We start from the raw sequence: 72,089 nt of genomic DNA on the forward strand, positions 1-72,089 counted from the left end.
ACTGGACCTTGTGTGCTTTTAAAAGAAAGAAAGAAAGAAAGAAATATAGTTTAATCACATATTTAAATATCCTATTAAAATAACTAAAACATAATTTCTTAATTATGGCTCTATGTTTAGAATAACAAATACATTTTTTCCATGAAGAACAGATGTTCAAAGAGACACACGACTACTCTAATTTGCATTCTTCAGTCACTGTTTGGCTAAGGAGAATTGTTACGCTCACATAGAAGTGTACACTTCTCAATATGATGATTTAGTAAAACACGGCTTTAATAGTCAAAAGAGAAATTTTATAATTGTGGATAAATGCCAAAAATGGAAATGTCCTTATGATTACATCACTATGATAGTGTCATAAAGCACTGATTAAAACTAAAAAAAAGCTAAAACAACAGAATATAAGTAAAATTCTCACAAGAAGTAAAACAAGAACTGAAGCCAGTCTTTCAGAGGACTTTTTTTGTCTTTGTTTTTGCCACACTGCTGAACCTATTAAACAATATAATGGCTGTAAGCTTCTTCCTCTTAAAATCTCTTCATTGGGTATTGGTATCATTTGCACTTGACACCACAGATGCTTTTAGATTTGAATGCTTTTGGAGTTTAACTGTTGATTATATTTTTTAATAGGATTTCCAATTTTTTTTTAAAATGCATAGACTATTGTTTATTAACTCACATTATCTTACACAGTGCTGTTCAAATCTTCAAATACAGAAGATTTACATATACTTTCTGTTTTTTATCATATTGCTGCAACCTTTGATCGGCGATCAAAGCACCAACGTACACTTGTAATTATTCTCTGAAATCAGAAAGCATCGATTCCAACATTATAGTGTTAATTGTTGATTTGACTAAAGGTTAACAACATAATGCTGTTTATGTTTTAGGGCGTTTGTGTGTACATTTGAATATCAAGTCATATTGAAGAGAGGAACAATACGTTTGGCAGCTCATAAATTTCAGTTTGAACTTCCTACCAATTAAATTGAGCAAAAGTGTGATGCAATTACATTTTTTTTTTTTTTTACATTTTAATATTAACAATCACTCTGTTGAAACACAGTATAACATGGGTCCATGAACCAAGCATTGCAAGGCATAAATCATAACGTGACAAAATTACATTTTATATTTAATCTAATACGAACTCTACCTTAATAATACAAATGATATCTTTCTCTAATTTAATTGGCGCTAGCTTGGTGCATATTGCTAATATAATTCAGGATTTCCATATTTAATGATGCATGCCTTTCATGGTGAGTTTTACTTAGAAAATGTCGTCTTTAATGAACCTTAGAAAAACCTCTAATAGGCATAATCTTAGAAAATGTAACTTCTTTATTTAAAAGGTTCTGAGAGCAATTTTGCTGAGTGCAGTACTTAAAATGTAATAGTTGAAGAATTGAGGAAGCAAATGCATTTGTAAAGCTAGAATAAGCAAATAGATTGCACTCTGAATGGCTGAGAAATACTGAACTGACCTCTACATGCTTTCATGGATCCTTAGAGTGGATCAGAAAAGGATCATATGTAAAAAAGGGCAAAACTGGGATTTTAATTTCATCTTCTAAGAAAATATGTGTGCATGTGCACAGAAATCTGTGACATGGGTGTGTAGTATTAGGACAAATGCAGAGAAAGGTGTTCAGTGTTTTTGCCTGGATGAGTGGACAAATATGTTCTCCTAGAAATTGCCTGTGCATTGCACTTGAATCACACTTATACTGTGTGTATCAAAGAAAAAAAAACAAACTTGTACATGTGCTTTGAACTTGCTGCTTGCTGGGGATGCTGGGAGTATTTGTTGCAGCACTTTGTTGAAAATCTAGAGGGATCCATTTCTGAAAGGGACAAACTCTGGACACGAGCTTAGTAGAAAGACAAGAATGAAGAACTATGCTAAGAAAATGAGAATAAATGGATGTCAATTTCCATGTGGAATTGGTAACCAATGATCCATTAAGCCAGCCTTTCCACAAAAGACAGACAAAACAGCCTGAATAAGAAGTGCCTGACATTTCAGTTAATTGCACTTTGTCAGTTCTACAGTAGCTACAACCCAGGTCAAGTCCTCAGCGTCTACCCACAATATGTAAAGCAGGCAAATCCATACGTGATGAATAAATAACATGATTTTATCTTTAATTTGTATTTAATCTATCTAAAAACTAAACAGGTAATGTGTTTAAAAAATGAGAAGAAATGGCTTTTAATGACTCTGAAGTTTCGATTAATGAGCAGGAGCAGTCAGCTACCATTAAATTGCATCCCTCGTTGAGAGTTCACAGAGATGGAGAAGAGAGCCGAGGTTCTACTTACCAGACAAGCGTTAAGGGAAAAACTAGAGACAACAAACACACCCCCTTGCTGTCATGAAAGCAAAAGGTTTATTCATGTTTGAAATTACACAACTACCACAAGGAAGACTTTTCAGTCCAGGGTGTAGTCTGGTTAGAAAGTAACACTAAACATCTTTAATACATTAGAATCACTGCCACAAATCATTTGTCATGACTTTTCAGTTTCAGAATCACATACAATAGAAAAAAGAGAAAAGAAGTCTTGAACCCTGTTGAACAGAGCTGGAAATGTACAGTTCTGAATACTGAAACCTCTATGCATTACAGTTTTTATAGTGATTTTTTTGTCTTTTTTCTCCGCATGATTTAGTAACAAGATGAGCAACATTCAAAATGTTCTTTTTTTTTTTCCTCCCTTCATTATTTACAACAGTTTTAACTGTTTGGTGTTAATTTAACAACAATATTCGCCACACGCCCCGCCCCTCCCCGCGCGCCCACACCCCCCAGCCGTTTAAGCCACAGAGCAACAACATCTTCAGCCACCCAACCCCACCCCCTCCCATCCTCTCCCCGTCTATTTTCCATGGTATTAATATTGTTATTTCATTGTTTTGTTTTGTTTTTATTTGTTATTTTAAGTTGCACAGCTGCAACATCATTTTATTAAAAGATTAAAATATACATTAGATTACATAGAGAATGAAGAGTTTACAGTGTTACAAGATGTGATCAAAATAACTACATAAAAACATTAAATAAGGGCCAAAGAAACTGTGGTGGTGATATGGTTTAGAGGTAGTAGGTGAGCGCTCTAAGCTACAGAAATGTTGGAAATGATTGGTTTCTATGAATGAGGTAATAAAGCTGGGTATTGATTGGTGGGGTGTATAATTACTCTTAAGCTATATTATGTACAACTTTTCCTGTGTAATGGGGGCCTGCTCCTGTGTGCCATGTTGTAATGATCTACTGTCCGTGTGTGTGTGTGTGTGCTGTGGAGGGGGGCTTCCATAAGCAGTACAAAAAAAAAGGTTTACATATGTACATACTAAACATCAAATTATAAAATATGCAGTGGTGTCATGTTATAGTCAAGCAATCAATTATGCTTCTTTATGTTCCAGAGTTTGAATAGTCATTTCCTTGTACTAATGTATACAGCTGTAAGGCAAAAATAAATCTTGAAAGTAACTACAAAGCTGCCATTGAGCTGTCAACAACAGCATTGTTGAGTTGCCGGACAAGACTGCGAGCACATTACAGTCAAAGAAACAGCTGCTTTAATCTCTATGTTGTAAGGACTCAATTATCAAAATGGAGAGCGGCAATTAAATCAAGAATCGAACAAATGGGCCTTTAAGGTGTCATAAAATGTCACGGAAAACACACGAGTGTCATCTCGTACTTTTGAGTGGAGATAATTATCCTGAAAGCTTACTGTTATTTTTGTTTGGAAATGTGCATGTGTTTACCTCTACAGTGAACCAACAAATTAAAAAGAAGAAGAAAAGCATGGTGTGTACGCTTGATTGATTTATGAAGAAAGAACAAAACAGCTACCGGGAAACACTTGGTGTTCATAATGGAGGATGGAGTTTCAATGCGTGCAACACGGTCGTGATACATTTTAAGATACGTGAAAACCAATCTGCTGTGAAAGTTTATTTTTCAATATCCTCTTCAGGTGGTCAGCCAGTTAAAAAGTCCTGCTAGAGGCGAAGATGCATTAATAGCGGATCAATTCGAGGTATCGGAGTGCACACTTCCAGGTCCTTCTGTTGGAGATATTACAGAAGATGGAGTCGTTGCATCTTGCCATCCCCCATTAGCCTTGGACACAAATGGAAAAGGTTGAGATTACAATCAAACACTCGATGCAATATGAACCTGGTAAATTCTAGACACTCCAAAAACAGAATATGTAGATATATAGACTGATTGCCCTAATGTGTCAGTTGATATTAAAATGTTGCAGACGCAGTTAGTCTCGTCTCCGTGTTACAGTAGCATCAGCAAAGAGACTCTCAAAAACAAATTTGTCCTGTGTCCCAACCAATGGGAGCGATCCCTGAAATCAGTGTCTAAGCAGATTTCAGAAGCGACCGACAGCTTGTCGCTACATATTCTCCTGTCAGTCAAGAAGAGGGAGGGCTCGGGCTGCGTGAGGTGGGGAGAGCTGAGGGAAAGTGACAGGGCAGGGCCTCTCCAAGAGAGCCAGTCTTAGCCAGCCTGACTTTGCTTTGCTCCAGGCGTGACCTAGCCTTTACTGGATCCCTCTACGTCACCACCAACACAGCTAAAGGTCTATGTGAATATATCAATAGTGCATTTTCTGGGCTATGGCTAAAAACGGCTGCTTTTCCACAGCTTTCTGTTCAGAATATTTTTTTTTACTTTATTACTCTTTGTGCTCCGATCCTCTCTTTTCATGTGTTAAGGTTATTCGACTATTAATATTTTAGTAGGGATCACGCTGAGCTCTGCTGAGCCAGTAGGCACAGGTCTACACTGCACATGGAAGTGAGAAACCTTGTGAGAAAGAAAGAAACACTTGATCCTACAAGGAGTTGACATGTCTAAAGAGCTTATAGCAATAAGGCTACAGCAAAGCTAAAATGACACCAACAGCACAGAATTGCTGGCAACAGCCGCCACCGTTTGTTTAAATTTAAAAAAAAAAAAAAGAAATAGATTTTTTAAAAACGAATTTAATACCTTATTTTCATGCTTAACTCTTACATACTATTAAGACTGTGAATATCTGTGCATTTCACCCAACAGGCATGCTAACACAAAGAGAGCAAATGCTGCAGTGTTGATACAGTGCCGAGAGAACGAGCTGTCTCCTCCTATTTCTCTCTCTTTCTCTCCTTCACTCTCCATCCTCCCTCATCAACGAAATTAATCTTTACTCTGATAGCTTCAGATTATGTGCTGCTTTACAAAAAGGCGCCGTATCAAACCTCATCAGGGAAGAAGAAATTCATGTCTGGAAAAAGGCTGCGGGCGATCACGTGATCATATTTTATCATGAAGATAAGTCTACGGAAAATGCTGTGAAGCATTTCAAAGCAGCTGAAATGCAACAGATAGGGTGTGTTTTTTTTCCCCCCTCCAAATCTCATTCTTGGTTTGAGTCAAACAAAGTATTAAAAGCCGTTTATTAAAGTAAATCTGATTTTATTCACCTGCTGTGTAGCATATTCTTTATTAAAAGCAGCTTTTATTTAGATCAGGTGACACAGTGATGTGACACACTGGCTAATATTTTATTGTGCAGGTTGTAAAGCAATGTAATGCACTGTAATTTCATTGAATAAAATTAAAGGATAACCATGCAGCACTTTTATTGAAAAAAAAAAAGTATCAATGAATTTCACACTCCCTTTGCCTCAACAAGCTCCATGTGCAAGCCAATAAAACCTTCACTTACATTTAGGCCATGTGGACTATACATCGTGTTTCCCCCCAGAGCATCATTGTATCCTGCCGTCTGACTGATAACATGGCGCAGGGTATCCACCTGAAGGGACAGACAAGGTGGACAAGATGGTCAGCCGAGTGTCTCGCAGACGTCCAACACTAACTGTAAACATGCTTAGTAAAGCAAAAGATATTAACTGAAGTGAAATTAACAAAAAGGGACTTCAGAGACAGCAAATGTACTAACCAGAAAAAAACACGGCAAAAAGATTTTCAAAATAAAATTTAAAACAAAGGATAGTGATGTTACGAGCATGCTCAGGTATACTACTTCATCTAAAGCAGTTGTGGATTTATACCAAATAAAAGCATAAGTAAAAGTAATGGAACACATAGGCTTTAAAAAAAATCTTAAATTAGCTTTGATTTTTCTTTACCTTTATTATGAATGAGCATATATTTTTTTTCTGGTGTGGTAGTGAGTGTGTGCAGTGTGTCGGCTGTGTAGCTGCGTTAAACTCACAAAATGGAAGACATCAACAACAAACAATAACAAGATGAGACAGGAAGATAGCAATACAGAAGTACAGAAAAAAGGGGATAACATCGTACCAAAAAACCCAAATACCAACCCAAGAGCTCAAGTCAAAGCCAAATGCATTCAGACAATGTTTTGAATAGTAACCAGGAAACTGCTTTGCGGCATGATTGCAGTGGGGTGGGATCATATTTTGGCGGCCAAAGCATTCCATCCAAAGCGAAATAGTCAGTAAACACTTCAGTCAATGGGCTGTTATTGGAGGCCTCGCTTGGTAATTTGAACTGCCTGTGGATGGGCAGCATGTTTTTCTTATTTATGTTTTTTGGATTTTTTTTTTTTTTTTTTTTTTTGCTTTTTTCAGTTTGTTGTGCTTCTTAGACTGCACTGTGGATGGCTCAGTACACAGGCAAGACAAGGACAGCTCTCTGCACTAGTCGTCAGGAACTGTCCCTGATTGTTGCTCCTACCTGTGACTGTACATTGGCTCCGACTTGTGCCCCTTGGTAAGAATCCCCATTCAGACTCTGCATGCTCAAGAACATGTCCCCAGAGTTTGGGAGGTTAAAAGAACCTGAAGAACCTGGAAAGGGAAGATGTAAGTAGCTGAATACATGAGAGGGCTATAAAGGGAAAGCACAGGCACACACACAGACACGCACGCACGCACACACATTTATCTGTAAAAAACACACCCAGCTCAAGCAGACAAACACACAGAAGAAAGACTCCCATAAAGCAGGCAACTACAGGGGTGACGGAAGAAAAGGCAAGGAACCAAAACAGAGGAGGAGGAGGATGATGTGCAGAAGAACTGAAGATCTTTTTTTTACAAATGCAGTGAGCACAAATTAAATGAAAATCACATGACAACAAGGGGACCGGTTCTATATGTGGTTGGTCGCTTAAGCTCCCAATTGTTCCACATCACCTACTTCCAGTCTAAATTAGCAGGGAGGTATCACATGGTAAATGACAAGGACAATAAGAAGCTTATGAAAAGACCAGTACCAGTAAACATGTTGCTTAAAAGAGTGTTTTTGCTCTCTGCAGAATCCAGCTGAAACTCTTCATCTTTCATCTGGAATCCTGGGTGCAAGAAAAAGGGACCACTTCATAAGCTTACCACATCCCGACGAAGCTCAAGCTAGTCCAAACTCAGCATTACATTACTCATCAAACTTGACTAAATATGCCCTTTCAGGCTCTTTGCTTTTATCTTTATTTTTATTCAGCATCAACTGCACATAATACCATTTTGATACTACTACTGCAGGTAAAATGCTCCCAGCAATTATGTTTCACTTTTTTGCAAAATGCCTTTACCATTCAGTGGGAATACATACCATTACATTAGAAATGACAAGAAGTTGACAGAAAGTCAAGGGAAAACAAATCCCACGGCATTATTTTAGAATTGTTTTTTCTTATTTTGCCAAAAATACATGTGTTCTCGGTTCACAAGTCAGGAACGCTCTCTTTATGCATGAGTTTGCTTGGCATCAACTGTCTTATAGACAGGAGACACTGTGATCCCCGAGCTGGGAGCAGAGCCTGTCACTCTAGCCTGTGTGAATGGTGCATGAGAGAGTGAGGCAGGCAGGCAGCAGGTTAAGGACTGAGGTAGAAGGTAGATCTTTTCGTTTGTTTTATTTGTCTATATGCAGGAATGCCTACCGGAGTTAGGTGTGGTAGGGGAGTTGGCCTGGCTGTTCTGCACTGCAGCGGCTGCAGCGTGTGCCGCATTTACAGCAGTCTTGGCGGCATACAGGTTGGCTTCTTCCTGAAACTTGCCGATATTTTTCTTGTACCGGATCCTTTTGTTGCCAAACCAGTTGGATACCTGCGTGGGAGAGCAGAAGGAGGAGGAGCAGAGGAGTCAGATGTCAAGCAGGCACAGCACCATGCACTGAGCAGTGCGATTGTTTCAAGATGTCATGTTTGGGTCCATCAAGTACCCAATTCCCAGCCCCTGTGCTAATGTCCGCCGGGTACACAAGCTAATTAAGCCGTAATCAGGAGCCACTTGTGTCTTCTCATGGATGGGAGCATGACATGCTCTCAGATCTGTCTCCTGACAAAACTAAAACACAAGGGGCTCCTATTGCACAGACGCTGAAGTCGGTACATATTTCTCATATGAGGACTGGTTGTTAAGGATACAAATTTTGACATTTCCCTCAGTGAAACATATGAATGTTCATATTTTATCCTCCACAGAATTCTCGCTGGTTCCAGACGAGTGGGTCCAGGTGATTGACATTTTATAGAAATACAGTTGCTTAACGTATTGTAATAATTCATCATATGAAGAGTACGTCCAATTTAGCATAACCACTGGAAAACATTACACAGTTTTTTGGGATTACTGAGTCTGGGTTGCTTTACTTTGGAAGATCATAAAACACTAAGGCAATGAAACATTTGTGCACGCTCAGTGATTTAGAGCGCCGTAGACATGAGAAGCAGTACAGAGATTATTGGGGCAGGCCTAGAGCTCTTAAGGCTCGAGAAAGACTCGAGATCAAACATGCACTAGAAACTGGGTACGTTCAGATTTAGAGCAGTCGGATATGTTAATTTTGTTGGACCGAAACGATGCCATTCAACATCAGACACTGAAAAGTTGTATGGTGTGAACCTTATGTGTGAATGCTGGCTCTGCAATAACAGTGGAATAATAATGAGATGATGCTTGTTTTTAATGGTCCTATAAATTAGAGTGTCTTGTCGCTGTGCTGCAGCCCCCCTCTCAGGCCCTGCAGCCCACGGCTGGACCAGCCAAAGAGCAGCTGCCCCTAATGACGCTTTATTTAATTTCCACCCATGTGCTTAAATTTTAATATCCCCAGCAGCCCGCCGATGCTGTGGCGTAAAAACTGACTGGATTTGCAGGACATCAGATCATTTCTATCCTCCACGTCTCTGTGCTCTAAATCTTTAATATCTAGGCAATTAAAATTAATGACCATTCAGGCGAGGCCCACTGTTGGCAGGGTTTCCTTGACATCAATTGTTTGATGGGTTTACCTAGAGGTTAAACTAACAAGCAAGGCTTAATTGGAAGCAATGAAAGCCCTGGCCATCATCCTTTTTACTTAACCTGCTTAGAGTGGATTGTAGAGCCTAAGACGATGCAATATTGTTGCTCTTTTGGACAGCTCGCAATGTGCCCACAAACCCCTGAAAAATCATATAAAATGTTTTGTAAAGCTCATCAGTCTGTTTAATTTAACAAAATGTTCGTAAAAACAGTGCATTAAACAGATCTGCATTTATTAAAATGTCAGTTGTGGCCAGTTGTGGTGTTTGCACGTTCAGACCTATTTTTATCATTAAATTTGACTTAATGGATACAGACTATACACTAGTTTACTTTCATCGCATATTACTTTCATCAGAAAGGAGGCAAATCCTGCAATAAAATATGACTGATTACTTCATAAAATTAATAGATTTTTTTTTTGAGTGTGTTATGACTGTAGTGCACACATTTATTGTGTTACAAGCCTCAGCAGTCTGGACAGACTCAGCTGCAGTGGCGTCACATCTTGTGGATGTTATACCACCCTTCTTTATTCTGCACACACATTTCTCTCCTGCCCGATGAACTCTGGCTTTAGTGATTCTCGGGTTCAGCTAAAATATTGAATAGATATACAGCACAGCACCGTAGCAGACCATGCATTCAATTGACTCCTATGTTTGGTAAGAATTACCTGACACTACCCGCACTCAAAGGCAGCGATTGTGTCATGACAATGCAGACTTTCTGTGCAAAGCTATACTACAACTGGCTTCATTGTTGCACACTGTAGTTAAGAGTTTGGACTATTTCATCGTGTCTCAGATAAATACTGCTTTCTGATCAATATATGACCAATGCATGAGCCAACAGTGAGCTTGCAATGCCCTACTGTAAGATCAAATACAAAAAATAAAGCATTCGCTGCCTTGAAATTATTATTATTTTTAAATAGCTGAAATATTGGAAAGGGTGTCATACATTTTGCATTATAACAGAACATATTAACCCTGTGGTGGAATCAGGTTTAACAGTTAACCAGTGTTATATTGACTCATATTACATCAAAGGTGGCCTCTGAAGCATCCACACACCTCATCACAAACTACATCCATCATATTCCATGCCCTTAGCCCCTTCTGCAATGCACATGCAAATTAAATAATAATAATAATAATAATAATAATAATAATAATAATAATAATAATAATAATAATAATAATAATAATAATAATAATAAATAAAATGAATAAAAAAGGAAATAAGACCTGGTCTCGCACTAGGTAATATTACCACCTTAAATACATCATTGTGCATCAGTTCTGTGTTCAAGCAGTAATCGGACATGAAACAGACATCTGCAATTTTGTTAATTCAAGGGTATTTTAAGGGCATTAAAAGTAATAATAGAAAGGAAATGTGGCGTTTGGACTGCTGGAATCTGAGTGTGTGCTTGACTTGAAGATGACTTCATTTTCAGTGATCCCTGTTAAAATGATGCAGGGTGTTTCATCAGCAAAGATGTATTGAGCAAAGCTGCAAAGCGATATTGGCATACCATTCACAACTGATGGTGTTTAGTTAATGAACTACTTGTGCAATCAAGAAAGCACCAAAAAAAAAAAAGGGGGGGGGTATTAGTCCAGCCTGCAGCGTGACCACAGTAAGCGGTATATGAATCTGAAAGGCTGGGCCACAGTGAGGGATAACATACTTATAGTGAACCCAGCATTATGTCAAGCCTCTCACTCTGTTACCCTCCTAAAATGAGCCAAAGCACTAAGAATAAGTCAATAATGATGTCTGCCATGGCCTCCGCTTATCGAGGAGTACACCACTAATGGGGCCCGGGATGAGTTCAGGTGAATTTTTAAAAGCCCTCTAATTTCTGCAAAGACTTATTTGTTCTCCTGGGAACTGGTTCAGCGGACTGCTTTAGGAGACACTCAGACAACAATGCCCATTTCTTTAACTGCTGTAAATCACACAGTGATCATGAGGTGGGAAGGATATAAATAAACTCTAAGTGCAATTTTTTTGGAGGGGGGGTGGGCGTTCAAGATTTAAAAAGATCACACAATTATTCAATCTTCTACAAGAAAACAAAACAACAAGGAAAGAAAAGAAAAAGAAAACAAATAAATCATGTCATAAACCATAGCCAGAAAGTAAAAATTACATGTGACACATTTGTACACACATAGTATGGTGATAATATGGGTGTAGTGTAAAGATGTCAAACATTAAAAATAGGCTGCAATCTCTTGTTAAAAGTGGGATGTAAATGCTGATATAGCTTAGCCACGCTTTTTTTAAAATGTAAATTCAAACTTTAAATTTGATATTATAGCATTAGCATGGATCCAATAGTGTAAGAGAGGGAGGGTCTGTGCAGTGGACAACTGTGAGGCCATTACATACATGAACAAAGGAGGTACAAAAAAATGAAAACAGTGGATCAGGAGAAGTTATGACATACCTGTGATACTGTGATGGTGCTTCCCACCCCCTGAAGGCAAAAAAGAATGGGCTTTTACAGTATCTGACTCTTCATGACTACACTCAATATACCCCTCATCACCCCCTCCCCACACAGACAAAACACTGCAGATTATTGTATAGATTCATGTTTCTCTGATATTGTGTCTCAAGAGGACAACCATAGAACAATGGAGAATAAAAAAATCTAGATAGTAGTCACAATCATAGCAAAGGGGGGAGGAAAAAAAAGAGAAGACAGGGTAATAATACTTTGGATGTGGGGGTTAGGTGTGAGAGATATTGCCTTCAGGTTTACCCAATGAGGAGGCTATGATAGATATCAAATTGGAAAGTTGACTTTTTAAGTGTGAAATATAACAGAATTAGCAGACTCCTGCAAGGTCACTTGAAGAGCAAACATATGAGTAAATACCCAGGATCATCCAGTGTTTTTGAAGCACCGGAGTGACCGCTTTTCTTAAAGTAATGGATGATGCCTTTTTTTTCCTTTCCATATGACCTGAGCGACTGACCAGGCAAGAGAGAGAGAGCGCACATGGTGGATGGGAATGAGGGGGAAAAATGGCAGGGGACCCAGCGCTGGGGCGACTAAGGAAGGACAGCATAGTGCTTTGATTGAGGCTAAGATGATACAGGCCTCCCTTCCCTGTGGCCCTGCTCTGACTGACTGGGACCAGCCTTGACTGAAGGATCATTAGGAAGTCACAATGTCAAGGTTAGCAAAGGACATTGCGCCTTGGTGGTGCGACCTACGGTAACTATCCCTCGAGGCTTTTAGCCTTTCCCAACCTGATTACCCACCAGCTACTGTTAGACGAGCACTACCCACCTGGGAAACTGTGATGCTGCACTTCTTGGCCAGCTCCTCTTTTGCCTCCTCGCTCGGATACGGGTTGCTGAGGTGCGAGTAGAAATATTCGTTCAAAATTTCTGTTGCCTGCTTGCTGAAGTTTCTCCTTTTCCGCCTGAGTGGGGAGCAAAACGAGAGAAACACCGAGCAAGCCTATTAGTGAGACCAGCATTAACTCATCCATTTGGATTGCACAAATTGCACAATCAATCTCACACATAAATGGTGAAAATAATGAGGAATGGGCTCTAAGGGCCCTCAGGAGCAGGATATCGTGTCCTGCTCCAAGAGCCTCATCAACACACAAAAGACTACAACCAATAAACTGACAAGCACACAGACAGACACACATACACATACCGTTGCAAAATACATACAATGTTTAATTTGGTGTGTTGGTCTCCAATCTCTAGTCCAAGCGTGTAATGTGTAGAGTTTAGTGCAGCGGATGGGTGGGCTTCATGATGGAGCGCAAAGCCCAGTCGGAGTGCATCTCGGTACATTATAGAAATCATGGCATGCACAGTTGAGCATTGTTCCTGAAGTGCCACAGCCCCAGGGATCTCCAGTAGAAACAAGCAAACTCTAACTAGATCTGGGTCCCCTTCCCTCCCAGGGCACTACTTATCATGTTGTTGAGCATTTGCTTATTTTGCCTTGTTTACTGTGCTTCACACAGGCAGTGGGCAGCAAATGTGCTTCCACTTGGCTTGTTTGGCCCAAACTTGTGCTTCTCTCCGCAGAGCCTCTACAATGCACCATACTGTTAGTGATTAGAGTAATCCACAACACCTGCTGATGACCTCCCCTCCATCCATTACACATGACTCGGCCCCCATTTCATTTGGGTCCTAACTGCTCTCAGGTGTGAGTGCATGATTGTCTTGGAAATGGATAACGCATGGAACATGGGCATAATTAAAATCATGCATCTCTGCAGTGCTCACACTGTGTGCTGTGCCAGAAAAGTGAAAAGAAACTTCAGACCTGCGCACCGTCTAAAAATGACCTCGCCCACTGGATTTACTTATGTGGGTCACGCAGAAGCAATAAAAAAGTCGAAACTTTATACCTACACACATGCGCGTGCGCGCATTAGCACTAAGCACACACGATCAACTGACCTGGCATCAAGGAATCTGGAGCGCAGGATCATGACAGCCTCACAGGTGCTCTGCTTCAGTTGCATCTGGATGGAACTGAACTTACGGTGGATGATTCCCACCATGCGCTCAATCTCTTTGGGAGAAATGGGCCGCGTACGAGACTGTTCCCTCAGCAGGTTCATCACGTGGGTAGTGAATTCGTTACATGCCTGCCAAGAGAAAGAGTGACAAAAGCAACCAACGTGAGGTGGGTTTTTTGTTGTTTGTTTGTTTTAGAACTTTAAAAAGCTCTTGACTGATGTTTTAAAGTTATATCCATTTTTCATGTATTAAATGAGTTAATATGCACGCTGTTCTTGATAAAAGCCTCCACGGAGTGCGGCGTTTGCATATAACTGTGACATAATAGGTGAAGTCATCTCAGAATAAATGCAGATCTGCAATTTGGCCTGGCCTTAATGCACTGAAGTTAAGCAGCTTTTCGTTAACACGGTAGTTCATACATGATTAATTAGAATAACTCATTTACGTAGTGCACACTTTAGCTCATTACTCTGAGTAAAATTTGTTAAGTATTTACATTTAGATAATTAAAACCTGGAAACACCCTTAAGAAAGATGCATTTACTCCAGGCGAAGTGTTGTGTGCCCCCGCATACCCACCTCCTCTCTCGGAGAGAGCACAAAGTAAATTACTCTAATTTACCTCACTGGCTTGCTGAGGCATCACAGTTTCACCTTCTATTTTCACCCATAATGCCCGTGTTTAATGGCAGGCTCAAAGTGCTGGGTGAAAGAGCTGATCATACTTTCATTTAACACAGATGACTGGGGCACTCCTTTGGATCTCTATAATCAACTACAACACAGTGAATAATACAGCAATTTCGCTTTTTCCCGAGCTGCTTTTTTCCCCACATCCTCCTCTATCGCACATATTCGCCACAGTTTGCAGTTGTGAAAGTACAACTCAGTGGCTTTTAAACATTTAAACACAAAGTGAAAATTTGAAAGCTGGTAGTCACATGGAATAATGCATAAAGAACATTTTGGAGGGTGTGTGCTATTTCCAATAAAAACTCATTCGGGAGGCATTTCTTGGGAGGATCTTAACCTTGGGGTTGTAAAGCTCCAACTTACCTGTTCATATTTCTCCAGCTCTGTGTGGTAAATCTGTCTGATCTGGGTGAGTTTGGCTCTGTAGTCGGAATGTTCGATTGAGTTATCAGCTGCCCCGCCCGAGGCAGCGGCGGCGGCGGCTGCGGCGGCAGATCCGCCACCTTTCTCTGGTCCCGCTACTCCCTCTGCCAACAGCATATTGTCTAAACGCATGAGCTGAGGGTCTGGGGGGTCCTCCTCCTGAGCGCCACGGATGCTGAGACCTGCAGAGACACAGAAACAGGGACAGGTTTCAGCAAATGCATTCAAGAGATGAATTAAGATGGGAAAATTAACATTATTAATAAGAGAATAAGTCAAAACAGCTGAAATCAGAAGCGTTGACTCTATATCGTTTGATACTGTGATGTTTCCCCGTCAGGTAGGAACTGAGCGCCTCCTGTGTATATGCTGTGTTCCTGTCGCCCATGTGTACGCCTGTTCTCTTTTATTTACACACTGCGCTGCACACTGTGTGTACGGGAAGGCTGACATGACAGCAACATCCATAAACTGACAAATGCTCAATGGTGAAGTGGCACTTCTACTCTGTGAAAGGATGCTAAACAGAAAACTATACCTCTAGTAAGTGTCTGTCTTTCACACAGTGAATGCTGGGAAATCCACAAAAGTAACTGCTGTTTTACTCGCGTCTATTTCCTTGTGAGTTTTGAATCTTCAATTAATTCAATTTAAGAGGAATCTAGGCCATTATAAGACTGAGCTGTGAAATAATAATAAGGAAAAAAGTGCGCAGTGAATTGCATGCAAAGCGCAAAGCCTGATTTCTGTGTTTGTTTTCAGATGGCTGTTTATTTCCTCTGGTCTTCTGTCTCGCCAGCCTGTCAGCAGGTCGTAATCACACAGCAGATAGCGCGGGCTACGTGCACACCTGGATGCGCTGGCAGTGAAACCACAATGTCAGGCTTTTCAGAAAACAAACACAGAAAAAAGCTCTCGCAGGTCAAAATTACACCAAAAACACGCTCGAGCAATCAGGTCTAGTAAGTGGATAAAAATGTGGCTCAGTGGGCAGTAAATACTGAGTGGCTACTCAAACGTTATGATTACCAGAGTTGTTTCAATTCAATAATCCCTCCCGCAATTCAGGGATTTTCAAGAGCTCATTACAGCTTCATTAAGATATGGCTAGCCTTTGGATTCTAAATAAGAAGATTAGCGGCTCTATTGTGTCAGCCAGTAGGCATGCAATCAGAGAAGCCCTTTTTACCGTGCTTTGACCGACTGACCCTGCGAGTCGTCCACAAGAGTAAATACTAGAGAGAAAACACTCCTTTCTTCTTAATATCTTTCTTATAAACACAATCGTAGGTTAAAAAAAGCCCACAGTATAACCTCTTTTCTGATGTTTTCATCCCCGTTGGTGGTTTGTTCAACTGCAATGCCACTGAAAAACAAATTTTCCTCTATTTATAGGTCGGCTGGCTTTGAGTCTTTTAGGTGTAATGGTGTGAAAGGAGTGGATGAATGTGGCTATTTGTGCTGGAGACATTGAGATGCTGGACAAGGCTCCATCAGGCTTTGCAGAGCCAAGCCATCCATGTGGACAATATGCCGCTGCTCCACTAACCCTCATCCACATCACGCTGCATCTGCACAACTCCACCCAAAGCCATCATTCTGGACAGACTCGACTGTTTCCATTCCAGTTTGTGCTGCGTGAAACAAAACGGCACATGATTCAAATGTGACTGACCAGATGCCCGGCTCGGGATCTCAACATGCTCTAATAGCTGGTGGTTTGTCTGCCACGACGGTTCATATTTTCCCTAATTCAGTGTTTACACCCACTCTCTGAATCAACGCAAACTCAGCAGGCTGCACTTTTCTTTGTGCTGCGGGTGGTGGTAAGTAGGTAGCCACGTTTTTCATGTCAGGTATATTAAATATAACTCTGGGACGCGGCGTACATTTCCACACCAAACCTAGTTGTCACTTTCACTCCACTCACTCCATATCCAGGGGAAATGCAGCTGAGGGAATTTACAGGGCTTTTCAGCTAAATGGGCATAAATCACTGGTTTCATTCAAACTAAATAATCACAGGCCATAAAGAGCTACTTGTCTCTTACCATATATTACCACAAAGTTCCTGTGTGCAATACCGTGGCCATTCACGGCAAAGGAAAACAGAGCGAGGCATTAGAAAGTGACACGTAATCCTGTTAGTCCGCTGACATGTGGAGTGGCCGTGACATTTTTATCATACGTGTCCATTTCTATTTAGGAAATCAGCAGGATAAAAATGATTACTGCACTGCTCCGAGAAGGAGACGGCCCTGCAGGAGTCCACCAGGGTGTATTTGTGCCACGCCAGCTCTGGCTGGTCATTCATAACACATGTTATGGGAGGGATAGTGAGTTCATCTCAACCACATAAATACTGAAAATTAAAGAAAGAATAAGAGCGAAACGCATATCTCTGCCTCGCTGTCTCTTTTCCGCGCACCTTTGTTGGAGGAGCTAAGCTCGGCGTCATCACACAACTTCCACAATATAAGCTCAAGCGAGATAATATCTTTAATTTGCTGTGTGGTTGACAAATCTGTATGGTAACTCGCAATTCCACAGTAACATTTTGCAATGCTGCTTTTCCTGCTCAAATCTTTATCCTGTTTTTGTCTGATGATATGGGTATTAAAACAAGTTTGGGCACCCGAGTTTAGCTTTAATCCACCTCCACAGTCAAAGTGGGATTAATCTCGGTGCGAGGGGAAAGTGCGGGAGTCATGTCACCTTGGTAAAGCCTCTAAGCAAAAGAAAAAGGAAAAAAGAAAAGAAGAAAAGGAATTTAAGAAAGAAAAATCCATATCTTCCAGTTATTACACATGGGCTTGATGATGATGCTCGCTCACTTAATTACCAGGGCGCATTTCATGATATAAAAGGGGGAAAAAATGAGAAATTGTAATAATAATGTCACATGTCCTTAATCGGCCCCATTTGTCATTCAACAATACAGGTGGGGTAGCCGGGTAGGAAAAAAAAAAGCACTTGCATATATGATTGTTCCTCATTTCTCTTCTGTGGCTGAGACAAAAGGAGACGCTGTGATTAATCCTTCCCTATCAGTTAGGGGTGGCTCTTCTTTTCACTTTTTACAGGTTTCACTGTCATTATCTGATTCGTGGATGTAACAAATTTGACAGATAAAGGCAATGCAGGCCTTTTCTCTCATACACTCTCCCCTGTTCACTGTTTATAATCATTTCCGGTTCGGGGCCGTTGTCTCGTACATCATTCCCTGCTTGAAGCCCTGACAGCGATCTGAGCACTGCCTGGGGCTGCTCTCCTTTCCTCCCACCTCTTTTTCCCCCTTGTGCCCTCTTTTATTCTGTGGGCTTAGCTGACCTTTGCCCCGCTGCTTGTTTACTCTCATCACTGAAGTGTGAGCAGGAGAGCCATAAAGGAAGAGCCCCGCTGGGTTAATGTGGCCTGCTGAAGAGTGCAGGGGTGGCTCTGGGCTTCTCCACCTCATTCTGCCTCGCTCAGTGCACTGTCAGACACGAGATGATACACTGGAAGAGCGGCGCTTCTTGCAGATGAAGCCAGAGATTTTTATTTTTTTGCGACACTTTTCTCTCAATACCTAAAGGACTTTTCGAGATTAAAAGTTCTGTGAAGCAGTAAAGTAACCTATGTTTAGATGATACGCGCTGTGACTCGGTTACTTCCACCACTGTTTCCAAAACATCCTGTTCATTACAAGTAACCCTGACCTCCTGCAGTCCTCTCCTACCCACTGCCTCTAGTGAACAGCTCCGGCCACATATCGACAGCCTGTTCATCTAATTGCATCGATCCGCAAAGGTCTCCCAAAGCCAACTAATCGAAACAGAATTTATTTTCTGTCAATATTTGCAAAGGTCATCTCTCTTAAAGCCGTGGAGTTGATGGTGTGAGGAGAGAATCGTCTGGAAGGAAGAGCGGGACCGTGGCTTCTAGCCTGTTACTGAAGCTCGTCCAAGGTGAGCTTTAACTTAAGCTTGGCACTCGGGATCCGGGGCTTCTAATCCACCGTGTTATTAAAACCCGCTGCCAAAGCAAAACACTAGAGACTACAGAGGGCTTAGAGTATCCATTTCACAAAGAGGCCAGTGTCACTACAGCCGCGTTCCACGTCTCCTTTGACTTCATATCATGTCCTTTGTCGTGGCGCCTGGATCGGTAACCTTCAGCTCGAGAGGCGGGGAGCTGGATCAAATTACCATTGAAAATCTTTTGTTCTGTCAAATGAAACATAAGAATCCTCTTTCATCGACGTTCTTAAAGGCTTTTTTTTTTTGAAGATTGGCCTACATCCACATGGCACAAAGAATCTGAGAGAGTGCCTGTGGGCTCTCTCTCTCTCTAACATGTACAGTAATTAACATGCCATTAACACATTAATACACATTAACTATTCCCAATGTTAATGGCAGGGTAATTATCATACCTGATACCACTCTGTGGGGAAGCCAAAGCACATTTGCCACTTTGTGTTTCACTTTCTTTGTTGAGTGAGCTGAAAAGAATAATTTGGGAAGATGGCTCGGTCTGCTTTCCTCCACATGAACAATATCTGCGTCAGTGCAAATGGATATATTGTCTGTCTGCAGCTCAAACGCTAAGAAGGGCGTCCGTGTGAATAATGCAGCTGTTCTGATTTTACTATAAAAACACCGGAAAGGAAGAAAGCGCCCATTGTGAGGCGCTAAGGACTGTTTTTTTTTTAGAGGTGAGGCTGAAACACTGGAAGGGACAAAGAGTGTGGTGATTAAATGCCGAGCAGTAGAAGACAGGGAATGGGCCCTAAACTGGGGAATCCCTGTCTGGAATGATGATGTATTTCCTCCCAGTGCAGTGAGTGATAAGCTAATCAGCCGCGCTGACAGTGAAGTGTTACAGCCCCCCAGTGCTGGGTCAAGACTTCTCCCATCATACACCACCAGCACACACTAAACAGACAGCGCATGGAGATGGTGGCGCTGGGGAGTGACAAAAAGTGGCTCTGGTCAGAAAAGAAGATCTCTGTCAGTTCAGGTAGCCTTTGTCCTTTGGTGATGATGAGGCACTCCTCCCCTCCCAAAAAGCTGTGACAGCATTGGGGTGGGGGGGGTGGGGGGTGGGGGGGGGGGGGGTTGGGGTGGAGGGGGGCATGCCACTCTCGACCCACAACTCCAAGACATGCGAGGAGCGGGGGTGGGCAAAGGGGGTGGGAAAAGACAACCCAAACAGACATCTTGAAGACATTTTGCCAGGCACACCAAAATTAATCACTGTCCCACGGTGGCACTGACATTTGTGGGAAGTGACACACAACATGACAGACTAGAGGGAGAGGATGAAAGGAGAGCGAGGGAGGGTGGGAGGGCTGAGTAAACAAGAGCCACTGTCACTCGCTCTGATCATGTGTGTGCGCGCACCCCTGTGTGTGTGTGTATGTGCATTTGTGTGTTTATATGTGGATATGTGAGTGCCCACTTTGTTTCCTGCCCTCTAAGACTCAAATGTGGGCAAACAGCCAAGTGGTTCAGTGATGGCTGACCAGGCCTGGTGGTGGCGGACACACGCGGCGGTCGGGGGAGACTGGCCAAATGAGCGGACAGGACCTCCGCTACAGATCAGCACACTGACTGACCCTACAGGACACGTACAGCATGGGGCTCCAACATGGGGCTCACGTGGTTCACATGGTCCGCTAGTCACAGAATGAGCAACAAACACAGAGACATCCGTGTGGTACTCAGGCAGCCGTACCAAAACCTAGGACAAACATAACATACGCTCGATAAACAGAACGGGAACAAATGACAGGAAAATCTTCCACAGCAGCTTCAGTGTGCCTTGGTTTTGGTTTTATAAATCTTTGGGATTCTGCTGGAGGATTGAGCACCAGTCCTCCAGCTGATCTTCATTTATTTGTTATTTGAAACAAATAAAGTGGTCAAAACACACTGTCATCTTGGGAGAGACCACTCCCATCAAGACAGGAATGTTAAAGATCTGCAGTGACACTTCCCTCTACAGGGGACAAGTGGACACAAACCACATGAGAAACCCCTCCACCCCCACATACTCGAACTGCCTCACTAGGCTCTCAGTAGGTGACATGCATTCAGACCTACACCCTCTGTTGGTGTTGGTAAAGGATGAATCATCCGACAATGTCCCCCTTTTTTTCCTGCATCTCTAAACCAGTGATAGTTTTTAAACTTCTGAACCTTCAAATTTGCATCTATCTTTGTAGGGATCAGTTTAAGGACTTCAATACTGCTGTAATATCCCTCCCTATGTAACTGTCAACAGTCTACTGTTGCCGAGACTGATCACATGCTGCATTGGCATTCTCAAGTCAGCTAGGGAAGAGTTACTCTTTTGTTTTTCCTTGAATGTTGCTCTAGTGCACAAGCAACACGGGCCAATAGCAGTTTCTGACCATCTTTCCCACAGATCTCAATGCAGACGTCACTTAAGTCACTGTTCTTACTGAAGCACTAGCGGAGCAGTCTTTGTGACCGAAGCCCCTACCATCTGTGTCCCAACAATGAAACCACTCTTTCACCAGTGAAGAGAAATATGGGGGGGGGGGGGGGCAGAGAGTTTTACTGTCCAAGAATCAGACCCACTGCTTCACAAGATGTCTTTGCATGATCGAATGCCAGCTGCTTAACTCCTGCGTACCTGTAGTCACTGTAATTTTCCACTCATTTATTTATGCCTTCCCTTTAATTTGTCCCCCACCCTTATTAGTCAAATAATATCTGTAAGCCTCATCTAGACTAGCACGTGGAGCGTAGATCACTTTGAGACCGTTATTGCATCTCATGTTTCAATATTTCATTTTATTGCCCCCTATATTGTGTTAGCATGTTTTGCTTATTTCTTTTCTTCAGTTTCATTTTATATTTCATGTATTGATGGTCTTTAGCTGCTAGCCTCAATTTGCTGGAAAGGTAGGCTGATTTGTTATTCAGACCCCAAGCAAATAATGCAAATGTGGCACTGAAAGCCACTTATGAAATACCCAACGGCAACTAATCACTCCTCCTCTCGTTCCAGCCTTTCTACAGCCTCCTAATTAGAAGATGGAGATTGCATGAAACCAGGTCACACAGCAGGTCTTGTACACACCGATAACCAGGCAAATACGCAGGCAAAACTTTGCCCAGACACTAAGCCAAGCATGCATTATTTTAAAGGCTAGAGGTGAAAAATAATGCTATTCAGGTTATTAATCCCATATATTTCACTGTATGCTTCCAAAGAAAGGATTTGGGCTGGAAGCATTTTGTCTGTGTGTGTTTATGTGTGTGTATCTGTGCATGTGCATACGTCCATGTCTGCATGTGTGCGTGCAAAGGCTAGATGCTCACATAAACAAAGAAAAGGCATTGGTAGCATACAGCCAACCATGATCCACTGCCAGAGAGATTATTCTTTGCAGTGCCATTTCTGCAAGAGAGTTGACAGTCCATCATTTAGATTTTGCAGTGTATCCACGAAAAGGCTGCATTGCCTGAAGCAGAAGGAGCTGCTCTTTCCTTCAGTGTCTTTTATAGAAGAGAATTCAGCTCCAAATTGTAAAGCCAGAATGTTTTGCTAGCCGTGCTAGCGTGTAAGGACTCTGCTACGAGGCAAGCGGGGTTATGACATCGGAATAAGACTGCACTTGACATGCTGATTCTCGGTGGGGACTGATAAAGCTCACAAAAACAAATCCACCTCCAGTATCTGAGGCTGAATGCACCCAGGACGACAGCGCTTTTTCTGGAAGCATCCTGAGTCTGAGCCATGTTGCAGGTTACTGCTAGGTCTGCAGAGTGCAGTGCAAGGAGTGGCTGGGCAGATCAGGTCCAGGCCAAACAACAGCTTGTGACAGAAGCAGGCCAAAGAGGATGTTGAGACACGCAGAGATTTAACAGGCAGCCGGCCTGCCATCCACTCTTTTTCAGCTCTCCTTATACTCAGCCCATCACTTCGGATCCATCGCAAGCGACTCTCAAAGAACACAGCAAGAATATAGTTTTGCATTGCTATGAGAAAGGGACAAAATAATAGTTGCACGTTTGTGGAAAATGAGTTAAATATCATTAATCTCATTTTATTTTGATTGTATTACACACCTGCCGAGGATACTCCACTTTTTTTAATGACACCCTGAAAGCAAGGTAGCAAAAAAAAAGAGGTTATTTGGTGCTAATTATTCCCAGCATGTACTTTACACAACATTTAATGAGTTAGACTGGAGGTGTGGCCATTGGCTGTGACTTGCTCGCCCAGTTACCGAAGATGAACCATGCAATCTCCCTCACGTCACCCCTGTCATGTGTACCACGTCCCCCTCCGCATCCAATTCCCCGCTAAGGCTTCAGTGGAGCAGAGACGAGGCGCCACTGAAGCAACACAACAGCTCCCGTAGCGTCTCCACACACCGGCTAGGGAGGGGTTGAAGGGGGGTAGAGCTGGGAGCTCGCTCCCATAATTACAATAATTAACAGTTGCAGATTTAATTGGAAGGGAAGGCATTAACAGAAGGAACATTGTGGTGGCGCATGCAGAGGGAACCTTTGCTGCGAGAAGCTTTTGTCTTCTTTGTACCTAATGGTGCCTTGGCTGTGGTTGGCGAGTGCTGACACAACACAACACAACCGAGCTGAGGGTTCAGACGGTAGAGCTTGTCAGGACTCAGACTGGAGGCAGATAATTAGGTGCCAGGTTAATGAGAGCACAGGCTCTTGATGGCATTTGGTTACTGTATGTGGGCAATTAATGACTTTGTTTTTGTGTTTTTATTGCCCACTTGAGTGGAAAACATAATACATTATTCACCTCAGGCCCGGCGTGTGGTGTTTGATGGAGTAGCAGTGACTCTGGACTAAAGAATCAGTTTCATTCACCGTGGCGAATTCAAAACAATACATAGTATACGGAGTTGTGAAATGCAATCTCGGCTCACTCACGGCTACTGCGCCGTCTGACCTTTTCAGAGCGCATTACCTCGTGTCGTCAGCAATGATGTTAAAAACTCCAAATATGTCAAGCGAACGCTGAAGTCACTGGTCAGGCGGAGGACAACGTAGCCCGCAAAACACACCAGAACAAAGAAAGCAAACCCGAGCGTTGGCTTAATTCTCCGCGTCGCGTTTCATAATGTATTTACGAAATTCCACACCCCGTGGAAAAGCCCCGCTTTCATTCCAGAGGATTTATTGGCAATGAATCCACTGAGAGGTCTTTAGACATCCTCTTCTTTAGCCCAACCGCTCGACGCCTCCTATTTTGGAGTTAGTTGTTCTCTAGCCTGTGGTGGCCAATTAGAGTGCTATAAGATAAATGGGCACCCGCAACTTTGATGTCCATCTTTTTAATAAGCTTTGGTTAAGATGACATCTGTGTGAAAGAGTTCAATATCTTCACAGTGGGAGAGAAAAGAGGTTTATTCTAAAATGAAATATCATGTAAATACTGCTGGAGGTTTAGGCTGGGTGGGGTGGGGTGTTGGGGGATCACAGTGTCTGCTGTGACTCTGGTGTTGGCATTCATTATCTTCCACTGCAGTCGTGCAGATTAGTCAGCGAAAGATGATTTTTAGAGCCTTGTGAAATCTAGGCTTTTATATACGCCGAATACTGAATCAGCTTTAGCAGGATTCAAATAAGGAGAACGTATCACATCTGAAAAACAGTGTCTATTTTATATATGTATATATACAGAAAAGTCAAAAAGAACATAGTAGAGCAGTAATAGGATAAAAGGTGCAGTGTAACAATATCTAAAATGGTGGGGTAATAAAATGGTGCATGAGTCTGTATGAATGTAGGAGAGAAGGAGAGGTGGAAAAAGCATATATCTAACCTAGCCTGCGGACTTGCTCCTTTATATGTGCGTGTAACTCAGTCAGGAATAATGTAAATGTCTGGAGAGTCTTAAGACTGAGCAGGCCCGTATAAAAGCACCCTGTTTCGGGCTAGTAAAACAAGTCAATAAATACAGCGGAGAAGTCAGTGCTGTCTGCTGCACTCTCGTGAATGAAAACAGAGGTGAACTGCTTATTTTCAGTCTGGCACCAGAGGTTGACAGCGGCATTATGGGCGCTCATACATTCTGACTATCACTCGTCACAAGCTATATCTGTCAACATTACACTCAAGTGCATTTTAGATGTAAAACAAGCCTTCGCCTTGCTGGTGGGGTGGGGGGGCAGTATTTATGACTCGGCGTGGTCAGCTGCTAAATGAACTAAACAGCGGCGGCTGACCGCGGTTGCGACGTCCTCAAACTACTTTTCCGTCTCGCCCACTTGGCCTGTTTGTCTTGTTTGCAGGTTCTCACGGGCAGAGCAAACACAGAAGCGCTACATGCGAAGCCTCTGCAGGCTGGCACTTACTGTGGGAGAAAGCGCATCTAAATGGGAAGCCAATGGCACAGACTCGCACAAGATGGAAACACCATTAGGTAGGCAAACACTTTACCGAGATAACTGCTACCTGATTACAAGAGGGAAGCGTAGCCATGGTTCTCCTTTTTTTTTCATACTGTATCAACACTTTGGGAAAGCAAATATTTCAGTGACTACCCTCGCCGCGCTTTAATCCATATGGCGCATTCCGCGTGTCACCACGGATGTTACACTCCCCGGATGGGTTTTCAGAATAGGAAGAACTGCTCTCTATAAGCAGTGCTCACCTGCTCCGTGCTACACAATGAATATACAGAGGTCACACACCATATCACACCAGGGCCAGCATCAATCCTTTATTAAATTACCCAGCTATCTTATTTTCTGTCACCACACTGATATGAGGGTTATCTTTTTCATTTATGTAGCGGATTTTCAGGGGATTATGCATTAAAGATTAGGGGTGTGTATACCTCAGCACAACAAAATGCAATACCTCAGACAGCGCATGGCTGATGTGTGTTAAGGAAAAGGAGGTGCTATAAAACAAATCTTCAGCAGCCAGAACCGGACAGGGTTTATTCTCCTCAGACAATACAAGCTGTGACTATACAGAATGCTTCAACCCTAAAATACTGTGGTAAGCAATACAAATCCCTTGGACAAAATGAAATGTATTAAACATGTGGATTTCATAAATCTCCCCTTCCTCGGTCTGGGTCAGAGGTATATTCACTGTAGAGCTCAGCAGGCATTTTTTTTTCTTTCCCCAGCATTGTTACACCGAGTCGCAAGTGCTCCGAGTGGTTTCAAAATGAATGTCAGCAAAAGCTGCATGTGTACGGCAAACAGCAGATCCTCACACTAAAATGGTTCAAATCACTTACCCCTGCTACTTTATAAGAGTACAACACTGGTGAAGGGATTTAGGGGTGTGCTAGAGGAACGCTGCAGCTGAAATAGTGAAGCGGGATCTACATTGTAAATGTGAAATCGTCTAAGATGAACAGTTCCGGATACTTCTCTAAGCTCACACTCTACAGTACAGACAGTTTGAAAAAAAAAAATGCCATTCAGATCCGAGCACAACACTGTTAAACACCCAACTGGGATCCCTTTAACCTTGAGTAGCATACCAAAGGTAGAAGCAGCCTGGGGCTATGGGGGTGACTGGCTAGCACAACTCCCAGTGCCATGCTGGTCCACAGTGGGGGCCCGACATGGCCAGATTGCCAGAGCGGCCAGGAGAGGTGGTACTACAGAGTTAGCAGGGACTGATCATTCATCTGCCACAGCATTCATTTAAGTTGCTTCATTATCTGTTTGTTTTGTTTTCCAAACGATTCTGTGCTGGTAACCTCGCTGAGGAGAAATAGCACCAATGTTCACCTTGTGACTGATAAAGCATCTGTTGGCGGTTCGTTTGTGAGACGTTCCTGCTAATTATTTAGCTAGCTTGATGGATAATATGTGATCATTAAAGATCAGCGCTAAGAAAAGGGAGTAATTAGCACTGCTTTGTGGTTCTTGCTAGGACTTGAAGTAGCACAGATACACAATTAAATATTTGCACTTTTTGGACATACCAACAGGCTATACAATTTGGATTTCAAACTAAAAGCGTATTAATGATCTATGGATGTTATATATAGTCGTGCTTCGTGCGTCTGTGTGTGTGAGGGTGGGGGGTGTCGGGAGGGTGCAGGAGATGAATAAAGATGGAAGATAAATTAGTGTGTGTGAAAGAGGATTTTCTTTCCCTCAAGCTCACGTTACAGCTGAAGCAAAAACAAATAATGAAGCCTACAACCTACGAGTCACTTCAGTCCCATTGTACGATTCAATCATTTTTGTGACAGCTGACGATTACTTCATCATCACATAGAGACAGATTAAAAAGTTGTCAAATTAAATATTAAAGAGGGACTGCAGGCAGTGGTGAATTTTTAAAGGAATAACACAGATTGGAGATGAAACGAGGCACCTATATGCATATTTTATGCCATAGGGAACAAATGCATATTTTTCTCCTCTAGGCCACCTACTTTGTAATAAAGAATAGCGAGCGTATAGATGTGGCAATGCAAGTACAGCAGAAATGATATGAAAGAGAAATTGGTTCTACATAATGATGTCAAAAGGAATACGGCTCTGCATGGTCATGCAGAATAAAGATAAGATTCTCTTTCTCCGTCAGTGAATATTTTGCTAATGGTTTCTTCATTTCCTTAAAGAATAAAGAAGTCAGCTTTGTATGAACCTTGAATGAGGTTTCTATTGAATGAAGTTAACATTTATCTTTCAATGGCAGAAGAGATCTGTTGAAAATACCCATGTGTGGAGCAGAATGCTGAATATAAAAGCTTTGTCATCTGTTGAAATAAAGATAAAGTGACAAGTGACAGTAAATGCTATCACATTTTCAGCAGAAGGGAGGTTTGAAGAGGAGAACAAAGCCACGAAATGCAATGCAGAGAGGGTTAAATCCCTGCAAAGAACAGAGAAGAGGCTGCATTTCACTAAGTCAGCATCGATTGGAGTAAACAATGACTGATCAATACGCATATAAAGGGCTCCTCCTAACAAAGACTTACATGCAGATTTCATATATTATATCTCTCAGAAGGCATTTTCTCAAGCCTGTTGAATTAGCACCGTCGCACCTTTTTTTTTTTCTCCTCTGAGCAGTTTTCTATTCGGTGCTGCTACATAGACGCACTCTTGTGTCCATACACACTTACTCATGCAATAAGCATCACTGTCACAGAGGCTTCCTTTCCAAATGGTTCAGCCTCCACCATCTGCAGGCGTTCCCAGACACACCGCTTTGAGTCTGCCATAATGATGCATGACTAAGTACAGTTAAAGTGTTGCAGTCTGTTGGCAAAAAGCAGTCAAGCACTTTGCTATAGTGTCACTCCGGATAAACCATACAGCTGAAGGTTGACGATGGATAAAAGGCGGTGACAGGCCTAGTGATGTGACTCTGTGTGCATGTGTGTGTGTGTGTGTGGATTCACACGTGTATGAGAGGTTAGAAACCATGGCACAGCAGATTTGTAAGTGTACTTAACTAGGATGTGAAATAGGGTTGGACACAGTGAAATAAAATGCTGCGCTGGAGTCTGTTGAAACTGGGACACGGTTTAAAAGTTATTCCCTCTGCCAATAAACACGCGGCCTCCCTCTAGAACTAAGGGGTTCACAAGAAACGCAGACTCATGGGTTTGGAAATATGTTTCGTTACACACATTTCTGAAAGACTGTTGTTGGCATAACATTGTCAAATTGCAATTCCGGAATGTTATTTTAACTGCTGACCTTGATCCACTTGGTCCGTCTTTAAAAAATTGTTTTGCATTTGAATTATTTTGTGTAGAAATGATCATTACTTGCGGTCCACGTTTTTTGCCAGGCTTATTTGGTCCTGTGCAGCCTAGTGGTTCACTGAATTTAGCAATAAGGGCAGCAATAAGCCTTCCGCTCAGCTCCAGTCCAGTCATTCTCCTCTTTTTTACTGTCTCCTACAGTACGCTTCCGAGTAGATATTCAGCGTACAGTGAATACAGAGAAGACAAAGAACTCTCCATTATACTGTACTCTGTTTGCCAAAGTCTTTAGTGTCAAAATGCTCCGCAGACTTTGTTGCTGCTTTGTCGAGTTCACCGCTGCAGCCGCTTTCATGTAAATGATCCTGAATGTTATTTTCTAAAGAATGCATTTTAAAGAGAAATTCTCATTTCTGCCTCTGCGTCTTGTCACGAACCCCTTTCTCTTCTATCTCCTCCCCCCCCCCCCTCTCTCTCTCCCCCCCTACTCGTCTCCCTCCTGCCGCAGCCGTAGACTGCATAATTGATGCAAATACTGTCACTTGTGTCAGGAGTGGAGGCTCTTCTAGTTTACTTCTGTGCTACACTTTATCGGAGAACATTAAGTGGAGAAAGCGGTCTCATGCCAGGGGTGGAAAATCAGCTTGTCAGTGGTCTCATTCACAAAGCCATTTCTTCGGGATTGTTTCATCAAGGTGATTGAGAACAAAAAGAACGGCAGCAAATTCCAGCTTATGTTTCGGAGCCCTGCCACATACATTATGTATATTTGTTGCCCACCCCGGTCTCCCTAGCCATCTGAATACATCATTGCCTAATTCTCAAATATTTCTTCAGATTTGCTCTTATTTGTGCAATATCCTTTCCACATCAGCCACGCCAAACCATTAGGCTTGTAAAGCATGCCTTTTGTGTGTGACACTGACATGAAATTATAGATAGCTACTTTAAAGGAGTGCTAGGGCATGATGGGAAAGCTGTAATGGCTGTTGAGTGACTGGAGTGCAGTCACAGACAGAAACAGGATTTCATTTGCAACAACGATACAGGAGGAATTATGTAAAATGGTAACATTCCATGCCATTTAATGAGCCATATTCACTAATGTCGAAGTCTATGGTCTAGCAGTAATAAAACGCACCGCCTGCCAGAGCTCTGCCGCTACACTGTTTCTGTCTATTTCCAGCTACGTATGAAACAATGGTGCATAGCAGAACAGCCAGACATTTGCAGTTCTTTACCCCGCGTGCTGAATGCTTTGCCTTCAGAGTGAGGCACTTGTCTGCTACCCTTTCCCCTCCTCCTCATCCTTCTCCTCCCTTTCACCCCCCCTCCTTCCATGCTCTCCCTGTCCTCGTTTTTCTGGCCCTAGTCTGTGCCACAGATTAAGTGACTTGATCCTGCAAACATCTGAAGAATTCAGCTCCACAAAGAGGTCAGACAAAGGCCAGGGGATAGCCTTACAGGTCCTCCTCTATTAGCAGATCCACAGAGGTGTCATCAAGAGGAGCAACAAAGTCGACTCAAAATGAGCAGACGGCCAACTGATGTTTATCGCGGCGCTCGTTATTAAAACTTTCACAGGCCGCGTTTGCTTGGACGCATGCCGTCGGAAATTAACGGGATAAATCGATTAGCCTCGGGCTGCGCGGATGTTGTGCGATGAGCTGCGTCAGAAAACAATATATTTTCGGACTTGTAAATGGAATCTTTGCTCTTTGTCGTATCTTTACAGTTTTTATTTTTATTTCTTCACAAAACAATTTTTTCCTTTTTTTCCACAAACAAGTTCTCACTTGTGCACTGAAATACTCACACCAAGTGAGCCGCAAGTGCTGACTGTCTCTTTGTTTACATGCCACTTGATATAGATAAACAAAAAAATACCCCCATATTTTCCCGGCAATAGCGTTCACAAAGAATATCTGGGGCTCCTAGAAAAACATTTCAACTGTAATAAGCTTTCTCCATGAGAGTCTGAAACATTTCAGAGCGCCTCTTTGAAGCACTCACTGTGTTGACTGTTCATACAGACAGTGCTTGGAAAGTCTGAGCGCCATATCGCTGTAACCTCTCACTGCTTCTGCATTAATAATTAATAGCCAATGTGAGTAAACACCACTGTAGATACAAGAATGTCCTTAACAACGCAATCTCTGCTCTGCTCCCACTTAAAGCTGTATGCTCAACAAATTTAGTCCAGCTTGCAGAGATGCATGCTAATGCATGTATGTAGCGCCAATTCCAGCGGTGCCTTCTGTGTATATATTCGTGTGCAACTGAGCGCCGTTTGGCATATTTACCTGAACTGATTTGCTCAGTTGTGCAAAACCTTCACACTGGAGACGGATTCAAGCAGGTGGCTTTATCTTTCATGCCACAGACTCCCATGTGCGGTGAGACCTGCTCAGGAGGATATTTGGAGGTGCTGCTCCTGCGCAGTTACCCTTTTGCTTACAGGCAACACGCTGTGAGTTTACGGCTAACACGGCCTCATTTATATTACTTATAGTGAGCAATGTATGTGCAGGGCCTGTAGAACATGCTGACCTTGTCACTGTTAGCGGCATCTCTCCGTGCTAGTGAAGAGCCTGTTCAGGTATTGTTATCCAACCACTCTCTGGCTTCCTGCTCGTGTTAAAGGAGAAGTTAATGGGAGTAGTACAGTTGCTTATTGAATGGCTGAACAACATAACATGCCCACTGAGCTCTGATTAAAAGATTTTATTACACATACAGCACAAGCTCATATCACAGCACTGCATAATATCTGGTTTTGAAAACCCCAGCTTGCTTCTGAATATAAGAGAAATGAGATGCTTTATAATATATAATATAATGCATACACTAATCATATTACAATGGCTGTGCAAACATCACCAGTGAGCCTTATTTAGCTTTTGGTGGCGGAATATGAGCAGCTATTCAAAATTCAGGAGTTAGGAGAGCGTCTTTTATCTAACTATATATCCTCATTATTTCTAATAGCACTTCTGAAGGCTAAAGAGTAGAGCAGAGCATGTTCTCTTTATTCTTCAGTCACTGACAGACATTGCCAAGCACTATGGGTTAATGTAATATCACAGTTGGATGCCTCCTCAACTCACTTACATTCCCTGTTAGCTTAAAAGTCTGTCCATGAAAAAAAAAGAGGGGGGGATGCAATGCATGAAAGGATGTGACGATTGTGGGAGCTCGTAATGGCAGAGGGCCCACAAATTACACCATAAAAACAATCTTTCAAGGACCCCTTAAGATAATAAGTTTAGTGGGATAAAAGCATATTATTATTTTTTTATTCTAAATAAAGAAATGCATCATTATAATGTTTTTGCATAAAATCAAAGGGAAACAAAAGATCAAAAAAATTAACATGTGTGATAGCTACAGTCCCGCTTTGTCGTGGGGAATTGCCGGTCTAAGAATAGAAAAACTGACTGTAAAAAGTCCATGGTTCATCTACTGAGACTGGCATATCAATTAGGATTCTGAATAAGAGTGTAATTGAAAGCAACAGGAGCAGAAAGAAGCGGAAATTCATCAAGGCAAGCATGGAAAAGCACAAATGAGTTCCGAGCGAGACACAGAGAGCCTTGTCCCTATTCTCCTGCTCTGTCTTTGCCCAGAACAGATCCACCTAATCTCTCCCGCCATTACCAAACAATGAAATTAGCAACCAAACAACTCCGCCCGCTGTAGTTTCCTTTAATAATTCCAAGCGGCCTAATTGTTTTACTAGAGGTACAAATAAATATTTCTCAGAGTGTCTCCCTTTCCAGCCACAGTAGATTCATAAACTTTGCGTTAACGGCGCACTGGGCGCTCAAGTCTGCAGCCTAAGGGGCCCCAATAAGTGGTAAATCTAGTTTTATAAAAGCAAGCGAAAAAAAGGAGCTCACTGTGTAGCATTAACCAATTACTGTTAGCTCATCAGTCACAACCTGTTGCAGTGGTTCATCGCCTTCACGCAATTTTGAGCAAACTAAGAAATAAATGTGCTGCCGGGGTCAAAGGTCACCTTGCTGGGAGTTTTATAGGTAGGTTTTATTGGGTGCGCCGGAGCTCTGAGCTTGTGATTGCTTTGCGGGGTCTGGTTTGCCGGACGGTTGCGTCTGGGTGTTCCTACAGCCCTCATCTCTGCTGGTAAGCGTGCACGCTGGTGCAGGACTGCCACACAATCATTGTACCATAGCTCCACTGTCACTAAATGGCACGTTCTCTGAGCCCCAGTCCTCCCTTTCCTAGGCACGGGCTTCTCCAGCTGCAGCCTAATTTCCTGTGACTTGCCTAATTACTGTAATTAAGGATTAATTGCCATTAATTATTCACACATAAGCTCATCGCAAATCATGGGGTAAATGTCTTGTGAAAGCTGCCATACAAGCCATGTATAAACACACTAGGATGCTACAGGCTGCTGAATCGATCACTCAGCCCTCTAGCAAATACTCCACGCCACACTTAGGAAAACAGCGATAACTCTCCCCAAAATCAACAGCCTATCCAGGTGATGGAGGGATCAATTCACATGCTTTATTCATCTCAGCTAAATTCTGTTGCTTCCAAACACCGCTTCCAGGATTTCCAAGGCATCAAACAGAGGGAGCTGTCTGCGAAATATTCCGTAAACACTAACTTTTGATTTTAAAAAAAGGGGGGAAAAAGCGTCTCGAAAGAGGAGAAAGTGTACGTGAAATAGATAAGTCGAGGCTAATTCTGCTCTAATCTGCTTCTGTCATCTTCCGCTTGATGTCAGCAGCATAAGAATCAGTCCATTAAATCTGCTATCTCAGCAAAGAGGTGAGGAACGCGAAGCTCTAGCAGAAACTGTCAATGATTGAGGTCATTCACTGACAACCCTAAGGAAATTTATTCATGTGCTACTTTACTTTTCATTGTCTCTCTAAATTTTATGCTCAGTTGTTTGGGGGGGTTTTCGGGTGGGGGGGGTGGGGTGGGGGTGTTCCAGGACACGGTATGATGTTTTTGCGACTGCGATGTTGCGGGACCTTCTGGGAGAAAGTCGGACAAAATTCGGACAATTCCCAAGCAGCTTTTTTTTTGGGAAATGCTTTTTTTTTTTTTTTTTACATTAAGCATCATAAAACCTTAATAGCCTATAATGTAAATCTGCTGAGCAGGAAATGTCTTCCAGGGACCTGCATGCAAACAGTATTTAAAGTGAGACATTTTTACAAGGCTTTAAATCAGCAGCGGAGCCATGTGTTGATAGAGAGAGAGAGAGAGAGGAAAAAAAAGGAGAAGTAAACTGTGTGGTGCGTCACACCGATCCCACCACATATCAGCTCCTCTGTGCTTTTTTTCCCCCCTTTTGGATAAACACTGGCCACTGAGTGGGAGGTGGATGGAATGAGAAGGGACTAATTGCTGGACCAAAGGCAGATGTGGCAGATTAATGCAGGAAACAGCTTCATTTTGGGCGCATAAGTTTGTGTGTTTGATTTAAACATTTATGTTAATGGGCCTTCTGGCAGCTCTTTAATGCTCTACACTCTCTTGCAAACAGCCACTTTGCAAATCCATCATTGGACCATCTTGAAAAAAAAAAAAGAAGAAAAAATCAAGCTGCACAAGGAGAGGGGAAAAGATAACACTGATCCAGATCAAGACAAGGGGATAACAAGGCTTGGGACGTACAGAGGCAGCTTGAGCCAATGCCGGAAAAATTTCTCCAGATCAGCATTATCGCAGCCAGAGTTTAATTTATAGAACTGAGCCGGTCCTGTTTTATGCGTTTGTTAGATTAATGTGCCGAGCCATAGTTTTTTACTGCTATAGCCTTTGATCAAGTTCAATTTACTGGGCTTAACCTGAGGTTCAAGCGTAGTCTAAGATCCATTTCGAGTCATTATGTGAAGCCTCTACTTTCTTCATCCGCGACTGGGCTTCAAGTCCCCGTAATTAAACACAAGTTCAGAATATCAAATCTGTCCCCCGGTGTTGATGCTTCTTCCATGACCCTTTGCCGTAGCGTATTTGTTTCCTTTTATTTCGAGCCAACTTTTATACCTTTGTCGCCTGCCCCTCAAATTAGCATGTGTTAATTGTTACTTTATGAGGAGTGCAGTGCTGTGATAAATACCACTTTTCACTGAGACACAAGAGACAAGTGCGCACTTGCAGCTCGGTGTTAATATGGAGATATGTTGTACAATCAACGTGTCACCGCTCTGTGCGACTGCACGTGAGTTACAAGATCCCACAACCTGTGCTTTCTGCGGACCCTGCTGCCCCCACACATTTCACACTCCTACCCCCCGTCCCCCGCGTGACACCTCCCAGCACACGCATGCATCATCGCGTCATTGATGCCTAATTGATACTTCCCTATTTATTGTCACCTACCCTCTCTGTCAGCTGACTTGGCTCTCCGTGTCGCTTTGCATTTATGGACTCCCAGTTCGCTTGATCTCAGTAATTAGAGTTTATGTGCTAATTGGTGTAAATACAAAGATGGGAGTTGCAGGCGAACACTTCACACCGCGGCTATAAATTGTGGCTCTGATAAGTGTGGGTTGTAGTGCTGAAGGGATAGCAGGAGTGTCTCTAGGAAACTGATATTTCAATCACCAACCCCCGTCTTTTTTTTTACACAATCAAAGTGCTGCAAAGCGTGAATAATATTTAGATAGCTTAAGACATCTTCACATCTTCAGCCTTTGAAAGTCTCATTCACCTTTTGATGTCAGGTGTCACAATTCTACTGTCCGGACCAGGCTGTCGACTTAATTGCGAAGACACGACAGTGTTTTATAGATATGGAGAGATGGTTAACCATTTCTAACAGAGCCGCAGCTTCTCCATTCTAGGGAGAGTAATGTTCAATCAAAGGCAGTATAACGTATATAGTACCCACACTTTTTGATTTCTGGTGCCTTCAGGAGAAAGAGGGTGATGGTTTGGCTCTTTACACTACTGTACGGTTACAGCAAACTCCACTTTCAGAATATTCATTTTTAAACTGACTGTGGTGTTGCTGTGGGGGAAGGCTGAAAAATAACAACTGGTTTGCAGGTCCACGGCAGAAAACATGTTAGTTTCACTGGAGAGGTGCTGCAGTTTCTTTACACTTTTTTTTTCTCTTTGCCTGTCCCCATGTTTCTTTCTGTGAAAATAGCACAATACAGTGACTTATTTTGCACTAAGAGTCCAATGAATGTCGGCCTTTTTTTGTTGTTTTTCTTCCACATAAATAATTTGACAGTCACACGATGATGAGGTAAGCCCAGAAAGGTTAAAAAACCATAACTGACATAGTACAATTTTTAAATGGTGTTGTGAAAAAACTTACATATTTTGATGTTATAAAATCTAACAGGGTATTAAAGATGAAGAGGAAAAAAAATAGCTTTGGGGGCAATAAATTAGACTTTTTATCATCATACAATAAGTTTTAAGTGTAAACAGAAGATGAAGTTAATCCTCATTAATCATCCTAAAAGTATAATAACCCTGACATCAGTGCAACAGAGGGCTTTACTTCAGAGGGCCGTAAACAGAGATAGGAGTGGATCACTGTTGTAGCTGCTATGGAAAGAACTATCAGTGAGATGCGATTTTAATCTGTAAAACTCAAACCAACCTGTTTTTAATGTGTGCCAATGAGATCATTTATAACGTCTGCTCAAAGCTACAACATATATTTCCTTTCTCGAGCCAGGCGCTTCCAAAAATGCTCAAATCTGAAATTATACGACAGTTGTGCAGATATTGAATAGCAAACTTTCACGCTTGTTAAAATCGTGGTTTAACCACATGCTTTTCACATGCAAACACGCAGATGCATGTTCCTTTATCCCCGTTTCATTTTCAACTCGGTTCCTTTTAAACTCTGTGTTGTCAGCAGATGTCCTTCTAACGGAGACAAAGAAAATGAGAGGGGGCTGGATATCATCAGCATAGAAATGAGCCTCCTCCGTGGCCCTTCTAAGGCACAGCCACAGTGCCGCTCCAGCCACTACACTACCTTTTCAACTTGCAAATGACAGTGTCACCAAATGCTATCCTTCCATCAATCAAGTCAGGGGGGTCATGAATATACAAAAGGCAAAGCGGAGACTGGCTGCCTCCCGCAGCTCTACTTGGCCCAATTATACAGGCTCAGCTTTCTCCTGTGAGCTTCCACTTTTTGTTTCAGTCTAAAGGGTACAGTCCAAGGCAGCCCCGGGCTTAATCAAGGTAGGTCACGCATACTGGACCTCTCAAGTGGACTGCAAATGCAAGTTAAATGTGGACACCAATCATCTTTCTTTTACATCATTACTGCTAGGGGGCAAAGACAGCAGGGGTCAGCTGTGCACCCCTTTTTCTGTGCACACTCCCATGAACTGAAGTCGTCCTCTTTACCCAAACACAAGACCCTACCACTAAGCCGTTGCAGCTCCCTCCTCTGCTTCTCTCTGCCGCAGCCTGCTTGCCCCTTTCTTTACCCCAGCTGTCAGATCATAGTAGTGAATTAGCATTCTAACAGATTCGCCTCAACCCAGGGATGAATTAGCACACAGGAGTAACTAATGACCTCCCTGCTGAAAGTGGACCTTATAGTCGATGGCACAGCTGATCAATACCACAGCTTCAGCTCAGTTTACCTGCTCTTCTCTCTTTTTAGTGCTTTTGCAGCCACAGAAAAAGCTTTCAAAGACACTTTAATTCAAAACATTACTTGGGGAATTGCAAAAGCTATTTGCATTCATGTCTGTCTGGAGAAGAAAATGGCACAAAATTCATCGATGCAGCTGAATGGCGACTGCTCTGCGCAAAGTCCGCTGGTCAATAATGTCTCATTGTTACGTATTCATTATGATACCAAATGTAAACGAGATAAATCCACGCAGTAGTGTAAGTAATGGTAATGTGACCAGATAGCATCAATCACTGAATGCAGCGTTTGTGTTCTTGCTCTGTGTTGACAAAGTGTTGCGAGAGCTGACCAATCAATCATCTCATTAAAAGCCATGATTCTAATTGTTTTTGATGAGTGTAACACTGACGCAAAGGTTAGACCATTTTGTTTCAGTGAAAGGCGTCTGACTGAACGAACGCGTTATAAATTTGTCAAGAGTGACACTGATGAAGCAGGAGTGGACTTTCTTACCAAAACACTTAACGATGATTTCGTTCTGAAGAAAGTATCTCTCCGCGTAATCACACGTTTTCTACCTAAGCGAGACGAGCCACTGACATACCGTGCACAAACATGAAAGGATGTAGCCTGTCAATGTTGTTAATCGGAGCTCCAAGCCCTTTGAAAAACACATTCGAAAATAAAGAGTGTCAAAAAGAAATCCGAAAACAAGGAGCCCGAAATGAGCTTTGATCAGCTGTTTTGATGTGCCGGTGGAAGAGAAGCGGTCGGCCTACGATGACAAGTCTCAGAGGACTACGAGAAAGCAAAGGGTTAATGTGGCTGGTAAAATAAATTACTCTAAATATGTAAGTGGACGTTGGAAGGGGCCCCTGCAAGAGCAGAATGGGTTTGGGTAAACCAACAGTCTGTCTGCAATAATTTATAGACAGCTATGATAAATACTATTTGTCCATGACAGTCACATGAAATAATAAACCATGGCTGGCTATAAACATTACTAAATCCTGACACTATTGATTTATAATGTCTAACAGTGACATCAAACCAAACAACTGACAGAAACAATGCCAGGGCTTTAGGAGCAGTTTGTCAACTATTAATTCTGTCAAAGGGGGTTTTGCTCTAAGCCGAGGGAGCTTGTCTTGCAGTTGTCAATCCCTTTGCTGGAAATGACTGCAGCACGTCTGCGGGTAAGGGCCCTAGGCGCTGCTCCGTTAGCCCTAATTACCCCCATCCCTGCCTTGGCAACGACAAGACCAGCCTCTATTTAAAATGCATGTTAATTATGCAAATTATTAATTGGGCTGGTGCTTGAGGATTTGTGTTTATGCCCGGATTAGAGTTAATAACTGTATCAAGCTACGTTTTAAGCCTGACCTATGACAAGTTATGCTGAGGTGCTGAAAGGGATATTTTCCAATACATTACCCTCTCTTCTCTTCCAAGTCCGTTCCCCATTACGGGAGGTTGAATAAACGGCACACAAATTCTCTTACCTCGCAGCAACACCCAGTTTGGATCTACACAGTGTGCTATCGTTGACACTGTTGCACCATAGGGCGCTTATACAAGATCTTTTCAGGGTACAGCAATCTGTATTTGCTGGTAACCACTATGATGCACATGTAAGCATGTTTTTAAAAAAAGAAAAATCACACGAGCACAGTCACATAAAGAGTAGAGGGTCTTATTTCATGGTGATCCAGGAGTAGCTGTCAGGCTAATTGCACACACCTGTGATGGGGGACCACACATGCTCTGCCACCACCTGCCATGGGCAACAGTCAACGAAAGCCTTAACTCTGCTCACCCAGTTCTCAAGTTCAAGCAAAGATCATGAGGCAAACCTAAAATGTCTCGTAGTTTGTTCCAGTCGTACGTGGAGGTTTCATTATTTTGACTTTAGAATAAATAATTCTAGTTATCTCATTTTATGTATGTCACCATTGAATGGCATACATCAGGCTGGCATATAAGAGACAGGAACATTTTAGGAAAATCTCTAGCACTCTAAAGTTAAACAGTAAACAGACTACATGGGGTGTCAGCCAGTCAGCAGTCTTTCTACTTCCTGCCATGACTGAAATGGTTAAGGGCGCATTAAGCTGTTTTGCTCAATGGCCCTTGACCAATATAAAGAAGTACTGAGATAGCATGTTCTGATTTATGCCCTGTGAAGACATTATCAATGCATCCAAGCACATGCATAAAGAACAACACACAGGGTGCAGGAAAAAAAATCAGTAGATAGATAGATAGATAGATAGATAGATAGATAGATAGATAGATAGATAGATAGATAGTCAGTCATCTGTAGACAGATTAAATAAAAAAAACTACTACAGCACAATCTGCACAACAACAAAAGACTAAATAAGCCCAATAAAAGAGAAAAACCTGTAAAATTGCAAATAGACCTTCCATTTATTTTCTAGGGAACCTTTTGTTTGTTGGATCTAAATTATAGCTTGATTAAAGTCTAACAGAGGGCTACAGTAAATCCTGTGTGAATGTTTGCTGCAGTTCCTCTAAAATGGGAAATATTGATCAGTATGATTTCCCTGGGTACTAGAGAGCTGTAGAGGAAGAGTGAGAGACATTATTTAAGGGACATGGAGCCTAAGTTGGGGGGTTGAAGGAAAAAAAGTGACATTATTGTATATGCCTTGAAACATGACTTAGTCTGAGTGGCCTTTGATGGTAAGGCAAAAGGGTAGTTCATCATCGTCTGCACGGGAACCAGGGGGGTGGTTGTCTTGTGTTGATTTTACATTATTAATTTGAAGCGCACAAGGTCATCTGGGCCCGTATAGCCATGAGAACCGGTTGTTATCTTAACACAGCTGTCGAGCTGCATCTGCATTGACTGATTATGCCATTGATTGGTAACAGTGTGAGAAGGAAGCCTTTAGGATGTTGCTGTAAAATCGGGGTATTTTCAGTACCACGACAGCTTCCTCGCTACCAAAAGCCTCGACTCCAAACAGGCCTTGTTATTTGTATGTACAGAATTTTCCAGCACTGTAGCTCCAGGAGCATTGTAAAAACCATGCCTCAGACACCTTCAATCTGCTGTAAGCAAATCAAATGTAAATGTCAAATTATTGTAAACATATGCTAATGCAGAAAAAAAATCCATGGGGGGGAAGGTGGTAGTGGGGGAGGGGGGCTAAATAGAAAATAAACATTACAAAAACTGTGAAATCTTAAACAAAAGGGGGTTGAATCCTGAGCAGCTGGCAGGGAATGAACTCTTCTGGAGAGGGAATGCCAGTTTCAGAGCGCCCCGAGCATCGATTTGGAGCCAAGGCAGTAAACAGCTTTTATCAGCAATAATGATGGCATAATCCCAGCTAAAGAGGAAAGTAGCATATGGTGCAAAGCTTACAACTGCAATCCCAACAAAGTAGGGGGGATTTTCATCACTTTGTCCACTTGAAAGACACTCTGCCAATTCATTTTTTTTTTCAAGGATGATAATCCAAACAGTAAAACTAAAAGGGATTTGTTTCCTCTCATCTGTTGACTGTAGACCAGTGTTATTTATACATCTCCACCATGCAAAGGTATACTGAAAAGGCTATAAGCACACCTATGTGCTTTAAATTACAACCACACATTAAATTATGGATATGGATAAAAATCTCTAAAATGAATGGCAAACAACGCATTAGCTTCGACCTACACAAAAGTCAGACAATCTTTGCTCCAGTGTCCTTATTTCAGCTGTCATCTTTATCGTATCCTCCATCATTAAAACGATCAAGTTCTCCTTTTGATCAGACAACCAGGGCCAGAAGACAGCTCTTTCCCAGGAACAGTGTAACGCTGCCAAGTAGCACTCTAGACTGGCTTCAACCTCTGTCATTGATTTTCCTCCAAGCTGTGACCATTCATTGTTTGTGACATTCTCCTGTCGGCTCTTTAACACCCGTCAACCAAATCAATTTCATATTTTTGTCAATGCCTTGCAACTGGATGAGCCAGATGGGAAGGGATGTCACATGATTTAAGATGTCGATTCCTGGCAACAGTTTTATCTGCAGTTTTTGCAAGACTTGGAAAGCTGGCACAATGTTTTTTTTTAAAAAGATGTATAAGAACAGGAGAACATAAAAAAAGCTAGCATGCATCGCTGATCACTAATTAGTCATTAATTGATTACCTGATGAGTGTGGCCTTACTGTAGCTTCTAACGTTCATTCATTCATTTTATTTGGATTTTATAGTTCAGCCTATTTGCAGATTTTGGATGTAAAACAAAAACAGACTTTTGCAGCACAACGTTATCTTCTGAGAACTCCAGCTCCAAAGAAATATAATCAACAGAATGTAAGTTAACATAAGTTAATATAAAGTTCATGTAATCTGATGTTAAGTTAAGCGGTAGGAGTCATCAAAAGGAAACCAAACAACAAACCTATTTGCTCAACTCACAACAAGTCACTAAATGTATTCTTTGTCTCTTTGTAAGCCTAGCAGACCATATGGCATTGCCCTCCATTATAGTCTCAATATCACGCACTAACAATGACAACAATAATAGAAGGGGTGACCTTGACTTCCCGTCTGGACTCTAAGAATAATATTTGATAGCAATATTAAGTGTAACAATAATGAGATGAATATTCCCCATTTAGTGCAGACAGCTTTAGGACAAATTCTGAAGGGAGAGCTGCCTGCTGCAGCTACATGCTGGTCACTCTTAGTTGTCAAGGCTGATTTATTGCCTCCTAGCTGTTCAATTTCACATTTTGTCCTCGTCATATCCCCGACTCATGATCATTCTGCACTGACCCTTGTAGGGCAGGCAGGGAATATTGATAAAACAATTATCTGCTTGCCGTTCATTTGATTTTCCATTTCAATTACGGATTGGAGGAGGCAAAAAGAAAAGATTGCAGCATCGATTTTTTTTTTTCCTACCTTACAACAGGAAGGAGGCGAGCTTTGATGGGATGCTTTAGTGACATGGAATACGGGAAAGAGAAGTGCCTACCAGCTTTGGGAGTTCTACTTCTCTTTGGATGATGTCATGGCTTTAAGCACTACAGACTGAATTTGGCATATTCGACACAGCCAATTAATAGTTGTTTCAAAGCTAAAATAACGCCCAGATTCTGTATTTTTAATTTTTTAAAAACATATTTTGGAACTATGCATCCAGTTGACTAAAGATTATCGGACCAATTATTGGTGTTGATGATTCGGTGCGATGAGCGCAATAGGCTTTTTCTCCATGGGGGAGCAACATGTTCATGCTGCTGCTGACCTGCGGTAAACACTGTATGTGCCTTGCACTCTGGAGGCCAAAGGACCCCAAAGGTCATAGCAGTTTGTCAGCGATACCATTCCACTCTCTTCCCCTTTCTGATGGTCTGCCACTGTCTATTTGTCAATCTAAAATGACAACACAGTTGCATCATCCTTGTTTTTCCTGCAGCACTGACACAATGCTCCACCACCTCTGCATTGTGCAATATTGCACTGTGACGGAGAGCATACTGTGGGAATGATTTGGGGCATATTCAGAGACAGTGACAGATAAAAATCAAACCAAATATACAAAATACAGTAAATGATTCATTCGGGGATATATGCATGTCAAAAGAAGAGTTTCATTAAGAATAGGCATGCCAAATGAATTCATTACGACATAAAATAAATAGATTCTTCTGTAAATGATTTGGAACATTGGTAATGGGTAAAGATCTAATGGGAATCCTGGTAAAATAGCCTTCGGGGAGTCTGGGAAAATCTGCCTCAGTGAAGTGGCCGGCTCTTGGCCAAAACCCTGTGTAGATGGGGAAAGGGGAGGGGGGAGGAGGGGAGGGAAGGGGATACACAGACTTCACAGAGATGACAGAGAGCGAGGGGGAGAAAAAGACAGACAGAGAAGGATAAGAGTGCGAGCGAGAACGCACTCTCAAGGAATCTCCAGCCGTGGATGGTTTTAAGTTCCACTGTTGAGCATAATCATGTAAAAATGCTGAAGACTTGAAAGGGCTGATGATAATGCTATTGCTGTCCAGTGATCCAGCACGGTCACCGGCAGCAGCAGCAAGCCACAGCGCTGTACTACTTCCTATATCGCAGTCCGCTTCAGCGCACACGGCAGCTCCCAGGAGATTTCACATGGCTGACCTTAAATAAGTTTGGCTTTGATCAAAGTTTAGCTTTAGCATGATCAGTCTGCTTACTGCAGATCAGGGGATCAGGGAGATGAGACCCGGGGTAGGAAGCCCTGGCAAAGACTCCTTCCCAAAGCTCCAATGCACCCTTCCAACACCGGATTATGTTGAGCAATTAAGGTAATGAACTGGCTAACGTAACAGCACATAATGATCCTTTTTATCCTTGTTCTCTAAGGTGCCTCTTGTATTTTATCTGACACATCTTTCTCTGTATTGCACAAAAAAAAAAAAATCAATTTTGTACCCTGATGGTTGATGCTCCCAATGCAGGAATTGATATCACAAGTAATATAAGGCAAAAGAAAACCTCCACTGGGCATGCCTGTGGGTAATACAGGCAGTGTTCAGAAGCAGAGTGCTAACAGAGGGCCTCTTGTTCGCAGTTTGGACAGAAAGTAGAGGCCAAAAGGAGAAAGAGTGCAAAAGTACCTGTGCAGACATGTGCACTTGCCTGCACTGGTGTACATCGGAGTGAACGGTCAGGCCTAATGTCTCTCTGTGTGGCAGTGAAAGCCTGCATTCCAGTTCCCCCAATCAACCTCCCACCCCATCAGTGCACGACTTGTCTGCCTGCTCCCTTTTCATTTGAACACATTTTCTAGCCAAAAATTTCACTTCAATCTCACCTCATCTCTCCATACTACATTAACCCCTGGCAATTGCCTTCCAAATGACCCCATTAAGCTGTAATTGCCTCAGCAGGCCTGCTCCCTCGCTTGTAATTCTGTGCAGCGAACCCACCAGACGTTCCCCCGGCATTGTTTCATGTTCTGGCTCCCATCAGCCAGTTCAGATGCTGACCCCCACCCCCACCTTACCCACCCACCAACCGCTACTCCCCACCTCTTCTCTGTCGTGGCCGGTGCGCTGTTGGTGCTCACTGCTAGCAATGCCACTCTCAGGCTCTCCTCATCTCCGCAGTGGGCTCACAGAGGGGGTAGCATGCCCTCACTACTTCCTCCTTAACAGCCAAACTCGTCGTCACTTACACAAGTACGTTTACTAGAAGAGCCGCCAAATAAAATAAGCTCCACCTGGCTTTTTATCATGTCTTTCCCTCCATTTTATGACAATATTCGTTGTAACTTGGGAAAAGTATCAGGAAGAAAACAACGTGTTTAGCTTTGCCGTACACAATCTCTCTTCACGTGCCCATCACACAATTAATATGGCATAACAGTTACATGTTAAAGCATCATTTCTCTCTTCAGTAGTCATTACGGTGCTGTTGGGTGCAGCGAGTACAGCCAGCGATGACACCCGCCGCGGCACCTCCCAGCACAACTTCACCTTTTCAGTTCCCACAAGGGAGCCGATGTCAGGACTGCTCAACTTTTTGACGAAGGCCTCCGCGGATAACTAACGTGCAAATGCGGATGGGTGGAGAAAGTGATCCTGACAGTGATGTATTGCAACTAGTTGCAGGTGTCAAAAAAGAAGATGCTCTGCCAGCCACTGGCGTGCGTGCAATATATACAGCGTGTGCATGCATGAACACATCTGGGGCCCCTGTGCGTTTTTCCTCAACATGTGTCCCTCTGCGCGTCACGTACGCGTTTATATTTGTGCGCGCACTCACAGACGTTTGATGTGCACGCACGTGACTGTTGATGGCTCTGAGCCTCTATGGGTGATCTCGCGTGAGGCGACTCGGACTAATAATCTATTCAGCGTTTAATAAAGGGCATTTCTTCTTCTTACTCCCACTCTAGATTGGTTAGTTAATATAAGCTTTCTTTCACACGCTGCTACACAAACAATCAACTTAGCACCATCTTAAACACCCTCCACCTACTATATATTTCATTTGTTTAAAAAACTTTAATTTTTTTTAAGACTGCTGAACGACATTACCAAAACACTTCAGCTACACTGATTTCCATTTTGTACACTGCAGCGCTTTACTGTGATTTGAAAAGTGGCTGCTAAATTAATTCTAAGCCAGAGATACACAAGCTTTCTCTGAGCACAGAAACCTTCAGAAATGCTTTAGATCATTTCATTCTCTCGTTGCCCGTTTATTTAAATTCATTCTTTTTCCTAAGCAAATGTTCCCAGGAATATCAAGGTGTTTTTGTTGCAAAGCTCTAACTGATCCAGGGGGATTTGCTTCCAACAGCCTGTCTCTCCCTCGCCTTTCAACACAAAACTCTGCGCTCCAATCAAAATGAACCACCAGGGACCCCCGCCGCACGCCCCCCCTCCCCCTGAGCTACGCCTGCATCGAGTGCTGTGATAGAAGCCTCTCTGCCATTGATCGCGGAGTTTAGCACGGAGCATGTACGCCACTGTTAGCAGAAAACAAAGACCTCTCTCCCTTTAATAGCGGCGCGCACGGCTAATGCGCCGTCCTCCGCTTCCCCATGCCCCGAAGAATGAATGAAAGAAAGCAGATAACAATTAAAAGGGTTAACAAGGGTCCACGTCTAGTCACAAGTCATCTTTTTCACACAAATCTTTTTACCTCATAAACAGATTGATATCTTTTGGGAGCGCACATTCACTTGCCACCAGAGATAAAAACATGCATTCATGTCTTACTTCTAATTGTGTTCCACGTCGCAAATCTAATTGTAGACACTGAATTCAAAAAGGAAACACAGCTTTATTGATCCACCTAACACAGACCAGGAGGATCTCATGAATTAGGAATGAGATAAATCACCATTAACCCCAGAGAACCCAGCTTGTGGTCGACCACTGACACACTGCGCTGATCTTTTTTTTTTTTTTTTTTTTTTAAATATTTGGGATAATTCTGCCTCGCGACGTATAAATATAACTCTTCAGTGAATACAGCATGTGTCTGTTTATTAAATCAGGGGCTGATTTAATTGTGACAGAGAATAAATTCTTCTATTTTCTGCCTCTATAAAATTGCCATCATTTTTAATTAATTCTTAATTAAAATATATTACACCACAGCTTCTACCCATCTCTCTTGATATTCTAACATAATCAATTCAGAACCATTTACGTATCATTAATTAAAAGCTTTCCTCTCTCATCCTTAAAATCATAATGAGGGCCGATTCCTCATTAGTAACCTATAAGGGAGAAAATAACAATACAGTAGAGAATGGATGGCACATTGCACAGTGAGTCCTTTGTCTCGGAGATTCGAAAAAAGCACATTTTTAATGCTTCTCAATTGGATTTAAGAATTACTGAGTCAATTTTGGAGACTCAATGAGAATAAGTGAAGCAACGCAGACTCTCTTAGTATTAATTTGTGCCTCCATGCTGCGTGCAGCGGTGAAACTAAGTCAATCAGGATCATCAGTCAGGTTGATTTTTGCACTAAATTCTATTTAAGCTGCAAAGAACTAAAAAGCAGAATTACTCAAGAGCGTTAAACATTATAAAAGCCTAATGTAAATATTTAAGAACGTGTGTGTGTGTGTGTGTGTTGTGCATTTGATTGCATCTGTGAATGCTGATGCTAGACCGGTAAATTAAATTTTCCAACACTAGCACTTTTTATATTGAACCTTCAGACAAAACAAAAATACGACCCTTTTCTCAGAGTAATAAACAATTCTGCATGAGTGTAAAAGCCATTTTAATACTTGTTGAAAAGCCATCAGCCTTCATAATTCCACTTAACCATAAATTCTTCTTTGGGGGTGGGCGTCTAAATAAACAGCGGCCAAAGATCATTTATTATCCAGACTTTAAAAGAAGCCAACGCGTTGAGACTATCTTTCCATCTTGAGCTCTCTCTTAAAGAAGAGTAATAATATCAAGTAATGATAGGTATTGTTATGCCGAGGATCAGGCGTATCCTGATTTTTATCGCTCGTCTCTCACAGGTGCTCCGGCGTTACTTGTCAGGACTGCATGTCTGGGTCTTCCACATGTCAGATAAAAATCGCTGCACTTGGTGTTTCGGCAGCCTGACAGCAATTTATTTGAATGTTTTGTCACACTGGTGTTGGTGCATTTTGTGTGGGCTGCTCACTGGAATGGCAACAGCTCGTAGCTTCCTGACACTCTCCAGCACTCACACACACACACACACATGTTGTGCAGCATAAAATCACAGATGTGTATGTCTACTCTGGGTAATTAAACCCGCTGTATGTTAAAAAAAAAAAACAATATATATATATATATATATACAAATAGCTACTGATGAACTTCATATCTAACAACCCATGAAGTAAGTGACACTACATGATGAGCACTATCCTTTTCAAAACTGTACTTTTTTTGCTCGCTGTGACCACACACACACACACACACTCAGACACACGCGCGTACACACGCACGCACAAAACCCACTATGAAACCCAAATAAAATGTCAAACCAGCTGAGGTCAACTACAGCCAGGGAGATATGGAGTCTATATTTACATGCAAACCCACTGCTATTTGCTCCTCCTATTAATTAAATAGCATCTAGGTAAGTAACCCACTTGATTCAGAGGATGTTAAACACAAACCTCACTGCAATCTTGTGATCCTCCGAGCTGACACGGAATATTGAGTAAGTTAATGAAATCCTCTCAAAGACAGGAACTCTATTTTTACACCACGATAATTAAAGTAGGGTACAGTTATAATTTACAGCTCTCACTTAATTGCATAGGAAAAGTAAAATGGGAAGCCTACAGTATGAGATTAAATGTGTGTCTCTGTGTTTCTGTGTGTGTGTGTGTGTGTGTGTGTGCCTCTTCACTCAAGAAGAGCGAATATAAAAAGAGCTTCCTGTGCAGCTACACAACGGGACTGTATCTTTTAGCATCGTGGAACGTATCAAAGATTAGGTAATGAAATATACACTCTTCTATTTTTCTGCTACCAGGCCCTTTGACAAATCGAGTACAATCCAAAATCTCCATAAATCACTATTAAAGACAAGTATATCATCACCGGCGCATATATCTTCCCCAGCCTGACCTGTAGACTAATGAGAAAAGGCCCAGACTATCTTGTCTGATTAATTAATTCAAAATGTCGGCTGTTATTCAAATGTGAGGCTGGTGTTATTTGAATAACACTTGACAGCGACGCCTGAAGAAATAATTTCTGGTTTGTGAGGCTGCAGCGGCATTACTGATGATGGCTCGTGGAAATGTTAGAAGCCGCCGAGTGTTTTCCCCCCTCTTTGCTAGCCCTCCCTCACCTTCTCAGTTATGATAGCTCCAAGAAGTATTTCATTACTTCAGCCGCCCCTTCCTCACAATTATGGCTCTTGCCATTTTTTTTTTTTCCAACTGTCCCTCTCTCCGTGTTTGTATTCCCTCCCACAGCCAGCCCAGATCTACAGGGCAGTGCTTTGGCTCTGCAAGAGACATGCTGGCAAAGAGGAAGGTCATGGTTTTTACAACTGCAGCTCCCCAATGCTGACAGCCCGTGCTGCCAAAGTGACACGCTCTGTTTGGCTTTCCCACGTTCATGGAGCTCCACAGCACTTCGTCTTTATCACGGAGCACGCCACACGCACACACACACACACACATGAACACGCACATTTAATCAGGCTCAGAGCTGCATTTCCTGCCAGTGTGCAACAAAACGATCACATGTACGGACATAATCACGAAATATCGCGACGGACACAAGCGGTTATTATCCTACTTGGTGGTGCACTTTTCCTTTTTATGTCTTTCTTTTTTTTATTGCAAAACCCAGTGGATTGGGAGGGGGGGGTGGGGAAAATAGGCACTGGAGAAAGAAAACCGTGAATGTACGTGCTAGGGCCTAGGGGCAGCGCACTCCCCTCTATCGCTTCCCTCATCAAGCATGGATTCTAATCAGGGCTGGGGAGATATAAGACGCTCAGTCATTAAATAAATTAACTCTGCCACTCCATGCTCTCCTTCAGCACCCGTGCGAGGCCCGCCGTGCTCTGCATACTTACAGAGGCTCACCTTCACGCCATAACCTAGCATGCCTGCCAACACACACACACTCACACACACACACACATAGATGCACGTTAAGAACTAAACTTGAATATTTAGAGAAGGAGAGGAACCACACCTCCTGTTCCTCATCAACTGATGTTCCCTTTCCCATTGAAAGCTTTTACATTATTGGATTAAATAAAAATAAATAAATAAATAAATAAAAGTCTTGTGGACATTTTAGGTATGTCCCACACTTTAGCATTACAAAATAAAAAGAAGGGAAAAATAATCCAAGTGTACACATAAGAGATAAAAAAAATCTCTGAGATCCAACGTTGATTCAGAGGGCTGGTGAGACAGCACAGACACGAGGTTTTTTTTTTTTTTTTTTGAGGATCTGTGCAGTGCGCTGCCATTCATCAACAGGAAGCAAGTGCAGTGACGAACAGTAAAAGAGCTCAGTGTCGGCTCGGATCACTGACACAAACAATCAAAGCTGACACAGTCTTCGTATAGCACCTGCCACTCCGCCAACACAAATAGATCAATATGAGGGGGAACTCATTCGCTGTTTAAAACTTATATGCGCGCACCCACATTATCTCCCGAAGCGGCGTGATGTAAAAAGCGCACGCTTAATACATATCAATCACTTTGACAGAGGAAATGCTTATTTGAGGAGCCAACGTGAAGCAAATACACGGTGTCAGCAGAATGTCCGTTGTCAAAACTTGCCATTTGAATTTTCAGCCGCATTGTGCTGAGACAAATGTCCTTAGAAATCCCTTACATTGCAATTTAGATCATTTTAATGCACGCTTTAATTCTCCATTACTTAGAGAGGAAGTACCTGGGAGGGTGGAAACGCATTAGAGAAAGTAAGAAATGAACAGAAGGGTCTGGGGAATCTCTCGAGCAGACACAATTAAATATTCATGCGTCTCCTCCTAGGACACAACAGATACAGATCATTATCATGGCAACAGCACACCACCATTTTGTTCACACCTTTGGCTTGGAATCAATGGGCGTGCGTAAAATTCTATACGAAAAGAAGCCATCGTCAGGTCATCTCTTATTAACTCTTATTAAAATTACATTTGCTAATTTTTTTAACGATTACAAATAATATTAGATATCAGATTCTTAACTAGAGTCAAAATTACGACCAATGGGTGAGCAGCTTTGCAAAAGGATCCATGTATTTGTGAGGATTTTGCAACGGGACAATATAGTAGGTCACAATGTTACTGAATGGTTCCAAAATTCATTACCAGTGTTCGGTATTTTCCTGCCTCTTGCTTGAGGATAAAGTAAGAAAAAAAAAAAAGAATAGCAGTGTGTAATGTACTTCCTCCACTTTCTAAAGAGAGGAGAAACCAGCCTTTTTTTCCCTCCTTCTTTTTGGTTTTCAATCCCCCATCAAAGAGGAGCAAAAGGAGGGACAGCATTTCCCTGCTCGCCGTCATTAATCATAGCTTTCTGGGAGCAAGTGCATATTAATTTCTGTCATCCCAAACATCATTTGGTATTGTTATGCCACGGCTTAGTCCTCATTCACCAGCAGACGTCGGCCGTTCCTCCTGGTTTGAGGGAAGACAGGGCCTGTGTGGCTGTGTTTCAGAGCAAGAGGCCTTTATCCCTGGGGCTCTGACACCAATTAAGCCATTTCACCGAGAGACGAAAACAGGTCCCACCGTTTCTCTGTAACATGAGCCAGCACCTAGCTGCTGGCCCCTCGCCATCTCTCCATTACTTCAGACGCAAAAATGAACTTCAAGGACTAAAGAAAATAAAAAGACAGTTAGCCCGGCAAATGGTTGCACTTAACTGACTGCTGACAAAATTACAAAGAAAGCTACTTAAGTCTTTGTCCACTGATCACCAGGAGTGCCAGCCCAGTTTCTCCATCATTAGCTCCAGTGACACATTTAGTTAAAAAGGATTTTAAACAGATATTTGAATTCGCGGACGATATCAAAACAGTGTGATATTTATGCCAAAACTGATAAGAAAAATGCTGGGTGTGCACTTCCTTTAACACCCCCTCCACTCCTCCATCGTTGCCTTTTAGCAGGCAGCAGAGTGGAGCTTGTCTTAGGGCAAGAGCAGAATAATGCAAGGTTTGTTATGAATTAAATATTAGAAATCTTAACACAGCAGCCAATAAGAATTATTTGCCTTATTAAAGCAGCAGAAGACGCTGATTAAAATTTCATTGCATTGCAGTCTTTTTCCCATTTCTGCCTTCAATATATCATTCTAATGTATGAAACGTGGAACAATGGCATCTGGAACAATGGGGAGAGGGGCTACATTTTCGAGCTCGCAAATGTAGCAGAGACAGCAAAGAGCCCCTTTTTTTCCTTCCCCCGTTTTTGGAAAACAATCGTGTGTAAATAGAAGAAAGGTGACGATTGTGTATCACGTCGCTTTTGTCACACAACAAGCCGCAGACCGCCACGGTGTCGAGATATTACAAATGTGTGCATTTAGTGACTGGTGGCTTTAACTCCTTCATCATTTTAGCAAGAGAACCGCATCACCTGTAACACCTTCACACACACACACACCCTCCAAAAAAAGTCCATCTATTAAAAAAGATTAAACACACACACACAAAAAAAGCTAAATTAGGAGGAAATTCAAGAGCGCTGTCCATGTTCTTGCACTCACAGATGATGGGTCACTTAGTTGTCCACATGTAATGTGTACAAGAGAAGAGTAAATGAACATCATGGTGTCTATTGTCCCATGAGGAAGACTCTTCCCTGAAACACTAGGGCTAATGAAATAGGGACCTATAAATAGCAGAGTCATTACTGAGAGAGGACTTGCTTTGCGCCAGTCTTTCACTGTAACGCTTTTTACACTAATAACCAGCTCTATGGCATTACATACACTTGGCCATCGGGTGACACAGTAATGAACATCATGACACAGGAGACTTGGAGAGTAATTTTAAAATAAAGTCTCTTTGTGACTTTATTTACTTACTGGTAAATAAACTCCAGCTATAGCTTGAAATCATAGAGAATCACTACGAGTGTAAGGGAAGAAAAACGCATAATGAAATGTGTTTTCATAATCAGAAACGCATTAAAAGTGGGTTTTAGATTTTGCAACAATTTTTTTTTTCGTCAATGCATTTTAGCCTATAAATAAATAAATACAGATGGATATTTTATTTTGTTTTTCCCTGCTACATTTAACTTTAACATTTAAAAAAAATGTAAAAATAAAAAGTGGAATAAATAAGTTATAAAATTGTTTACAGTCCAGCTATAGTGACATAAAAAAAATTAAAAATTAAAAACAACAGCAGGACGAGTATTTCTTCAAAAAGCCAAAAAAAAAAAAAAAAAGCGCAATATTTCTACAGGTGTCAAAATGTGACCCACCTTCTTCACGTTTGCGTCTGCCTCGTGCTTTTTGCATTCAGCAACAAACAGATGCCACAAAAAGCAAGAGGGGCACGCAAAGAGTCTCCAGCAGGCACGCTCCTACTGCTGTAAACTAATTTCAATCAATCCTTCCTTTTTGCATCCAAAGCAGCCTCTGCTGGCTGCCACCGCCTGAAGATAACTATTTCACCACCTCTGTCATGCCTAATTAACAACTCAGATGTACAATTCAGAAATTTCGCAATTAACCTACTAAAATATTGTTGGAGGATGCTAATTGTTATGCCAGTTGCCATAAAGGCTCATTTGCATAACGTATGTGCAAAAAACAATTATGAGCTGTTGATCGCGCAGGAGCCCGCAGAAAACGCTTGAAGCGATTCGAGGGGGAGAGAGGGAGACGTGTGCAAGAAGATGGGAGCGTGCGTGTGCAGATGGAAGGACAGCACTAGATCATCCCCCCCCCCCCGCCCCACCCCCCAAAAAAATAAATAAATAAATGAAGATTTGAGGTTCTGTACGTGCAGATACCAGCCACTACAGCTGCAGAGACATCTATCGCCACAACACAAAAGCATTTACCCTTCCAAATGAAACCAATATGTATACTCTGTTTTTTTCCTCTTTGTCTGGCTCCCCTTCTTTTCATCTTTGATGATGGGGAAATGGAGGGTATTTGGGAGCTACTTAGATAATAGCCACATCTTCCTCGGTCCCCCTTGTGCTTTAGAAGGGGAAGCACTAGTGGCCCTGACACTGAGCCAGTCAAGAACCCAGCTGTGCGCAAGCCATTCGGCACAACACTATCTAGTCAGTGCAGCCGCATCACTGGGGCTCTCTGAGACAAAAAGCAGCCAAAGTCAATTGTGTCTGCTGCTGAATAGCTTTCTGTTCTCTGTCATGCATTTACTGGAGCCTTTTCAGGATGAAGAAAAACCCATGAGGTAGAACCAAAAAAAAAGAAAAGAAAAGAATTGACTAAAATAACATATATTTTTGTTCCCTAGCTCCCTAATTTTGAGAAAAAAAGTGTAATAAAAATATAATCATAATAATAATAATACAATTAGAACTAGTTTCCTCATTAACTTTGGCAGCACTAAAATTCATGCTCCCTACAGAATTCCGAAATGCTTACCCACTCAGTCCTAACTCTATTTACTTCAGGTAACACTTTTAGTCCGGCTTGCATGTGGTTAATTACAGGCTCATCCTGAACTGTATTTAGTGAGCACAGCCTTTCTCAGTCGAGCACCGAACACAGCATGGACAGACCCAAATGCACACATGAAAGCACGTTCAGCTCTTTCAGAAGCCATATCAAAAACGTGCACAAAAAAAACCCCACCAAAAGGCGACACTGCCTCGACCTGTGAGTGCAGTACCCTCCCTAATCCACTGCCTCTGACACAGGATCGCAGCATTCATCAGCCTGAATCTCTGCCACATTCCCTCCCTCCTTCCCCTACCTCTCCAGACCCCCCATTTCTGAACCTGATGAGTCAAAGGTCACGAAAACAACAAGTCAATACGCAGCCAAAGAAGCGCCACGCAGCTGAGAGAGCTGTGGAGAGGGCTAAGCCTCTCTGTAGTACTCCATGATTTAGCCTGTAATAGTTTTCTGTAATCTCTTTCTATTGATTAAACCTCACATCAAAGAGGAGTCTTGCTACAGAACCTCTCTTTTCCTGGTCAGAAATACCATATGGAGGTAATCTTTCACCTTTGTTATTCTTGCCGCTCCCGCTGCTCCTGCTGCTGTGAGCCTCTCTTCCAAGCAAGAGAGCAAGACAAGGGAGTAGCCAGCAGGATAAAACAAACCCAGCACAGAGGAATAACTGCAAAACTCATCTGAATCGCAGGCAATTTTCACTCAATGCATTCATTGTCTCCTCATGAAGCCTAAGGGGGGGAAAAGGTACAGTGTGAATGTATCCTTTGTCCTAAAACAGTTAGAGACATGAACGATTTTGATTTGTTTGTCTTTTTTTATGTATGAACCTAAAGGGGAAAAAAAGATCACACACATGAAAGCACAAAGAACAACACTTGCCAACCAAATCTCACATTCAGCTTATCTAAATGCAAAACCAAGAAATTTTGGAGGAAAAAGCCTTCCTGCTAAAACACTCAATTTAGTGACAGGCAAATGACTTCATGCTGCCACTTAATCTCATTTCTTGCATAATGCTCTCTAATTAGCATATCAAAGTGAATTAATACTTCGAGGGCATTAGCAATGCAGAAATGTGCCCGTAGCTCTACAATAACAGTTAAAAGAGTGCCATAAACTTCCAAACACCTTGGAAAAAAACGCTTTGAAGTGTCTTGCTATTACTAGAAAATGCATTTTCTTAACCTTTCCGTTCCAAAACGCAATCATTTCAAAATGCAACTGAGTCTCGCCATCTTCGTCACAAAATAATACGAAAGCCAGACCTTAGTCTTACTAATCACCTGCACACCATGCAATAAGCCCTGATAACATGATACATGTGTGCAGTAATTACACTGATGATTCTTGGACCACTTTCAAATTTATTATTAAAAGCCATTTTCAGGCAGCGGTGGGCTCCATGGCTAAAAGACAGCGGCCCCATGTGCCATCTCAACAGACATAAAAGGGCCAAGGAAGCCTTGTGAATGATGCTGTAGGAGCCAGTGAAAGGCTTACTGTGAGCTGGAAAAGCAGACCGGTCAACAAGGCCACCAGACCAGCTGAGCTCTGTCAATGGCTAAGAGGGGGAGGCTGTGACTCTAAACCACAGGTTAACCATGCGCACATACACACACACATGCACGCACGCAGGCTTGTGCTCACTCTCCTCCTCTGTCTCGTCTCTTTTTCACACTCGCTTCTTACCAGGATCTCGATCAAACGTGCGCGTGCACACACCAAATGATGTTGCTTTAAATAATTTTCATGCTAACTTGAATGACTCGAGTTCACACAGCTTAAACATTCAAACAGGAGCCATTATAACTTCAAACAAACAAACAAGTAAAACTGATGTGGGAAAGTGGTTTGGGTCTGAAACTAAAAATCACTTCTAATACTTGTTTTTTTCAGTGAGCTCCACATTCTACAATCGCAGCAACACTTCCGCCTCAAAGCTGGCATCGTGTTTGATCTGCATCTACTCTTTTTTTTATTATTGCTCCGTCTCTTTCATTGCCTGAAATCAACAGGCTCACAAACATAGCAGAGCAGCTCGGCTAGACTGTGGACCCTCGGCCTGCCCCTGTGGACGCCACCTGTGTTGAGGAAGTTCATAAACTTTTATGACCTCCTTCAAGCTAATTTCCTCATAAACCGCACAAAGGTCACAAATCTGACATAACACCAGGTTTACTCTTTTTTTTTTCTAGTAGAGTCAAATTCGTTTATCATTTTAAAATACATATTACTAGAAAAATAAATAGCTGACATATAGGAGAGTAGATATTTTAAGCACCTGTTCAATAAGCATGGTCTGCAAAAAAATTGTCATCAAAAAGCCAGCGTCCTTATTTAAGAGAATAGACCATAAGGTGTAAAACCAATAATCTCATGGGATACAGGTTTGGACTTGAAATAAAAAATACACAAAGTTTAAGCTATAAAAAAATGAACGCTTGTAATTACAACTCTCAATAATATATGAATGAAGTGTGTGTGCATGCTAAAGGTTTTCAATCCTAGTCCTAAAAAACAGAAATAACAGTTTATGCTCATATAAATATATAAAAAGAGGATTTTTTATATTATTATTTCACAATCCTTTTCTCTAACTAAGCCTCCAGGAGAGGTGTTGTTTGCATTTTTCAAGATTAACCATCCACCTTTGCAGGAAGGCTTTCATACAACTGCAGTCGAATTATTAATTCTGCGAGCCCATCGTATGATTTGACTAATAAAAAAATCTCTTATAAGTTGATGGCAAAACGTTGTCAGGTTTTCCAGCATGGATTCTGTGTGATCTAGGATATGTAGAGCATATGCTACGGGACTTCCCCAGCCTCTTCACTGGCAGGGTGGTGAGTGTGAAATCTGGAGCGCACTTTATGTTCAAATCCAAGCAAACCAGTGCTTTAAAGCACACTTGCAGAAGAAAAAAAAAGAGCCTCTTCAGTGGAAGAAGACTCTGCCTATTGTTCCGTGACAACGGGAGTTTCTGCGTGGTACGGTGACATATTTTTAAAAAGTGACTGATTCATTCGGTCAGAGGTCACCTATAACCTGGATGCAGGCTGTCATCAGCTCACTGAGAGGTAAAAAAAAATGCCTGTGTGCTTTTATTGATTCTCCAGTTGCATGTATCACTGTAACGGTGGAGTTTATAGTTTGATATTACAGTATTTTAGACAAAGATCTTACCTGTCTTTTCTTTGATTTCACAGAGAACGCTGAAGAGTGCTGGTTTCATTCTGTGACAGTTCAGTCCGTGTTTCCTGTTTCAGTATAAGAGAAAATAAAATACTGAAATAAGTTCACTGATAGTTCACATGTCTGACACAAACAGTTAATAGGGTTGGACACGCTTTTAAGTTTAGTTGACACTTTAATAATGCCTTCCAATGTTCCAAGCCTCTTCTTCAGAAAGTTAGCATTTTCTTCTCAAATGTATACTGTGTCATAGTATTTTTATTTTTATTTTTTTTAAAAAGCATTTCCCAAATAACACCAAGCCCTAATGTAAATATTAGTCTCAGTGGCAATTCCCTGCATAACATGAGCCCACTGGCATTAATTGTGTTTCAACACCACGTAGACTTTTGTAGATGAATGAACATTTATAAAACACGTGCTCACTAGGACAGTTTAACTAAAATGCTGTGCTTCCCTCAGTGGCAACTTTCACTGTGTTAAAGCTTTGCGAGGCAATAAATACACCTCAGAGTGAGATTATCATTAAAGCCACTCCAGCCTATTGTTGTGCATTGGGGAGTTAAGTTAAACGGGCCACATCTCAATAATGATGCGTTCGGCGTTTTGTTTTTTCTTTTCTTTTTTTGGTGTGGCGAAGTTAATAAAACATAGAAATCAACCAACTTTGCTTGCGCCTCGTCCAGACTTTGATCAGTTATGGTCATTATTTGATGCAGAATGTCACCAATGTCTTGTTTTCTTCCGTCTCCGTCTGTCCCATCGTGTCCATGTGGAGGCGGCAGTGCCATGCCTCCTTGTACCGAGTGGCCAGCCAGACTGACACCGCCGATCGACTGCATGATCCGGGCTTGATCGTCCATAGTAGCCGCTAAAGAGTCTGTGCACTGAGCCACACAAATTGAAAAACTCATATACGAAATCGGCTACAACATATGCCGCAGACTGGAAGGATGTACGGTTGTGTGATTCTTCGGGGTTAGGCAACACACACGCGTCTTTTGTTAAAAAAATATGCAGCAGTTTTTATTAATACTATTTTTAGCGTAAATCTTGTGTCCAAGTTGTCGTCGCTTTACGCGCGGTCCAAAGTGCCAAAACGCTGATTTCGGCTGTGTTTGTAGAAAATCGCATGAATATTTTTTTCTCTTCTTCTTTAAAACTTGTTTGTCAAAATTGACGGTCCATCACATCCCGCACGGATCCTCATAGCAATCAGTCTTTTCTCTGGGTTTTGACGGGCGGTAGAGACAGAAACGGTCCTTGGTGGTCTCTCATTTATTAACGCTCTTCGTGGGATTCCGGCGCATTTCCTTTCGAAAATGTCCAAATCCTCCTCGTGAAGCACCGGCAACAAAATAAAAAAAAAAGAAAAAGAAAAAGATATCCGCTGTGAAAACGTGTAAACAAATTTAAAAAAAAAAAAAACAATCTTAGGCTCGCAGGTGCCAGCTATAAATGTGCAGAAATTATCCCCGCGACAACTGACAGTATTTAAAAAAAAAATACACAATCTGCAGCAAGGTTTCCAAATGTGACTACAAAAAATATGAAATGTACAAAAAGTTGGGAGATTTCTGCTTAGAAAAAAAAGCAACGGCGAGAGGAAATTAATTAGGAGACAACGCTGTATAAAGGCGATGCGCAAAAAAATATCTTGCCCTTCTGAAATTTATGGGCTCCAGCCTCTGCCTGTGTGTGTTTTATGTTGTTTGATGGCAGCAGTAGTGAGCGATTGACAGTGTGCCAATGCCACTCACTCAGTGCAGACGTGTCAGAGCAGGGAAGAGGGCAGGAAAAAAAATAATCACAAAAAAAAAAAATACAAAATACGAAATGAAAATGCACGCTCCGCCCTGCAGAGGAGGGGTCTATATTCTTGTCACTTCTCGCCTGAACACCGAAAAACAAAATGTTAAGCGCTAATACTTAGGATGGTGATTATAATGATGAAAGCACGGCTGAGTCCCCTCTCTTTCTTGCAACAGCGGCAGCAGGGTATCCTCGTTTCCTCACGCGTGCACGTGCAGCTATGTGCATATTCTCTTGCAATAACAAAGATTTAGCTCTGTAGCAATACAAGCAAACACATAATGAGAGTTTTTATACAGTTTGATGTAGAACTGCACAGTCCCTTGTAAGCCTCGGTTCAAGCCAGGCAAGCAGTAGACATGTTTATATTATTGGAAAGTAAAGCTCCTCGACCAATCCCGGGCGAGAATGACGAAGACTGACGAGCTCCGCGTCCTATGCTGGCAGATGCATGATGCCGAAAGCCCACCCACTTCATCCCTCCATCTTCACCACAGCTCTTGCAAAAGGATGGGAACTTCTGATTGGTCGTTGCTACGAGTGACATCCACTGCACAAGCAGGCGGCGCTGCTCCGTGCTCCTTCGCAGTTGCTATGGCAGCAGACAAGTTGTTGAGCCGGAGGAATGGCAGCAAATATACAGTGCACCTCTACTATAAGCATCGAGATCAGAAAAAAAAGAAAATAAGGGCTTTTCCCTTCAGTTAAAATGAATTCAGCGATAACGTGTAGGAATAAAGGATGTGGACAGAATTTTATACGAAGAAACCACAAAAGAGGGCTTGTGTTGTGCAAAGACGTTAATGGTGAACTTTTGATAGATAGGCTTTGCTTGGTTCTGATTACCCTGCAATGAAGTGACAAAGTCACATAAACATTATTTAAGCACGGCCGTGTTGCTAAATATATGGTCTTGTTTGCTCAAGTGAGTTGTTAAGTTCTCCACCAGCCACTTTTCTTCCACCCTGACATCACTGAATAAATGACGTGTAAGTAGTTTAAAGCGGCCCATCCAGTGTATCACCGGACCTCTGAAAAAACAGAAAAGCTGCCTAAAATGCTATTTATTACTTCTGAAGTAAAGCGCTATATCCAGTTGGTAACTGTGTGCAAAGGTGAATGTGCAGCCATCAATAATAGAAGTGGGAGTTTCGGCAGGCAGCATGGTGGTTCAGCGGTTAGCACGTCTGATTCACAGCCAGACTCCTTGGTTCAAACTTGGGCAGAGCCCCTCTGTGAGCACGCTCTTCCTTTACGTTATGCCTGATTTCTCATAATAAAATAATAATAATAAAAACTAGTAGTTGGTGACCAACCAGCCTGCTGATTTGTACCGTGGACGCAAAGTACTTTACAGTATACCAGGATGTAGCATGATTTTCTTTATAAGCACCCGAGTGAACATGTGCATTTAAAATATCAATTTATTTAATTATTTTTGCACAGTTAATTTAATCAAAATACAAACAGGATGTTCTATACAGTCAACATCTGCCTGTAATTTTGACTATGTTGCATGTGTAGATATTTATTAGATTTGGAATTAGCTTAATTCATGAAACCTGAAATGTAGAGAAAAATACTGTAGCATTTTTGCCCCAAAAAAAACATATTTCATTTGTTTTTGTCATATATGTGTATGTTTTTGTTTATTTGAAAGGTTTATGTTGACCTTCCCTGCGTCTACAGATGTAAACTAGCAGTTTCTCTATAATGTGACATCTTTGCATTTTAAACATGTCATGTATATTTGACAAATATACATGTTTGGTATATTGATGTTCATTAAACTGTGTTGACCCTTTTAAATAAAGAAAAAGAGTTGTTTTTTAAAAAAATAATTAAAAAAAAAAAGAGCTCATTCATTTTATGGAAAATGTAAGTCTGAATTTGATGAACACCAGAAGTTACTCTGACATGGAAAGTTGGCATTGTGTTCAACTTGTGAGTCTGTCAGTGCGTCATCATGAAAAACTGTTTTCCTGGAGACAACTACTATAGCAGAAACTACCACAAAAGCACTTCTGAGTGTTTTGGCAGGTGTTTGTATGTCTGTCTGTGGACAGATTTCGTCAACACGGCAGTGTCGCAATCGTACAGTATAAAGCTTCAAAGATTTACAGATGTGATGCTGAGCTCAAAACGAAGGTAGGTATTAAAGATGTGTGTTGTTTGACCAATAGAGGGACTGCCGGGGGCTATGGCAGCTTCACAAAATACCACCTTCTTCTTAAGCTTGAATATGTTTGTAGCTCCCTGATTAAGTGTCTTTTACATGAAAGTTTGATATCTACTAGTAACAGCTGATGTTGTTTTAACCTTGCTCTATCTGTCTTTCTGTGTACGTCTACGTGTGTGTGTGTGTGTGTGTGTGTGTGTGTGTGTGTGTGTGTGTCACTGTGACAAAATGTGGTCGTCAAGACAATGTTGCAGAAACCACCACAAAGGCACTTTTTAGTGCTTTGCCAGGTGTTCGTCTGTGTGTCTGTTGACAGATTTTGTCAAAATGATAGTCACAACTCTGCAATATGCAGTTGCAAAATTTTATAGGTGTGTAACTGACACTGGAATAAAGTAAGAGATTGACTATGGGTTTGAGACTGTGGACTGTGGACTGTGGAAATCTCGCTGGTGTGATCCAGTGTGTGGTCTTTACTTTCTCTATGGCAAATATTTAAAAACAGCGTGCTATAACAGTGCTGTCACACATAGCTAACACATTTTAAGCTCTGATGACACCTGTGAAAGTCACCTGTCTCATATAGACGGTAAAGATGGATATGATGTGGCATGACCATATTTTACATCACTGCATTATCTGTTCAGCATTATTAGAATCATCTTATTACTTCAGGAAGTGCTCCTTTTTGAATATTTCCCTGGCAGCTGTCAGGGGTCCACGTAATACTGTATTAAAATAGTGAATAGTTTTGGCGAATGATTCATCTTCATGAGTCAGAACTCAGTGAGTGGATCGATCTTGTGAAAAGGAAGCAACTTTTACCAAAAGAAATTTGTTTGAAGTCCTGATACGGTGAGTCATTACTTAAAATAACCTTTCAGCTTCTGATTTCCTTACTAGAATAGGTAAGAAATCTTACCTATAAATGAATATATAATTGTTTCACAATAAAATCGACTGACGTGGTCGATTTAAAGGAGATCACTGATGCTGAAAGTTTGCATTAGTGTATCTACCAAATTCCAAAGTTTGAAATGTTCACATCACAATCAATTTCAACATGTGAAGAAGAAAAAAAAACGAATTTGTCTTTAGTGGTCTGAGTGGTTTTGCTCATTCATTTGACCTTGAAGTATGGGAGCAATGCACTCTTGAGTTTAGTGAATGGGAGTCCCAGGACTACTGCATTTATCATTGAAATACTGAGCTGTCAAGTCACACTGCATACCTGTCAAGAGGGGCTCAAAGGTACGGCTCCGACTCCTCTCCTCTGTTGCAGTGCATGATTCTTCATTGCATTGCATAGCAGGCCTATTCGCCGTTGTTTTCAGCCATATGTCAACATAATTCATTTCCGTATGTGACAGCTCCTTACAGTAAGACACTGTGGGTCTACTAGTTGACAAAACCATCTTTACATAACCGAGGGGTTGTGCTAACCACTGCTGCTGGTGTGAAAACAGCGCAGGTCAGTTTATCTGAGGAGAAATAATTTAGACGTAATTTGACATGTTGTTTCCACAAGTACTGCAGATTAGGTTAAATAAAATGACAATATTTTTACAAATGTGCTTAGCGAGGCATAGGAATAAGCACCTATGAGTGCAGAGACAACACTTTGTCATCATGCTTCTCATTGTGACATCTGAAAAGACCCACAGGTGCTGTGGAAAGTGACTGTGTTGTCATATTTCATTTAGGCATCCTTCTGCAAAGCTGTAATTGCCTAATTAGCTTGTTAATTAGGAGATTAGCATTTACTGATAGAGTGGCTTGCTCTGTTGTGATGAGAGTAATACAGATTAAGTGAGAAGTTATGGGTGCATGAGTTCACAGTTTCGCTGTCCACAAAAAGGGTCAGAAATCATTAAAAGATTTGTGAAATCACCGGGTGTAGTGCAAGTGAAGATGTCTTTTCTCCCGGCTTCCCTGTATTTGAACTGGTGTTGAAGAAGGTGAGAGAATGCAAGAAGTCAGCCTGTCACGGAGCGGCGAGACACTTCCTGTTCTGAGTGTCGCCTGTATGATCCCCTGTTGCTCAGGGAGATTGAAGGAAATGACCGAGCAGACGGTGCCAGGGATATTACTAACCCAATTATAAACAGCCTTTCATCTGGTTTGGATATATTATTTATTTCTTGATATTTGTCGCTGCTGTGCATGCAATTCATCTTCATTGTGCTTGTAAATGTTAGAGTGGATAGAAGTAGCATGAATATTGGTTTAATCTGCAGGAAGCGGTGCCATGAAAAATTTTGACGTTTATGCCTCAGATGCAGGTGCAAGTCGGGTAGAGTCGGGTTACTTTTATTCATATAACACATGCTTCGACAATACAAATACACGCGAATATCCAGGATGGGTAATACACGAAAGCCAGACACAACATGATACCTCATAAACACAATGAAAAACTAAAGTAGAATCAAAAAGTATTTATGGAGAAAGTATTCACATCCTTAATCAAATTAAAAATCCTGCTTTCCAAAGCATTGTCAGCAAAATGTACTTATAGCACCAACATTAAAAGTACTCATTATGCAGGACTGTGGCTCTCGTTAATTGCATTTTCATGAAGCGCTTTTATGTTGAAGCTCATCGAGGAGGAGTTGATTTTTAATTGCTTTATGTACTGTTGAGTGTAAAAATAAAGCTTCTTACGTGTTTTGGACATAAAGTCTTCTTCTGCAAAGAAACCAGTAGAGGCTTTCAAGTGAACTTGAAAAATACAAATGCAAAAAGAAAAAAATAGAAAGCAAACTGAACACAGTCTCAAAAAGAAAATACAGATACAAAAGTACTAGTAAATAGTAAATATGGGTTGACAGTAAATACTGTATGTGAGGTTAAACTAATATAATGTGATACCATGTTTCTGGCACATGACAGAATTTTGCTACTAATAATAAGATCATTTCTTTGAGGTTTAAAAATCTGGGTGATAAATAAACAGATGAAGACTAACAAAGTATGCTTCATTCTAACACAGCGCCTACTACAGCAGCTACTCAGTGCCTCACTCTGTCCACCTCATTCATGTGCATAACTGAAACCAAAAAGTAAACCAGTCAATAAAGTTTTAATCCCAAGAGTTTTAAGTCTAAGGAATTTGTTTCTTGAGAAAGTCAAGACAGATGTGAGAGATCAGGAGCAGGCACTAATCTGGGGGGGGGTGGCGGGGGGGGGGGGGGGTAAGAAATACACAGCTATACTGCTCAGCGCGATCAATCATAGTACACTTGTCCTCCCTCGACTCTCTCGCTGTTACTGTCTCCACTGAATGCTCTTCTCTCTTTGCTTAAAATTATTACACAGACCATAAACCCAGAGAGGTGAGTGTCCTGTTAATGTGGGTACATGTAGTGGATGCAGTAACCTTTAAGACTGGCCAGCGAGCAGTGGTGGCTTGGACACAGGCCATATATTCTGGTCAATACCAAAGGCATGGACCGAGTTCAGCAGGCATTTTAAGGCCTTACATTTTAATTGTCGTTCAGGCTACAGCCCAAATTGATTCTCGGGAGAGGAACAACATCAGACCTTTGTTACAATGCTTTTATTGCAAAAATTCAGATAAATTTGTTGGATTTCTCAAATTTTGGGGGTGGAAAAAAAAGCTGGGGTTAACGTCAGAGAGCAAGGGATCTTCATCCAGCTGCCACTGTAACATTTGTTTGGCTCAGTGGCCAGAAACTTGATGATGGACTGATGTAAAATTCTATCATATGACTCATAAAAATTGGTTAATGTTCACGTTAATCACTTTTTAGCCCAGGTTTTCTTGATATTGTAGAGTCAATTTTTAATTTAAGCTAGGCTGTGTTTCTCTTCATAAAACAGCAGAAGCCCTCTACACGACCAACTTCGGACTTCATTTCATCTACTTTATCTCCATCCTATGTCTAATTATAAAGATTAAAACATAAAATTTTATATTTTTCACTGCTTTCATCATCAATTTATCTGGTAATGAAGAGGAAATCTCAGAAGAGGTCAGAGTGTAGCATGTCTAAATCACTGCGGCCAGACTGCCCTCAACTCAGCTTGAGTATTGACATTATGCCAGCTATGACACCATAACTCAGCCCACTGCGATGGTCATTTGATAAATGGTATCATAAATTGTTGACAAAACAATTTGTGATGTATTATGTTACCGATGGGTTGTACTGCTTATCAAATCAAGTAATCTGGCAGGGCTCTCCATTCATCAGCATAATGCAAGCTCTAGCTGTAGATAGTGATGGCTTTGTTGCTTTGTCAACATAAAGTTCAAATGTAGTGTTGCTAGAAACAGGGAGACCGGCGAGTTTCATTATTTTTATGAGGCTCTTATGGGGTTGCAGTGTTACTGTCTTTCTTTTTTTTTCTCTCACTTGAAAGAACGAGAGCGAGACGAGTATATTGTGTAATTTTCAGCTCGTCATTATGAAATAGTCATTATATTGAAATTCGCCGGTGCATGAAAGAATAGTAGTGTGCAAACAAACATCACAGATGTTTTATCATTAATGAAAAGTAATGAAGCATCAGGAAAATGAGTCAAAATGCACAACTGCATGCATGTTAAACCAGTCCAAAGTTTAAATGAGAGATTTTGGCAAAATATTTGCTTAGTTCTGAATAGGCAGCCTTTTTCCTTATGCTGAGCTAACATGACCGATGACCCAGTTAAATAAACAGCAAGAGATTCGTTTTTTTAAAAATGGTCATTGTTATATAAAAAACATGGTAAAGTACGATCTCTGTGAAGTCTTAGAGTTAACATATCAAGACATATTTAAAAGAAATGAACTAGTGCTTACTAGTTAAGCACTAGTTAATTTCCTGGGGTGATCGTGGCTCAAAGAGTTGGCAGTTTGTCTTGTAACCAGAAGGTTGCCGGTTCGAGCCCCAGCTCGGACAGTCTCGGTCGTTGTGTCCTTGGGCAAGGCACTTCACCTGCCGCCTACAGGTGATGGCCAGAGGGCCCGATGGCGCGATATGGCAGCCTCGCTTCTGTCAGTCTGCCCCAGGGCAGCTGTGGCTACAACTATAGCTTGCCTCCACCAGTGTATGAATGTGAGAGTGAATGAATAGTGGAATTGTAAAGCGCTTTGAGGGCCCCGAAAAGCGCTATATAAATGCAATCCATTATTATTAAATATTATTGTTATTATTAATTATTACTAGGTCTTAAAACCAGGTGAGTGGAACCCAGATGAACAAGAATACATGACATATAACACTTTGTGATTATTTATTTAACAAATTTAAGAGTACCCTCCATGATTCAGTAGCTTGTAGAATGACCTTTAGCAGAAATAGCTTAAAAAAACATTATTGTGATGGAATTTTGGCTCACACTTCGTTGCAGAGTTGTTTGATTTCATTGAGGTTTGTTGGCATTTGTTTATGGCTCTGCCATAATATATCATTTGGGTTGAGGTTTAGACATGGGATCACTGTCCTGTTGAATAAGCCAATTTAAACCAAACTGGACAAATAGCTTCCCATTAGACCCTGGGCCACAGACTGGTACCGGCCCGTGAGTCATATGGTGCCGGGCTGCGAGAGTTGAGGCTCTGATGTGAAATTTATGGTTTTCAGGGTTTTTATCGTTATCTCGGTTTCCCTGGGTCTTTTCCCGAGTTGTGTTTCTTATTTTGAAAGAACTATTTACACATTACCATAGCGACCAGAGAGAATTAAGGGGCAGAGAGGAGGATGTTGCTCTCAATGTTGTTGGCACATTTCAGGAAGACGCTGCTAATAAAGTTACACAATTAGACAGTGAATTTGCGTTTTTTATTATATTTACAAAATACCACAAGTTTTGTCTTGATTGTACTATTTTATTTTGTTGTATTTATCTGCGACACCTTAAAGGCTGGTCCGTGAAAATAAAGTCTGACATTAAACTGGTCCATGGCGCAAAAAAGGTTGGGGACCGCTGCTCTAGAATACTTTGGTTTACAGGGAAGTTCACGGTCACCTCTATGACTACAAGGTCCTGCCCAGGTTCTGTGGCTGCAAAACAAGCTGAAATAATTACCCCTCTCTACAACCGTGCTTTACAGTTGGTACGAGGTGTTTGTGCTGATATGCTGTGTCTGGTTTTCACCAAACACGGTGCTGTGCATCATGGTCAGACATCTCCACTGTGGTCTTGTATGTTTAAAGGAACTGTTCCAGAAATTTTGGTTTATTGATGCAGTGCTGCAACTTTGCAAACCCAAGTTATGCTGTCGTGGTCTTTAGAGAGAAGAGGCTTTTTCCTGAAAACCCTTCCAACCAAGCCACACGCATTCAGTCTTTTTCCAGTTGTATTGTCATGAACTTTAACATTTAATATGTTATGTATAACTGAGGCCTGTAGCGTTTGATATGGAACTCTTGGCTTGAACACGACTTTGGTTTGTTTTAATGTGATTTTTTTTAGACCAGACATCAAAGTGTTGATTTTGTTACATTCTGTTGTTCTCAACAAATTACACAGCATTCATCAGTAAAGATTTTAGTAGATTAAGATCCACACTGATTCAGTATGATTTAGTAGTAAATTGACTTTTTTTTTTTGCTTTTTACACTGACTTTCTATGATGCTTATTTATAAGTAAAAGGTTAAATGTGTTGGCTAGTTTTGGCAAGTTTCCCAGAATAAGTTGCTACTATTGTATTTTTTCCCTACATTTTCTATCAAATTCTGCACCGTTAAATATCTTCCATTGATTTCAATTAAAGCTCAATTAAAATAGCTTGTTTCACAGCTATTTCACATTCATATGCACTCCTGGTATCTAAGCTTGATTTTACTTTCACGCTTTACAAATTAAATTAATTTGACACACATGTCAGTATTTAAGACAGTTGTTTTTCTCCTTTACAAACATTTGTCATCCTTTATGTCCCTTAAAAACATGGCAGATAGAAAATATTCCTCTTGCACCAAACAGCTCAAGAGTGAGTTCATTAATGTTGGGTTACTGACAAGCGGTGGTGTGAATGTGACCGCGCTCACCAACAGCTGTCTTTTTTTTTCTCTTAAGTGTCCTGCATAGAGCGCTCAAAGAAAAGAAAAAGCAAAACAGCAGCCTGCCTAGGTGGTGTAATTAGGAGGTATTTTAATAAATGCTAAAAGCATAAAAAGAAAAGAAAAACTCCTTATTTTTGCCTTCTGTGAAGTCACACGATTACACTTTTAATTGTCAGTTTGCTTCAAACACCTTCAGGTGACTTTGTCCCATTTTTCTTTTTTTTTGGCATTCCTGTGAAACATACAGTACAATATTTATGAAGTGCACCGCCATACAGCCTGCACTACAGCCAATTTTCAGCTGAAATATTTGATCTTAAAAGCCACAGAAGCCGCATGCTCTTGATCAAGAAACAATGTTGCATCTTTTCATCTCGCTCTTCTTCACTGGAAGTCGCCTGTCCATTCTTTCTCTGACAGTGCCATTTCTGTTTGGCTGGCAGTAAGCAACCCCTGGGCTTCAAAGATACATTGAAGTTCTGCAAATAATCTGTCAAGCATGGAGACCAATGACTATAACAGCATCTGTCCACCACATCTCAGCAAACCTATTCATGAATGCACCGTTTGTTGTTGACATGATGGAATGCGTTTGTTGTCATCAGAGTATTTTAGCACAGTGAGGCCCTCCAACGCAGTCATTGCTCACTTCTTATCATTGTCTTAATGCTGTTTGTTGAGGAAAAGGGATTTGATGACCTACTGGTTTGTGACATTTAGTATCCACTATCTCTCCAAGGAGGTGATGGGATTTATGAAATGGGTCACACACACGCACATGAGTCTTACTTAAGCTTCCCGTTAAGGCCGCATGACCTTAAGAGAGAGAGAAACATATCACTGGAAAATGCTAATGTGGTACATTTGGTGCACATTAATTCTGTGCATGAATAAGACACATATTTCACTACAGGAAAAACACAAATGTAGCATTAGAGTGATGTATTCTCTCATCATCCTTAAAAATTAAGGGAATCTGCTCTTTAGCAATTAGTGGTAGTATTTGTAATTTGTAAATGGTGATATTGCAGCTATTACTGGGTTTTCTTGTGATAATATTGAACTGAGTGATTTGTTTTGAGGGAAAGCATTTTAAAATACATGTAGACTGTGTGGATGTACAACCTGGAGTCAGTAAAAGTGGAATGCATTCATTTAACGTTGTACTTTTTTATATCCGTATTTCTTTATTTTTATTTATGACGGTGAGACCTGGATGACAAAACTTTCCAGGGAGGATGGAAAAAGGGGGGAGGGGCTGTGATCAAACAGTTAAGCAATATCAGAACGATACCTAATTTAAACATCTGGATAAAAATTCTGATCACAGTGTTCAGAGCAGGATTCACTCTATGTAAACAAAAAATAATTATACAGCAAGATCCAGATGTTGTTTTTGAAAATCGTGGATTCCGAATTGTTTGGACTGAAGAGGAGACGGATCGTTTCGGCTGTTACCAAATCCAAAAGTCAGCATCTGTGATGATATGGAAAATGTTTAGTACAGAATTCATCATTGAAGGATTGATGGCACAATTAATTTGGAAAAACATATAAAGGTTTTATTAACGTCAAACTTTCTTTTCTTTGGAGGAAAAGTCTTTCTTTTCTATGCAAGACGATGTCAAATCACATTCTGCATATATTCCAACGTGGCTCTGTTGTAATCAGACCTGGCAAGAAAAAAAAACATTTTGTGGTCTATGATGCTATGCAAAACACAACAAAGGAAGCTCCTTGGTGCCTCAAACAGTTACAGGGTGTTTTGAAAGACGAGGTGATGATGCATAGTGGGAAACGCCGCTGTTTTTGCTGACATCACATTCAAAATTAACTTTTTTCCAAACCATAACATTTACATCTTTATTTAGACTTTATTTGCAACATTGTGCCCTGAACTATGTCCCAGTCTCTAATAGTCAAAACTGGACAGTTGTTGAGCATGAGAGGAGACAGTTGCTATGGTTTTCCTGTCCAGTGGAAACACCTGACTGTCTGGGTTTTGGTCAATTTTGCTCCACGTTTCAACTTCAATTTCTCCCAAAACTGCAGCACTAACTCCAATGAAAAGATGAAGTGCTCTACAATGTCAGGGTTCGTGATAGCCCTTACTCCTGGTGTTCTGTGGAGATCACAGCAATAAAGCTTTTCACTTGTGTTTAAACAGTTTGAAATTGAAGAGGTCAGTTGTCGTTATCAACTGTGTGCCCTCAAAAAGGAAGACAACACAGAGGTCAAGCGCGTTGCGTTACAGGGCTAAGATGATAGCGAAATCTAAGCAAAAAAAAAAATTGGGGTTCATTTAGAATTTTCATTCTTTTTCTTGGAAATATCTGAACACCTCTGGCGGCTCATGTTGGCCTAGCATTGAGTAATAATTTGGGGCCTCGTGCAACACAAGCTCCAAGTGAGCCACATGTTAATTTGTTTACAAGGAGATACAAATTTGTGTGAGAAAAGTTTTGGGCTGAAAATCAAACCAGTCATTAAAAGTCAGGCAGCACTACCAACCCCTTCCATGTTTAAAGAGTGTTGCGAGTTAACAGAGAAAGGCTGTCTGTGTGACCAAAATACTGACTTCTATTGACTCAGAAAGGTTTTTTATGCTTTTACAAGCTGAATACACAAAAATAAAAATAAAAATAATCAGCACTGTGCTACACGGCAGTGTGTATGCATATCTACATTTAATTTGCAGGTATCAAGATTTGAAATTTATGCAGTATCAGCACAGAGATAACAATTCTTCTTTCCTTTCTTCTTCTGAAAACAAAAGTTGCGTGTTTGCCCAAGAAATCAAACCATAGAGCGGTTACCGACTCTGGCATAATGTTAGAAAAAGTGATTAACGAAGACAACGTTAACAAGATTGTCTTCAATTGCAATTAACCGCGCTAACCATGTGACTATTTGTGCTCTGAGAAAACGGTGCGCGTTGTGGTTCGATGTATTGGAAGACTGCCGTGAAGCTGAGGATGGAGAGACGCTGCCTGTGTGAGCAGAGATAGCACAAATACTTGTGTTGATTGGGAACAATTTTTTGCCATTTCATTGTACTGTGACATATCTTTCATTAAGGTTTAAGCATTAGATTAAACTAGAACCAGTATCCAATAGTAATTAACTTGAGTATATCGGGAGGCCATTATTCACATTAAAGTAACCTTTTAATAGCTGAGCCTTTAACTCCACTGCAGGTAATGACTTTAAAGAGTGCTTATTAAAAGAGAAATGGTAATGAGCTTTAATAAAGCAGAACAACTTTGAAATGAAGAGGGCTTTTCAATAGAAAAGGATGGAGGGATTGGACCTGTGATTCCATTAACGAGACTAATGATTCTTTATCAGCCCTCTTATGTGTACATGGAGTTAACATTAACAGTGATTGAAGATGGGTTTCAGTAAAAAGATGGGCCCTTTCATTACCCTTTAAAAGATCAGATAAGAGAAAAAGAACTTTAGCAATTTAAATCATTGAGAATTGATAACACAAGTCGTGCGACCTCAAAGTCAGCGACCACAGCCAAAATCTCCTTCAGCACTTATGGGCTGTAACAATGCAGTACATCTGTAATTATAAAATCTGTCTCATTATGTGCGAAAATGAACCGAATGAAAGGAAGCAGATTAAGTGATACGAGTGTCAAAATTTGGCTTGGAAAATCCAAGTTATCTAGTAGATTTAATTTTACACTCTTTGTGCAGCTTTATAATGTTAAAAGACGCTTCAGATTTGCATGAAATCCAATAACGGCCATTTGAATATATACGACGCATTGTTTTGGCCACAATAGACCTTTGGGTTTTCAGAGAGAAGCCAAAAGGCAACAAGGTAGAGAAGACAAAGAATTAAAGAAATGCAGGGACAGAGGGAATGGAAATAATTAAATCAATCTTTGGCGAGCAGCTGGAGCAGGACTCCAGCTGACAACAGCACCTGGGTGTGCAGCAGAGTCTGCCTGGGGCTGTGCTGCCTCCCCTCCGCCTCCTCGGCACCCCACC

At 41.5% G+C, this 72,089-nt stretch overlaps 1 protein-coding gene across 7 annotated transcripts; it reads right to left on the reverse strand.

Moving 5' to 3' along the window:
• Positions 1–2,387: 2,387 nt before the first annotated feature.
• On the reverse strand, positions 2,388–59,237 carry pbx3b (pre-B-cell leukemia homeobox 3b). 7 transcript variants are annotated; one of them, XM_006803107.3, is made up of 11 exons: positions 57,745–59,237; positions 57,070–57,143; positions 14,903–15,144; positions 13,781–13,971; positions 12,636–12,771; positions 11,784–11,813; positions 7,957–8,122; positions 7,291–7,368; positions 6,750–6,862; positions 5,752–5,841; positions 2,388–4,148 (listed from the first exon to the last, which is right to left on the reverse strand). In XM_006803107.3, the coding sequence occupies exons 1-11, from the start codon at positions 57,990–57,992 to the stop codon at positions 4,056–4,058; spliced, it is 1,461 nt and encodes a 486-aa protein (XP_006803170.1). In that variant the 5' UTR covers positions 57,993–59,237; the 3' UTR covers positions 2,388–4,055. The 7 variants fall into 7 exon arrangements, with proteins under 7 accessions (XP_006803170.1, XP_006803169.1, XP_006803172.1 ...); XM_006803106.3 differs by having other exon boundaries at positions 57,070–57,149; XM_006803109.3 differs by lacking the exon at positions 11,784–11,813.
• Positions 59,238–72,089: the final 12,852 nt, after the last annotated feature.

Source organism: Neolamprologus brichardi, chromosome 12 (assembly GCF_056152115.1).
Source record: "Neolamprologus brichardi isolate AB-2024 chromosome 12, ASM5615211v1, whole genome shotgun sequence".
Taxonomy (NCBI): Eukaryota; Metazoa; Chordata; class Actinopteri; order Cichliformes; family Cichlidae; genus Neolamprologus; species Neolamprologus brichardi.

Coding starts and splice junctions, on each gene's coding strand:
- pbx3b (XM_006803106.3), bottom strand. CDS start 57,992: ATGAGTTTTTCAATTTGTGTGGCTCAGTGCACAGACTCTTTAGCGGCT. Junction 11,814..12,635: donor GCAGCATCACAGTTTCCCAG/GTGGGTAGTGCT, acceptor TTTTGCCTTCAG/GGGGTGGGAAGCACCATCAC. Junction 6,863..7,290: donor TTTAAGCAACATGTTTACTG/GTACTGGTCTTT, acceptor TTCCCTTTCCAG/GTTCTTCAGGTTCTTTTAAC.